Genomic DNA, 68,863 nt, shown 5'->3' with positions numbered 1-68,863 from the left:
ACAGGTGTTCCCTCACTCGCCTCAACCACACTTGTTCAGACCTTGGTCCCTTTTTGTCGAGGATTTTTCTGATAAAAAGTCCCTTCTACCAGTACCTCTACCCGCCTCCAATTCCTAAGAAAAATAAATCCCCCTTAACAAATTTTTCTTCTCACCCTCAACCTTTTATATACAGGAAATCCTACTTCACTCGCTTTGTTCCTTCACCTGCCATTCCCCTCACAGGGAGATGAAACCGAGGTTAGAAGAACTCCACGATCGCTTTGTGACTGGGTCACGTCTCACACACACCACTCACACTCTTACACACCTACACCCGTTCTTATCCCACCTAACCAAGCGATACTTACAGCCTCCTTTTCTCGCCTGGGTCTTTGTACACGAGTTATTACAGTTGAATTTACTGCAGTCTACTCCGGGAGCTCAACATTCTTTGCTCATAAATTACCTTAAAGATTTCCTCTTCCCTGAGAGATTCCCCAGTCACTCAGGGCCACCTGAGGCAGAAGCCTCCAAGGTGGGGCGCCTCCCTGAGATCAGGAGTCTCCCTCAATGGATTTGGAAATTCCCAGCCAATGCACCAAATCTGTTATAAATAAGAAGCTTGACTATGCCAATATTCAAGCAGCAATCAATTTATTAATAATTATGGTAAAAGAATGAGCAACACAGCGCTGGGTACAGTGGGGGCAGTTTCCCTCCAACTGCACGCCAATAGTTGGGGCTTACAGGTATTTATAGGGGTACTCATAAGCTTTCTCAGCAGTTTCTATTCCAATTTTTACTCATCAGCAGTTTCTATTTTCCAATTTTTACATCACAATTCTATACACTATTGTGACTTAGTTTTTCTCAGGATGCATCCCAAAAAAGAGTAGCCCCCAGTCAGCAGTAGTAGTTTCCAAAATACTGGTCCAGGTTTCCACAAGAATAAAGACGAATCCCATCTGTGGAAGTCCAGCTCCCCAGATGTGGCTCCACCTTTTTAATTACAATGACTATAAATCTCATAACAGTGATGTCCAGCTTCCCTTGGTCGAAATTAGAAGTCCTTGAGATGATGTTCATCTTCCTTTCTCAAGCTGTTTTTCTCTGTTTTGTTAAGGCATGAGATAAGCATATTTCCTTTATATAGTTTCCAAAACTCTAGTTTCAAGGATACAAGCAATATTCTAAAATTATACTTCAAAAGGGTTATTTTTGCAGCACTCTTTAAGGTCTGACTAGAAGCAAAAAGCAACATCGTTAACGCTTTAATTCAAATGCTCCTAAATCAACCAAGGTTAATTGCAAAGAAAAGAGAGGTTCAAAGGCCTTCTTCCATGCTTTACTTTCCTCAGTTATTATTAAAATTCGCAACTGTCCCATTGTTGGCCTCCACACATATCACAATCACAAATACACACATTGCCTCTATGTACCTGACACGAAACACAGCTTTGTATTTCACAAGAAGAAACACCAACCAGATATTCTCAAGAAGTCAAAATGACAAAAAATTTTACTGGCAAAGTACAAAAATCCAAGAAACTTTGGAAAAGGATTCAATGTCACATCCAATTCAACATAAAACACTTATCATAGCAGGAACTTCATTAACTTGGCCCATTGAACCTGGAAACCTTTAAACAATTAGGTTGTTGAGGTACCCAAAAATGTTCCATAGAAAGAGCATTAGAAGGAGAGGAAAGAGAGAGACAGAAAGACAGAAGCTCTATAGAAGGACACGCATATGGCTCCAAGTTCCTGGGGTTCCAGTGTGGGTGAGACCCAAACCCCAGGAGAAGGCAGGGTCCATACCAGGGGCTGACCTTGTGCTCTGTGTTTTTAAGCCCCTGGGCCTTTGTGGGGCTCCCCCCAGGAGGGATTTGTGATTGCTCAGGCAGTCAGGGCTGGCTCAGCGCTGTCCCCACTGTGTGACTGACTGACAGCTCATCCCAAGGTGTCTGAGGACATTGATCTCATCCAGCCTCAGACAGCGACCATGGTGACACTGGGGAACCTCATGGAACTGTGGGTCAGTTGTGACAATGCGGATCCAAGGACACCAGGGTGACACTGGGGAACCTCATGGAGCCAAGGGGCCCTTGTGACAGAGTGGGGCCCCATGGAAATGAGGAGTCCATTGTGACTGATAGGGAAGATTCTTTACAGACAGTTCGATGGGTGAAGGTTTTGGTGTTAACATCTTTGAAATGGTCTTAATGTCTCCATGAACTTTATTACAGTGCCCAGACAGCTTGGCTCCTGAAACAGACACGTGGGTCTGCACGAGCTTGAGTTTATGAACTTTGGGGTAAAATGACAGGTTCAAGAGGGGAAAATGTGACAGGTGGTTTGGGAAGGCTGAACCTTCCCAGTACCTCGGCCAATGGGGACAGGAAGAGGGCAACATGTGGCCAGGAGTTTGGATAAAAGGAGGCTGCACCCTCTGGAACCTCGAGAGAGAAAACCCCGTGGGTGTGTGCCCTGGTGGACTCTTTCCCATTATTGGAATAAAGTTGCAGGACTCCCCTGTCTCCTTTATGGACACTGGCTTTCCATTGTGTGATTTTCCGTACATGACACTTTGGAATGTCACGGAACCAAGGAGCCTTTGGGACACATCAAGGCCCCTTTGGAACAAAGAATCCATTGCTGACAGTACAGAACTCATGGAACCAATGGGCCATGGAGGCAATGCAGATCCAAGGACACCATAGTGACACTATGGAACCTCATGGAATCAGAGACCATTGTGACACTCTGGTGCCTCATGGAATCAAGGAGACAGTTGTGAAATTCAGGGACCCTATGGAACCAAGGGTCAAGGATGAAGATGTGGGGCCATAGAACCAAGGAGCCATTGTGACATTGCAAGACCTCATGGAAGCAAAGATCCATTGTGACTCTACAGAAGCAAGGGGAACATTGTGACAAGGAGAATATTGTCACACTACAGGGATTCATGGAACCAAGGAGACCATTGTGATACTGTGGGACCCCATGGAACCCAGGGAACATGGAACAGGTCTTGACTGTTTGACTGGCTTGGCCTTCTCGGGGCCGCCTGACAGGTCTGGCTGACCTTGGCATGTCGAGGCCTGCTTCTCATCAGCCCCTGAAGCACTGGGGCTCTGTGCTCTCCTTCCTATGGAAAGAACTGTCCCTCTTTCCAGGTGTCCATTGCCAAAATTGGGATTCCTTCTCCATATTTCCTTGTATGCACAGATTGTTCCCAGATGAAATCTGCCAGGACAGACAGACCTGGCTGGCTTGACCACCCTGAGCCCACCTCTATTCTGCCTTTGAAACACTGGGACCATGTGCTTTTCTTTGCTTTGGGAAAAAAAGCACTTTTCATGTCTAGGTCCTCATGGCCAATGTTGGGAATCCACCTCCAGAATTCCATATCCAAGGATTTCTCCCAGACAAAACCTGCTAGAAGATACAAGTCTGGCTGGCCTTGGTTTCCTGACGGCTGTTTCTCATCTGCCTTTGAAACACTGGGGCTCTGAGCTTTCCTCATGAAAAGAACTCTTCTTCCATTCCAGGCACCCACAACAAAAACTGAGATTCCACCTCCAAAATTCCATATGTCCAAAGACTTCCCAAAGATGAAAGGTGCCAGGAGAGACAGCTCTGGCTGCCTTGGCCCATGGGAGGCCTCCTCTCATCTTCTTCATAAACCCTTGGAGTTTGTGCTTTTCTTTCCCATGGAAAAACCATCCACCTCGACCAGGTGCTCATGGACAAAGTGGGATTCCACCTCCAAAACTCTGTCCATCCAAGGATTGCTCCCAGGTGAAAGCTGCCAGGACAGACAGGTCTGGCTGCCCTTGGCCTCTTGGGGGCTTCCTCTCACCTGCTTTTGAAACACTGGGGCTCGGTGCTTTCCTTCCAATGGAAAAGAACCATCCTTTTCATCAGGATGTCCAGGGCTGAAATTGAGACTCAGCCCCCCAAATTCTGTATATCCAAGGATTTCTCGGTGACGAAAACTGCCTGGACAAACAGATCTGGCTTGCTTGGCCTCCCAGGAGCCACCTGTCTCCTCTTCTGCCTTTGAAACACTTGGGCTCTGTGCTCTCCTTCCTGTGGGAAAGAACCATCCTTTATATCTATGCTGAAATGGCCGAAATTGGGATTCCACCTCCAGAACTCCCGATATCCAAGGGCTGCTTTCAGACAAAAGCTGCCAGGACAGAGAGATCTGCCTGGCCTTGGCCTCTGATTGCTGCCTTTCATCTGGCCCTGAAACACCAGAGTTCTGTGCTTTCCTTCCTATGGAAAAGAACCATCCTTCACCTCCAGGTATCCATGGCTGAAATTGATATTCTGCCTCTAAAATTCTGTGTATCCAACTGTCTTGGTTTGAAAAGACAGGTGTCTGCTAAAAAAGGCAGGAACCTCCCCTGAAACGGAAAATGGAAACCCCCTCCCTCCAAATTCTTACAATTTTGAAATTAAAAGGCTCTCAGGCAAAGATATGGGAATAGGAATAACAGTTCGTTACTAGGAAAACTAAAAAGACAAATGCAATCATACAGACAACAAAAAAACACCACTGACAGAGTCAGAACACAACCTGACTCCCTGTGTGTCAGGGTGTTGGCAGCAGTCCCATTAAATGGTGGCTGCAGTGACAGATGGGGTTCTGTTGGAGCAGTGATCCTGTAGAAGGGTGGAGTTTTCCTCTGAAGGTCCAGGGGTGCTGTAGATGGGCCTGGTCTTCCTCTGGGAATCCAGTGGGAAAGAGCTGCTTCTGTGGGAATCCAGTGGGAAAAGGATGCTCTGGTGTCCTAAAATCTCAGATTATGTCCAGGTAGGAATGCTTGGCTCCTCCCCCTCGGTGGAGCATCTCCCAATGGGATGATGTAATTTTATCAGCAATTTTATGCAGTGACACTGAATGGCCCATGGACAGAAGATATTTCCCAGAGGGAGGATTGGTTTGTGGAAGAGATAAAGAAAACTGCCCAATTAACAGAAGATAACTGCCACACCTCTAACAGATGGAAAATAGAATATACACATTACTTACCTTGCAATCCAGGACATTATCCACCCCTTATTCTATTTTCATCTGCATCACAATGAAACCTTACACACAGTTCTCACTGAAGACTGGGTTTCCCTGTGGTACACAACGGCTTTCTCCATCTTTCTGCATTACCCACCAAGTGTAACCAGGTCCTTGAGCAAAACCAATCCCATGGATGTGTTTTCCTTTGCCTGAGGTGGGATTAATCCAAACAGTCTTTCCTAAAACACCTTTCATGGGTACCACAGGGACTTTATCTCCATCCACTGTGTGCAGGGGTTCAGACTGGGCAGGACCAGCTCGATTGATGGATCCTCAGGTGTTTACCATCCAGGCTGCTTTTCCTAAGTTCATTTCCCAATTTCTGAAGGTTCCCCTGCCAAGTGCCTTCAGGGTAGTCAGAAGTAGTCTGTTACACTGTTCAACTTTGCCTGCAGCTGGTGCGTGATAGGGGATATGATATATCCATTCAATACCATGTTCCCTGGCCCAGGTGTTGATAAGGCCATTCTTGAAATGGGTCCTGTTGTCTGACTCAATTCTCTCAGGGGTGCCATGTCTCCACAGGACTTGCTTTTCCAGGCCCAGGATGGTGTTCTGGGCAGTGGCATGAGGCACAGGATAGGTTTCCAGCCATCCCGTGGTGGCTTCTACCATGGTCAGCACGTAGCGCTTGCCTTGGCGTGTCTGGGGCAGTGTGATGTAGTCGATCTGCCAGGTCTCCCCATACCTGTACCTGGACCACCGCCCACCATACCACAGGGGCTTCACTCGCTTGGCCTGCTTGATGGCAGCACACATCTCACAGTCATGGATAACCTGAGAAACACTGTCCATGGTTAGATCCACCCCTCGCTCTCGTGCCCACTTATAGGTGGCATCTCTACCCTGATGACCTGAGGCGTCGTGGGCCCACCGAGCTAGGAATGACTCCCCCTTGTGTTCCCAATCTAGGTCTATCTTTGACACCTCTATCTTTGCAGCCCGGTCTACCTGCTCATTGTTTTGGCGCTCCTCATTAGCTCTGCTCTTGGGGACATGGGCATCTACATGGCGGACCTTCACAGGTAGCTTCCCTACCCTAGTAGCGATGTCTTTCCACTCATCAGCAGCCCAAATCGGTTTTCCTCTACGTTGCCAGTTAGCTTCTTTCCACCTCTCCAGCCATCCCCACAGAGCATTGGCTATCATCCACGAATCAGTGTAAAGGTAGAGCCTTGGCCACTTCTCTCTCTCAGCAATGTCCAGGGCCAGCTGAATGGCCTTGAGCTCTGCAAGTTGGCTTGATCCACCTTCTCCTTCGGTAGCTTGAGCGACCTGTCGTGTGGGGCTCCATACGGCTGCTTTCCACTTTCGTTTCATTCCCACAAGAACTGTCAGTGAATAGAGCGTAGCGCGTTTCTTCCACTGGCAGTTCATTGTATGGTGGAGCTTCTTCAGCACGTGTCACTTCTTCTTCCTCTTCATCAGCAAGACCAAAGTTTTCACCTTCTGGCCAGTTTGTAATTATTTCCAGAATCCCAGGGCGATTCAGTTTTCCAATATGGGCGCGCTGTGTGATCAGAGCAATCCATTTGCTCCATGTGGCACTGGTGGCATGGTGCGTAGAGGGAACCTTTGCTTTGAACATCCACCCCAGTACTGGTAGTCGGGGTGCCAGGAGGAGTTGTGCTTCAGTGCCTATTACCTCTGAGGCAGCTTGGACTCCTTCATAGGCTGCTAAAATTTCCTTCTCTGTTGGGGTACAGTTGGCTTTGGACCCTCTGTAGCTTCGACTCCAAAATCCAAGTGGTCGGCCTCAAGTCTCCCCAGGCACCTCCTGCAAAGGCTCCAGGACAAGCCATGGTTCCTGGCTGCAGAGTAGAGCACATTCCTCACTTCTGGTCCTGTCCTGACTGGGCCAAGGGCAACTGCATGAGCGATCTCCTGCGTGATCTGGGTGAAGGCTTGTTGCTGCTCAGGGCCTCAGTGGAAATTGTTCTTCTTACGGGTGATCAGGTAGAGAGGGCTCACAATCTGACTGTACTCAGGAATGTGCATTCTCCAAAAGCCTATGGCACCTAGGAAAGCTTGTGTTTCCTTCTTGCTGGATGGTGGAGACATTGCTGTGATTTTGTTGATGACATCAGTGGGAATCTGACGCCGTCCATCTTGCCACTTCACTCCCAGAAACTGGATCTCTCGGGCAGGTCCTTTGACTTTGCTCTTTTTGATGGCAAAGCCGGCTTTCAGGAGAATCTGGATAATTTCCCTTCCTTTCTCAAACACTTCTGCTGCCGTCCTCCCCCATACAATGATGTCATCGATGTACTGCAGATGTTCTGGAGCCTCACCCTTTTCCAGTGCAGCCTGGATCAGTCCATGGCAGATGGTGGGGCTGTGCTTCCACCCCTGGGGCAATCGGTTCCAGGTATACTGCACGCCCCTCCAGGTGAAAGCAAACTGAGGCCTGCAGTCTGCTGCCAGAGGAATGGACAAAAATGCATTGGCAATGTCAATGGTGGCATACCACTTCGCTGCCTTGGACTCCAGCTCATACTGGAGTTCCAGCAGGTCCGGCACAGCAGCGCTCAGTGGTGGAGTCACTTCATTCAATGCACGGTAGTCCACAGTCAATCTCCATTCTCCCTCAGATTTACGCACAGGCCACATGGGGCTGTTGAAGGGTGAGTGGGTCTTGCTGACCACCCCTTGGCTCTCCAGCTCACAAATCATTTTGTGAATGGGGATCACGGCGTCTCGATTCGTCCGATACTGCCGGCGGTGCACTATCGAGGTGGTAATTGGCACCTGTTGCTCTTCCACCTTCAGAAGTCCTACTGCAGATGGGTCTTCTGACAGTCCAGGCAAGGTGTTCAATTGCTTGACGCCCTCTGCCTCTACAGCAGCTATTCCAGGACACCTGCACAGATCTGCCAACTATCAGCACTCCCTGGCTGAAGGCAGAGTGGAACAAGGCCCAAAAACTGGAGGTGATAAAGAGAAGGAGCCAAAACCACAGCCAAGAAACACACATGCTCTGAAAAGGCAGACCCAAGGAGGGGCCAGGTAGAAGAGTTCCTGGAATATGTAAAGTAGTTTATGGATATGCATGAGGGTCTATGAATATGCAACAGGCTGATGTAAGGGAAAAGGTATTTCAGGGGGATACCCGAAGGTAACAGGGTGCTCCTGGCTGAGTGCCAAGATGAACCTGGCCATAATAACCTTTCCTCCACGGTCCTGGTCTCCCATTGTCCTTTATTAAACTTTATACATGTTCACAGGAGAGTGAACGTGTTTTTCACATTTAGAAATGGTTTAAGTTTTTTCACTTTTCGCGGGAGGGAGTTTTGAAGAGCTACAAGTGGCTAATCTGCCTGCAACAAGGACCATTCCACGGGCTCTTGTCACCTTTCCCGACACGTCTGCTGCAGCTCATGGAGGGTGAAGCCCTGGAGGCTCCTTTGGGGTGGTTATGGACGATTGCATGCCGCGCCTCGATGCCCTGGATCAGGGGTGCCCCCTCCTGGGAACCCCCACGTTTTCCAAATAGGCATCATCTCCTTCAGGGTGCTTCCTTAAGAATCTGTGCTGTACATTGATGACAGAGGCTACAATCTAAACCATTCCCGTCAGTCAGTAATATAATTCAGGTGCTAAGATGTTGGAATGTTGGAGGACAGAAGACAGATTATGGACTTTGGACCTGGTTAACATAAGAGATTTGATAACAGGATGCCTTGGCAAAAACAAACAGAACTTTGAAAATTCGACCTAGATTGCAAGAAGATTAAATCAGACGGGTTTGCTGGAAAAAGAAAATCCTTATAAACTCTGCAAGCAAGGGATGTTGTTTTATGCATAAGTTTGTGTAGGTGATTGTAACCTAATCATTGTAGTGCACATTACTAGTCTCCCTAAAATAGTATATAAGTGTTTGTATCCCACAATAAAATTGGATTCTGATCCCCACGTCAGTCTCCCCATCTCTCTCCATCGCTGACACTTCCCTGATAAAGAACTGTTATTCCTGCTCCCATATTTTTACCTGAGAGCCCCCCTTAATTTCAAATTTATAACAATTCTGAAGGAAGGGGTTTACATTTTTCCATTTCAAGAAAGGCTCCTGCCTTCCTTAGCAAACACCTGTCTTTCCAAACCAAGACACAGGAGCCACCTGTGTTATACATGTGAATACTTCACACGAAAAAAACCAAGAGCCTCAAAAAGGCAAAACAGCTTGGTAATTTGTAGAAAGTAACTCTGATCAAAAATAAAATGTGTGAATAGATTGGTCTGAAGATGACATTCACAATTTTCCTGGTGACATTGTGCACTGTACTGTAACAGTGGATAGTCACTGGACATAGACAGTAGGATAACTGGATATGCTTTTCAAACTTATTCTAAGTATTCATTGAATTATTCATTGAATTCTCATCCTCTGTACACTTCAACTCTGCTGTATACTTGGGAGACATTTTTTCACAAGCTTCTTAGAAGTTACTCTGGCTCCATAATTCCTGAGACCAAATGGAGTCCAAATGCCAAGTGGGATTACTCTTTTCAAAGCCTGGAGTCACAGAGAATGGAGCAGTACTTAAATCATCCTGTGCATCCCATACACATAACAGTCCAGTCACTGACCATCTGCAATAATTTTTTTACTTTTGCTACAAATTACCTTCAAGAATAAGCTACAAATAATATCTTGATCTGGTTTAAATTCAGGGATGGCAATGCAATTGCCCTAAAAAATTCTAAGGGTGCCTAGTGCTGTTGCAGTAATACAAGAGAACTGTAAGTGTGTATTACTAGTTGTTATTCATATTAGGTAAAAATGGCTCAGCTCAGCTTTGCAAAGCAAGAAACAAAACATGGAGAGTTGAAATGATGGAGTTGGGACAGTGTAGCCAGTCTGCTTTTTATGAGAGATGCTCTTAAGCAGTGGCAGTAGTAATGTACTCATCTCCTGTAACTTTGCTCCTTGTGATCTACTTTCCACCTCAGCAACTTTTTCTGCTCTTTTTTTTTTTCCTTATTTCTTCAGCTGAGTACCAAAAGGAAAAGACAGAACTGCAATGTTACTACCAAAATAATAGATGTTTTTTTCAAACTAAAAAATACTCACAGCTTTTAGAAAACACATCAGAAATGTTGGAAAGTATAAACAATACAAGGTATTGAACAGTATTTTTACATTATACTACATCAGCCAAACAAATGGATAGTAGGGCTTGAGGAACAAGGATATAATTGAAGTTTTGTTAAAAGGGCTTATTTTGGTCTCTATGTGGTAACTGTCATCATCCTGATGTAAATACTTCACAATCTATTTACATTATCCTAAGTTGTAATATTTTGCATCATTGATCAGCTATGATTTTTTAGATTTCTCTTGTACCCATCATTGAAATATCTGAGCACAACCTCCAAATAAGACAAATGGCAAAGTAGCAAAGGGCTGCAATAACTGAGCAGCCAACGAGATAAGCTACACTGGCATCTCTTGGCTTTGCCAAATCCTCTGTGAGTGCTTTCATTTCTTTTCCACTTTGGTTTAAAATGCAACAAATTTTCATTATTTCTGATGCCTCACCTCTGAAAGAAAAACATAGGTATCCTTCTTAGCAGTGTCTTATTGGCCAACAAATCTTTAAAAGCTCTTGTTACTAGAAGTCTTGTGTCCTTGTGAGCTGTGCAGTGGAGATGGGAGCCAAACTCACCCTTCCTGTCTACGTAAAAGATAAGGAAAAGAAATGGCATCATGTAAAAAAGTCAGAGGTCTGCTCTCTAGCTCCTTCCTAACTCCTTCAAATCTCCCAAAGTGTGATTTATCTACAAACAGATGACAAGGACTCGTAATGCTGGCTCTTTGACTCCAAAGCAGCTGCTTTAGAATCTTTCACATAACCCTGTGTAGTTATGTGCCAGAAATGTATCATTTGAAGAAACTTTCCCCACGGACTTGAATTAAGGTTTATTTGAAAGGTGTTTGAGGAGAAAGCCTCCCAGCAGAGATCTGGGCTTTGGCCTAGCTGTGTCCCAGCTGATTGTGAAGTGTGCCATCAGCTGCAGGGCTTTCTGGGCTAAAAATATCATCAAGTCACTTGGACTTGCTCTTTTTGGCCTATAAAAGCTGGAGCCACTTTCGGGGCAAATTTGGAGACCTCATCTATGGGTGGATGGAGCACCTAAGATTTTCCCAATTGCTGGGAATGGTTCTCCAGGACCCCGGTGTAAAACGGGTTCCCCAGCAAGATGAGAAACAATTGTCTAGGTTTGAAAAGAGAGGTGTCTGCTAAGGAAGGCAGAAGCCTTCTCTGAAATAGAAATGTAAATCTCCTCGCTTCAAATGATTATAATTTAGAAATTAAAATGCTCTCAGGGAAAGATATGGGAATAGGACTGAGCCCACAGAGCAGGGCAGCGTTTGCTGATGGTCTGAGCCCTTCCTAAAGATCCTGTCGGGCTGTCTTAGACCCCTGGGGCCAGGGATTGCTGCCAACCTGGGCAACTTTGGGTGGGCTGGGTGCAGCCCCAGGGCAGGCGGCAGTGTGTGCAAGGGCCCTGGGTGGCACGCTGCAGCACGGTCACTGTGGCACGGAATGGAAGACGGTGTCCAAGGACCCTTTGTGACACGTGGGAAATAGAAGCTTGCCCGGGTGCTCAGAACACACAATGGCTCAGAACGGGACAGAGCGGTGCTGTGAGGAGCCCCCGCACAGCGCACTCCTTCCCGTCGGAGAGCTTTTTTTTTTTTCCCGTCGGAGAGCTCCGGAAAACCGGAGCTTTTCCGCAGCCTTGTTCCTGAGGCTGAGCTCGAGGCCTGAGAACGGGACTCGGTGACCCGTGGCCTTCCGAGGCTCCTGTTCTGCAGCTGCCCTCAAGGGCAGAGCGTGGGACTTGGTGCCCCGGAGCTTTTCTAGGACATCTCTCCTGCAAGTAGCTCCAGTCAGTGACATGGAGCAGAGACCCCCAAGAGTGCCCAAGCTGGCCTGGCTGGAGGAGGAGGAGGAGGAAGAAGGCCCTGGAGCTGCCCCAGCACAGGATACTGAAGAGGTGGTGCCATTCCAGCCACCACAGGAGGGTGAGTGGCAGAGCTGGGCCGCAGGGCTGGAGCCTGCAGCCAACTTGGTCCCATCCCATGCCATCCCATGCCATCCCATGCCCTGGGGACATGCCCATGAACAGGACAGAAGAGGGGCCGGGCAGACACCGTGCAGTGGCCGTGCTCCATCCCCCTGGGGCATCCCGGAGCTCTCCCTTCCTGGGAAGTGCAGGGCTGGGCTGTGTTCTCCGGCCTCTCCCACAGCCCCTCAGCTTTGACTGCGCTCGTTTTTTGCCAGATGCAGCCCTGGAGCGCACGGGAGAGAAGGAATCCAGCCGTGGCCGCTTCCGCAGAACAGCTCAGGTACCTGCAGCCATCCCCAGCTGGGCTGGGCCTGCTGTCCCTGCTCAGCCGAGCACCATATGTGGAGCAGTCCATGAAACATCCCTGGCTTCTTGCCCTTTTCCTACAGGTCATTCACGAGTTCATCCACAGCATCCAGCAGGGAGAGACCAGCACCACGGGCACTGGGCTCAGAGCTCACTCAGAGCTCCTGGGACATGAGACCAGTGCCGCCCTGCTGGATTTGCTCGTGGAGAGGGGTGTTTCCAGGCCAGAACAAGTAAGCAGCCTGTGGCCAGGCTTCAATTCCCTCATGAGTCACATGGCTTCCCAAGCTGTGCCTGCTGGTCCCTGGGAGCCTTTGAGGCCATCGCAGTGTGCTGGGAAGGGAAGCACTTCTCCGGGGATGCTGGGGACATCGCTCCCTCTGGCAGCTTTCCAAGCCTCCCTGTGCCTTCTCCAGGTTCCCACCATTGTGATGTACATTCACCGATGGCTCCTGGCCAATGCTTCTGCTGAGCACAGGCTGGACAAGACCCTGCTGAGTGTCACCAAAGAACACCCGGGTGACGCAGTCGTGACGCTCCTGCGTGTGGCCCCATCCTGTGACAGGTATGGGGCCCACCTGCCCAGAGGGCTCAGGGCTCCCCAGCCCATCACCCTGTACAGCCTGTCCCAGGTGTCTGACCAACAGAGAATTCCAGGGCCCTCTGGCTGCTGCCTTTCCCAGGGCTGGAATGTCACCTCTGAGCCTGCTGCCATGCTCCCTTGCCGCCCCTCAGGGCTCCGTCCCCATAGGGCTGGGCTGCCCTGGTGCCGCTGCCGAGGGCAAGTGGGCAGAGGTCAGCCCAGGCCCCTAGGGATGCCCCGGCCACGGCGCTGTGTCTGAGACCCGCCCTGAGACAGAGCTCTAACCCCACAGAGCTGCCATGGCCATGTGGAAGACCATCATGGGCTCGTCCAGGACTGCGGAGCCAGTGCTGCTGATCCTCCTGGATGTACTGGGGAGCTGGCCAGAGCGCAGCACGTGCACCTCTGATGGGGACAAAACGGGTGTCTTTGCCCTGGCTGTGAGTTTCTGACACTGGCCTTTGCTGGCCCCAAGGCCACCTCTCCAGCAGCTCTCCATCCTCTTTCCCCCACTGCATCTCCCTGCCTCAGGCGCTGGCCTCAAACCTGCCCCAGGGGCAGCTTCAGGCCCGCCAGGCCCCGTGCTCCCCCTGTGTCTCTCCGGGCTTCTCCCTGCCAAGCTCGGGCCCTGCCACACGGACACCTCGGCACTGAGTGCTGTCTCTGGGGGGCTTTGTCCTTCGCAGGCAACCCTGGTGATGTGGAAGATGCTCCAGGAGCCCCGCATCTCACGTGTAGTGATGGCATATTTTCCCCGCCTGTTTGTGCATCTCCTCTTCCAAGTGTTCTTCAGCACAGAAGAGATGCCAGAGGAGGTCGATACCTTCTGGAAGCAATGCCAGGAAGAGCACGGTCTTGCCACCAGCCCCAACAGGTGCTCCATCCCAGTCCTCCTGTCCCTGCCACGTGGCCTGGGAAGGAGCCAGTGCTGCCAGTGTGACCTGGGCTTTGCTCTGCACACAGGTTTGCACTGCAGACCCTGAAGTCCCTGCTCTGCCGAAAGCAGCACAAGGATGTGGTGGTGTCATTGGAACGCAAGTGTTGCTGGGACACGCTGCTCTGTGCTAACACCTGCCACTATGCCATGGGTCTGCTGGCCAGGTGAGACTCCTGTTCTGCCCACTGCTCCTGGCAATTGTGCTCTGTGCCCAGGGTGTCCCACACAGATCCCATGGCCCTGGGACACAGGGCCTTGTCACTGAGGGATGGCCAAGCAGACTGGAAAAGGCTAAAAGGGGAGAGAGCACTGGAGGAGACACCTCCTAAAAGGCCCAGGTGCCCTTTCAGGATGGTGCTGAAAGACCACCAGGCTCTGTGAGCCCATCCTTGGAGAAATTTGCTCAGGTTCCTGGTCCCTTTTTCACCCTCTTAGGGAGATGCGCCGTGCTTGTCCTCGCTTGTGTTCCAGAATTGCACTCCACCTCCTTGGGCTCCTCAGCTCGCAGGAGCCACACTGGGATCTGCCCGCCCTGGCATTCCTTGTGGAGGTGAGCTGGGTGTCCAGCGCTGCCTTGCTGAGCTGTCTCCCAGCTCTCTGCCCTCTCGTCGCCGCAGCCGCCTCGGATGGTGCCCGCACCCATTGCTGCTGCCCGGGCCCAGCCCTGTGCATCTCTGGGCTCCTGCTGGCTGAGGTCCCCGTCACTGCCCTGTGCCTTTCAGGTCCTCGAGTGCCTGGATTCGAGCGAATGTGCTGACAGTGTTGTGAAGGTCTCATCAAGGTATCTGCAGAGCGAGTGCAGGGAGAGGCGTCGCCTGGCGCTCAGAGCCCTTCTCGAGCTCATTGATGATCCCTCAATGGTGAGAAGGGGGCAGTGGCTGAGGCTGCGCTGGGAACGCAGTCGCTTGGCCTTGCCTGGGCTTCGGGCGCTGGGGCAGCTGCTCCCAGCTCTCCTGCCTCCCACTTCAGCTGCCCGAGTGCTTCGGGACAGGCCTTTGGCCTCTGGGCCCTGCAGCAGCAGGGTGGGGTTTCACAGACTTGTGATCCGCACAGGCCGAAAGAATGTGGAGCTTGACCGAAAGCCTCATGGACCTACTGTGGGACAGTGATGCAGAGATAGCTGGGATGACGCTCGTCACACTCAGCTTTATATTCCTGCACAAATACGTTCTGATGTCAACCCCCATTGCCCTGCAGCTGGCTGAGGCGCTCCTGCCACTCTTTGACCACGTAAGGCTCTGTGCCCCCAGCCAAAGCCACTGGGTGCAGCCTAAAAACTGTGTGCCCTGTGCATTTCCAGGCCTGTGCCCAGGGGGGCCTGGAAGAGCCAATGCTGAGGTATTTCTTCCTTTTTTTTCATAAAGGATAATAGCCAGGTACAGCTGCTCTCCATAAAACTCTTCCAAGACATGATGGAGTTTTTGGAAGAGAGAGATAAACTTTTGGAAAGCCCTGTGCACCAGAGCCTGCTTCCACTGCTCTTCCACTGCCATAATGAGAATCAGCGTGTGGCAGAGGTGAGGACTTGAGGGCTGCTGCTGTCCCCCTGCGAGGGGGCTCGGCTGCATCCTGCCCTGCGCCTGCTGGACTGCAGCCTCCTCCAGGCCATGGCACAGGGACGCCGGTCCCGTGCCCTGGGCTCTGGGACCATCTCCGCGTCTCTGCTGCTCTCCAGGCTTCTCGGGAAACGCTGCTTTGTGCGGTCAAGTTCATGAAGAGGAGGGATCTCAAAAAGCTCGTGAAGGAGGAGAAACTGTGGAAGTTCAGCAAGTGCCTGGTAAGGACGACCGAGAATGCCCAGCCTCAGCCTGGAGAAGGCCCCCGAGGGCGGTGCTCAGAGTGCGGGGCTGGCAGCTGTGCCCCTGCCTGCTGCTGCACGCAGAGGCTGCACGGGCTCTTCTCCAGGCTCCCGTGGGCCCGAGCCGGGTGCCCTCGGAGCCCCGGCCCGGCGGAGCTGCGGGGCGGGCCGGCACCGCGGCTCCCCGGGCAGCAGCCGGCCCTCTAGCCCCTACCCTCGGGAGCCCGGCGCCAGTGGCTGCTGGCCATGCCTCAGGGCTGTGCGGGCAGGGGAGGCCGGGGCTGGGCGCAGGCAGCGCCCGGCCAAGGGGCTGAGCCCGCGCCAACCCTTCCTTCCCTCCTGCCGCTCTCTCCAGCTGGCAGAGGACAGGAGCGGAGCGGCCGAGCACCTGCGCCGGGCCCTGCGCTACCTGCAGAGCCCACAGGAGCCCCTGCGAGAGGCAGCCATCAGGTTCATAGGTGAGCCACGAGCCCGGGCTCCCTCCCCGGCCCACCGCAGCTCAGCCCCAGCCCCGCCTGCTGCCCCAGCAGTGCCGGCCGGGCCCGGCGCCGTGGAGCCCCGGCTGGCCTCGGCGCTGCTGCCGCCCTCTGGCAGCCGTGCCCTGGGGCGGCAGCGTGCGGCCAGGGCCCGGGCTGAGCCCTGCCGGGCCAGCAGGCCGTGTGGCCACAGTGCCAGCAGCGCCGCTGGCAGGGAGCTGTGCCGCTGGGGCCGTGACAGGCTCTATGTTCACAGGGATCGCGGGGCAGAGCCTAAGGGGGCAGCAGCAAGAGCTCCAGCTGATCTGCAGTGGTGAGTGAGGGCAGGGGGCTGGCACCGGGGGCTGGCAGGGGGAGAGCTTCGAGCCCTGCCCTGGCTGCAGTGGGCTCTGCTCCCGTGGGCAGAGCACACAGAGATTTCAGGGCTAAGTGGGCCATTCCTGGCCAGCAGCTTCGGGCTGATCCCCTGAGTACCTGCTCCCTCCTGGCCATGGCAAGAGCCGGCTGGCATGGCCTTGGCTGGGTGCTCTCCTGGGGTCCCAAGAGATCTGGCATCTGACTGTGGCTCTCTCTTGCAGCCCTTGAGGACCAAACAAATGATGTCAGCCTCGGCATTGGAAGCCTGGCAATTCAAACATTGTGCGTCCTCAAGTCAGTAGGCCCGGCTCCGATCTCCATGTTCCAGCGGCTCCAAAATCACCTGCGCAGGGCATGGAAGACGCGGCCTCGCCTGTTACAGCTTGGCTGCCTGCCCTGCCGCAGCTCTGTGGAGAGCTGATCCACAGGCTCTTTTTTCTGCGGCCACCTGAGGCAGGAGGCATTTCTTTTTCTTCAGGAATGGTTTTTTTTGGGTGGTTTTTTTTTGTTGTTGTTGTTGTTTTGTTTTGTTTTGTTTTGTTTTACAATGTAAATATAGACTGTGTTATAATACACAGACTGCCAGGATCTTTCTTTTGCTGCCCAGGGTCCACAGGGCATAGGGGAAGCGGGGGAAAAGGGTGCTTGTGCTCTGCTAGCTGCCCAGGCGTGCAGTGGGGAAGGGAAAATGCCCAGAAGCCCCTTGGCCTTTGGTGGTTCTGCTGAAGCCTTTGTGCTGCTGACAGAGAGGCTGGGCAGGGGCCGGAGCTGCGGGGATCCCTGTGAGAGCAGTGCCTGGAGATGGCCACAAGCCCTGTCCCAGGCAGGAAGCGCCATCCGTGTCCTCCTGCCCGTGTGCTGCTGCCTGCGTTGCTGAGGGCTCCGAGGTGCCTCTGCCTGGGGCTCCTCTGGAGCTGCTGTGGGGCTGCGGCGCTGCTGCCGGGCAACTTGGCCGGGCTGGGCAAGACCCTGAGGGGCTGGGGCACCGGGAAGCCCTGAGCAACTGGGTGTCAGAGGCCATAAGCAGCCCCCTGGCAGCCGCCTTGTTCCTGCCGGAGCTGACTTGCAAGATGGATCCTGGGTGCTCTGGAACTAACAGCATCAGTGTTGTTGGAAACCAAAATGCAGGGAATTTTCAGACCTTTGGTCTTGTCAGCAATGCTTAGAATTAAACACAGGGTTTGATCTGAGACCATGGAAAGGGCTTCCAAACTTAGGTGCTAGAAGCGAGAATGTGGATTTATAGTTTATAGCAGAGACACGTGGAGGTAAGTTGAAGTGGAGGAAAGTTTAGAGTTGTAGAGTTCAAGATCTAGAAAAAATAATAGTTACAATGGTAAACAAGAAGCTTAGGATGCAGTGCTGTAGGTTTGTGTGTCATAACATGGTTGGTTGGCTAAGGAAGCTGACACTGTAGCATGAGTCCATAGGAGGAAATATTGAAGGATTGGGTCCAAAACATAGATATCCTACTTGGGGCCCCGGAGCTTTTCCAGGACATCTCGCCTGCAAGTAGCTCCAGTCAGTGACATGGAGCGGAGACGCCCGAGAGTGCCCAAGCTGGCCTGGCTGGAGGAGGAGGAGGAGGTGGAAGAACGCCCTGGAGCTGCCCCAGCACAGGATACTGAAGAGGTGGTGCCGTTCCAGCCACCGCAGGAGGGTGAGTGGCAGAGCTGGGCCGCAGGGCTTGAGCCTGCAGCCAACTTGGTCCCATCCCATGCCATCCCATGCCCTGGGGACATGCCCATGGACAGAACGGAAGAGGGGCTGGGCAGACACCGTGCAGTGGCCGTGCTCCATCCCCGTGGGGCATCCCGGGGCTCTCCCTGCCTGGGGAGCGCAGGGCTGGGCTGTGTTCTCTGGCCTCTCCCGCAGCCCCTCAGCACTGTCTGTGCTTGCTCTTTGCCAGATGCAGCCCTGGAGCGCACGGGAGAGCAGGAATCCAGCCGTGGCCGCTTCCACAGCACAGCTCAGATACCTGCAGCCATCCCCACCTGGGCTGGGCCTGCTGTCCCTGCTCAGCCGAGCACCGTGTGCGGAGAAGTCCATGCAACATCCCCGGCTTCTTGCCCTTCTCCAACAGCTCATTTGTGAATTCATCCACAGCATCCAGCAGGGGGAGACTAGCACTGAAATAAATAGGGCAGGAGATCTTTCTCCTTTTCAATGCCTTTATTAAAAGCGATCAGCTCAGGTTGGGAGGTAAGACAGGTCCGCGGTCACACCTTTGTCGCTTCCAGGAGTGGCTCGGAGGAGGAGGAAAATGCAGCTTCGTCGACTAGGGGGCAGACCTGGGGGTCCTGTCCCCACAAAAGCAGTGGGGATATTCCCCTAATTCTGCTTTTTGGGTTTTCTGTCTAGGGTACTGGCTCTAGCCAAGGTCCTTTTAGTCTGGGGCTAGGGGCAGCAAAGGTTCTCAGTGTCTCTACAGGCTCTGGACCTTTGTCCTCATGTTTAGACATCACTTTGATCTCCTAATTCTGTATTGGCTTGTCACTTCTGGGGTTTTTTCGGTAAGTGTGGTGGGGGTCCTTCCCATGGCATGCTGAGTCTGAGGTTAATTTGCATGTCCTCTGATGTCCCCTCCTTTCACTGGCTGAGAAGGGCCATCCACCTGGCCCAGGCAGGGTGGTACTGATACAAAAAGGGGAATTCTCAACAATAGAGAGTTAACGACCTACTCTTAATAGGTCATTACAACATGAAGCTAACAAAGAACTCTCCTCTGCCACTACTGATTATACTTGTATTTCTACAACCTTTTTAAAAAAAAATGGGTAACCCTTTTTAACTCATACCATTGAGCACGTGACCACTATATATGGACAATGGAACTCTGTGCTCTGTGCTGTTTGGTGGTTTTGCTTCATTGAAGTGATATTCTAAGAGAAGTAGTTTCCTCCAATGAAAAAAACCAATCAGTAATTAGCTTTGAGAACTGACAATCTGTTAAACCACTAAGGAAACTGTACACGGCCCTGTGAAGACACACGTTAAAGATGAAAAAGCCTGGGAGGGTCTCTTTCCCTTCTGGCTGGCACAGAGGTAACAAGGCTGACCCAGCCCCGTCTCAGCCAGGGCAGCCCAGGCGGCTCCTGCCGTGGGGCCGGGCCCCTTCCCAGGGACCCCGCCAGGCCCCATCGGCTGCCGGGCAGGGCAGGGGAGGCCGCGGGGCCGAGGCCGGGCCGGGCCATGGCTGCAGTTCCAACATCTGGGCACTGCTGAGCCCTGCCCCACCGCCAGCCCGGGCCGAGCCAGGATCCGCCGGGCCCCAGGAGCAGCCCCGGGCCGGGCCGGCTCGACCAAGGTTCTGCCACCATTGGGGTTCACCCACAACCCCCGGGCAGGGGGAGGAGAAGCCATCGGCCCCCGGCCGTGCTGCTGCTGTGTTCTGGCCTGGCTGCTGAGATCCTGGCCCTGCCCCAGCGCGGCCCATCCTGACACAGCCCCAGCGCAGCCCCTGCAGAAACCTCCATGGTAAAACAGCTCCGACCCAAGGACCGAGCCCGGCCGGGGTCACAGAACCATCTGCAGGCCCCGGGTGAGATATGAACTCTGTCAGTGCTTCCATCCTCCCTCGAGTGAGAGAAAAGGACAAAGTGCAGGCACAGAGAGGGGCAACGTGAACACACCGAGGTCCGTGAAGAGGAAGCTGAGCCCCAGATGGGAGGGATGAGGAGGTGCCTTGATCTTGGGGCTGGAATCCTCTTGTAAAGCTATGGAGAAGGATGTAATTGATACATCAGACTCTCTTTTTCCTTATATCGCATTGAAAAGTATGGGGAGATGACTTGTTCAGCAAAAGCCTCCATGCTAAAGTAAGCAAATGTTGAAGTCTCTGTGATCCCATGAGAAGTTTGTACAGAGAGCAGAGTGATGAGACCCTGTGCCCTCAGGGAGACAAGAACTCTGTTATCAAAGATGAAAATTATTTCAGAAATAGATGAAGAGAACCTCTGCTCTTAAACAGCTCACCTTCAAAGTAATACCCCACAAGTTGACATGGCACATAAACACAGCTGTGGGAAAAGCTGTGAAAAATGGGAGGAACTTCACAAATTTTTCCAGGTGGCCGCTATTCGTGGAAATTAAAAGCCATGAGAGAACAGTTTTCTTGTGGAGAAATCTCCCCAACATTAACAAGAGGAACTTCTCTCCTTAAGTGAACTGAAAAAAACCATATTGTAGAGGTGGTAAACTGACTGAAAATTTTAGGTTTTGTCTCCTTACATTGTCAGTAAGAAAGAAAAGGTTGTAGGGAGAGGAGAAGTGTTCTGAAAGTTTTGTTCTGATTCTTATTGCTCTTTCTTTTAGCTACTGCTAATACCATTTTCTTTATACCCTTTTAAAGTTTTGAGCCTACTTTGCCTTACTCCTACTCCTATCTCACAACAGGAAATGAGCAAGTATATTCCAGTGAGTGCACTGGTAATTAGCCAACACTGAACCAACCACACTAATTGATGCACTGACCAAGAAACCTCAAATTGGTGAACCAAAACCACTACAGAAACCTCCCTGATGAACTGCACGAGAGCAGAGGGAAATGAAGGCAGAGCCATGGTTTGTCAGGACTTGTTTGATCCTAATGAGCCCTGTGGTGTATTTCGAGCTGAGCCCTGGTACATCAGGGCCTGGGAGGAGATTGCACAAACCTTTCCAGGAGTCTAAGTAAGAGGAAAACCCCAAAGTGTCTCAAAGCATGAATGGGTCCCATTGAGGTCCATCCCCAACACAGGCTCCTCATGGACTCCTTGGAGGAAAAAATTGGAGGCCAGGATGTCAGATAAACCTCTCAGAGACTCAGTGAGGAAAGGAAATTCCAAATTACCTTAAACATCCTGAGTATCTCAAAGTATTAATGAGCCCCACTGAGTGTCAGTACAAAGCTCTCCAGGGACTCATTAAAGCAGATAATTGGGGCCATGATGGCACAAACCTCTCCCAGAGACTGTATCAAAACGGAAACACCAAGTACCTTAAAAGAACTGAAGTACCTTGAAGCATTAATGAGCCCATTGTGTGCTGTTACTGACAAAGCCTCTCCAGGGACTAATTACAGCAGATAATTGGAGGCCATGATTGCTCACACCTCTCAGAGACTCCAAGGCAAAAGCCAAACCCAAAGTCCTTTGAAAACCCTGCAGTCCCTGGGAGCATTCAGGAGGCCCCAGGGCCATTGCTGAGCAAGGCTCCCCAGGGACTCCTTCCAGCAGATCCTTGAGGCCACTGGGATGTGGGCTAGGGGGGGATGCTGAGGGCAGGACAAGGGGCTGACAGTGCCCAGCCTGGCTGGGGCTGTGCCAGGAGGCCCCAGTGCCTCAGGACAAGGTGTCTCCTCCCGGCCCTTGGTGGCACAGACCCTGCTGTGCCCCAGGGCACCAAGATTTGGCTTCTCTTTGTCCCCACCTGTCATCACTGCCTCCAGTTCTCTGCTCTGCCTGGGGCCTGGGGACACTTTCTCAGTTGTGTCCCTCAGTGGGACCCATTAAAAGTCCAAGAAACTTTGGAGTTGGATTCTGACTTGGAATTCTGGAGAGGTTTCTTCAGCTCCCTCTCAGGGACTGATGTTCAGGGCCTGAGCACAAAGCCCCAGAGGGTCATTAAAGTCCTTGGGCTGTGTCTGTGCTGCTGAGCTGGGCTGGGCTCCTGGCACAGAGGCAGCTCCTGGTAACCAAGAAAAGCTTCAAAAGCACATTTCTCTTGATGAGAAGCTTTTCTCCCAGCCCAGCAGGGCTGGGGCACTGCCTGCAGCCACCCCGGGCACAGCACAGAGGCACAGAGAGCTTCAATCAGTCAGGACTGGGAAGGTGCTGAGAAGTGCCTGGGGCACAATCACTGCCAGCCCTTGGCACAGGAACCTCTGGCTGCAGGACAATGCAGCTGCAGCTCCTGAAGCCATCTCCTAAAGCTGGAACATCCCAATGCCTGCAGACTCTGTGAGTACATTCTCTGATTGTCTCTTGTGCAGAGCAGCCAGGGGTGCCCAGGGCTGTCCTGCAGAGCAGGGTCCTGCAGCCCAGGGCACTGTGCTGGGGCAGGGACTCTGCTGCCTGCCAGGGACAGCTCTCAGCCAGCCCGGGAGCTGCTCCCAGCCCTGGGGGACAAGATCTGGCTGGGAAGATACAGCTGGTAAGGCTTCTCCTTCTGTGGGGAGGATGCTACATTGGTCAGGACTGCTCCCATCATGGCATTTAACTGCAGAACATTTCCATGTAGATTATACAGGGAGCACAGCAAGGGAGGGGCTGCATAAAAGGGAAAATCCTGCTTTCTTTATCTACTGCTCTGGGTTGCCTGGATGGGAAATTGCCCAAAGATATTTATCTCTCAGTTCAGGTTGAAAAAAAAAATGTATCGCAGATCTGAGTAAACCAGGCAGTGACAGAAATCAGCACAGGGCCCCTTAGAGGCAGCATCAGTGTTGCTTTTCCAGCCTCCTCATGATAGATCTGACTTTGCCATCAGAGCCTGCAGAGCCAGAGCTGCCCTTGGGCTGTGCCAGAGCTGAGAGGGGTCTGCAGGGCAGAGCTGAGCCCCCAGGGCTGGGCTGGGCCCTGGCAGCTCTTGAAGGGCCCAGCCCTGGGCACAGGGAAGCAGCTGCTGGCAGGGACAGCTCCAGGTAGCAGAGCCCTGGGCAGGCAGTGGGGGTAAAGTTTTGCTGGGATATTAAAAATCTTCTCCAAGCCCAACTATTCCATGATTCCTTTTTTTACAGATCCCCATGTCAAGGCACAGTAAATGTCCAACAGCAGCTCCATCAGCCACTTCCTCCTGCTGGCCTTGGCAGACACGCGGCAGCTGCAGCTCCTGCACTTCTGCCTCTTGCTGGGCATCTCCCTGGCTGCCCTCCTGGGCAACGGCCTCATCATCAGCGCCGTAGCCTGCGGCCACCACCTGCACACGCCCATGTTCTTCTTCCTGCTCAACCTGGCCCTCAGCGACCTGGGCTCCATCTGCACCACTGTGCCCAAAGCCATGCACAATTCCCTCTGGGACACCAGGAACATCTCCTGCAAAGGATGTTCTGCACAGCTCTTTTTATTTATGTTCTTCATCTCAGCAGAGCTTTCTCTCCTGACCATCATGTGCTACGACCGCTACGTGTCCATCTGCAAACCCCTGCACTACGGGACCCTCCTGGGCAGCAGAGCTTGTGCCCACATGGCAGCAGCTGCCTGGGCCAGTGCCTTTCTCAATGCTCTCATGCACACGGCCAATACATTTCCCCTGCCCCTGTGCCACGGCAATGCCCTGGGCCAGTTCTTCTGTGAAATTCCACACATCCTCAAGCTCTCCTGCACTTTCTACAAACTCAGGGAACTTGGGCTCATTGCAGTTAGTGCCTGTTTAGCATTTGGTTGTTTTGTGTTCATTGTTTTCTCCTATGTGCAGATCTTCAGGGCTGTGCTGAGGATCCTCTCTGAGCAGGGACGGCACAAAGCCTTTTCCACCTGCCTCCCTCACCTGGCCGTGGTCTCTCTGTACATCAGCACTGGCACATTTGCTCACCTGAAGCCACCCTCCATGTCCTCCTCATCCTTGGAACTGGCCCTGTCAGTTCTGTACTTGGTAGTGCCTCCAGCCCTGAACTCCCTCATCTACAGCCTGAGGAACCAGGAGCTCAAGGCTGCAGTGTGGAGACTAAAAACTGGATGGTTTCAAGGACATTAAACTGCTGTTGAATTTCTGCAAATCACTTGTAATAAAAGTGATATTTGATATTCACTTTGGTTAGGTCCTGGGGTTTTTTCTGTTGTATTACTTTTATCAATATTGTCCAAAAATAAATGTAATTGTTTGTGCCATTTCTCATTTTCTTTCTCTCCATGTTCCCTGTGACCACAGGCTGTGTCAATGAGGGGCTGCAATCTCAGTGGTTACAAATGAACTAAAGGATGTCCCAGAAAAGTTTTCTGCAGAGATGCCCTTGTGTTCCCTTCTCTGGAGCTGCAGCAGCAATGTCTGTGTGCAGAGCTGGGGGCAGATCAGTGCTGGCACAGCAGCTGTGCCCAGCAGCAGCAGCCCTTGCTGTTGCCAGTGCTGCTCCCGTGGCCCTGCCCCGCTGCCCTGGTGGCCCTGGTGTTGCTGTAGGGCCTGAGTGCTCTCGGGGCCAGGCACAGCCCTGGAGGTGGCAGTGCCAGGGCTGCAGCAGGGACAGGCCATGGGCACTGCTGGGGCAGCACTGACGCCTCAGGCCAGGCCCTGGGGGCTCCAGGCTCCTTGCCCAGGCTCTCTCAAGAACATGCCCAGGCCAATGCTCAGCACAGAAAAGCCCCGTGAGCAGCCCCAGGGTGGCCGTGGGCAGGCTGGGGGCAAACAGCATGGCTGGTGCTCTGCAAGGGCCCTGGGGGAGATGGGAAGGAGCAGCAGAGCAGGGGCTGATCCATCCCCAGTGCTCTGGACAGGCCAGGGCAGCGTCCCAGAGCGTCCTCATGGAGCTGCCAACAACATCCCCGCTCTGCAGCCCTGGCCTCTCCCCCAGCTCACACAGATGCCCCATCCTTGCAGGCACAGACACGGCAGCACTGCCTCAGCAGCCCCTGTTTGCATTGCACAGAGCAGGGGGAGCACCCCCATGCTGTTGGTGTGGGGACATGAACCTGAGGGAGCACAAATGCCATCAGCCCCTGGGGCCAGGAAGGGCTGGGGGACACCAGGGAAACCCCTCAGCTTTGTCCTGGCTTTTGCACTCAGCCAGAAAGTTTGTTCCCATCAGCTGGGAGTTCCCTGTCCCACTGCAGACGCTGTTGCTCAGAGCCAGGGCTGCCTGGCAGCCACCCCCAAACTGCCCTGAGCATTTCCTTGGCTTCACCTTTGCTTTCCTTACTCTTCCTGCTACAAATTTCTTCTCATTGCCCACCCCTGTTCCCTCCCCTGCAAACAGCCCATCCCTTTTTGCCCTTCCCTCTCTGGCCCCACTCCCCATTGCAGTTCCTGACTTGGCACCATGGGAACGTCCCTTGGGGAGCAGGATCATCCCACAAGTGCTGCAGGAATTGTCTGCAGGCTCCTGCAGTGCCTCCTGCTGCTCCCCTGCCAGAGGCACCACAGGCCAGGGGGGCACATCTGGGCTGCTGTGTCTGGCTCTGGGGCTCCCTGTTCTGGGCAATGAGGAGGAGCTGCAGAGGCTCTGCAGGACTGACAGGATGGGCTTTGGGCCTGGCAGGAGAAGCTGAGGGACCTGGGCTGCTGGAGCTTCTGAAGAGGAGGCCCAGGGCTCATCCTGCAACTGCTCCAAGGGTGGTTTCAGAGAATCCCAGAATCAGCAAGGGTGGAACAGGCCATGGAGATCATCAGGCCTAAGCTGTGCCCTGACACCGCCTTGTCTCCCCTGAGCCTCCTCTTCTCCAGGATAAACAACCCCAGCTCCCTCAGCCACTCCTCACAGGACTTGTGCTCCAGACCCCTCCCCAGCCTTGTTGCCCTTCTCTGGACACGCTCCAGCCCCTCCATGTCCTTCCTAAATTGGGGGCCCAGAACTGGACACAGCACTCGAGGCGCTGACCAAGCAGTGCTGAGCACAGGGGAAGAATCACTGCCCTGCTCCTGCTGGCCACACCATTCCTGAGCCAGGCCAGGAGCCATTGGCCTTCTGGGCCACCTGGGCACACTGCTGCCTCATGTCCAGCCTGCTGCCCATCAGTCCCTGCAGGTCCCTTTCTGACCACCTGCTGTCCAGCCACTCTGTCCCCAGCCTGTAGAGTGGGAGGGAGGAAGGGAGGAAGGAAGGAAGGAAAAGAGGAAGGGGTCCGGATCCAGTCCTTCCTGAAATGTGATGTTTGCTGGCACTGTCAGTTCCCTGATCTGGATATTTCCCTATTCTGGCACAGCCCAATTGCAGCAATGTGCTGGCACAGGAATCAGAATTCCTGGTACTTGTACGTACTATATAAACCTTCTTGTAAACCTCCTTGTAGACATACTATATAAACCTTCTGTCAAACCTTAAAAATTCTCTACAAATTCATGTCCAGCATTACTGGGTCTGGCACCGCTCAGATCTGGTGTTTGCTGGCACCGCCAGTGCTCAGATCCAGCAGTTTCCCAGTGGCAGCACAGCCCAAGTCCAGCAGGTTGCTGGCACAGAAAGCCAAAACCCAGCAATTTTCTGGTGTCAGCACCGGCACTGCCCAGATCTGCTGTTAGTTGGCACTCCCAGTGCCTATATCTGGCAATTTCCCAGTGCTGGAACAACCCAAATGCAGCAATTTTCTGGCAAAGAAAGCCAAAACCTTGCAGCTTCCTGGTGCAGCCACCAGCACGGCCCAGATCTGCTGTTGGCTGCCACTGCCTGTGCCCAGATCCGGGCATTTCCTGGTTCCAGCACAGCCCAAGTGCAGCAAGTTTTTGGAAGAGAAAGATAAAACACAGCAATTTCCCGGTGCCAGGACTGCCACTGCCCAGATCTGGGGTTTCCCAGCACTGCCAGTGCCCAGATCCAGAGATTTCTGGGTGCCAGCACAGCCCAAGTGCAGCAATTTGCTGGCGCAGAAAGCCAAAACCAAGCAAATACCTGGTACCTACAGCAACCCGATCTCATGTTTGCTGACACTGCTAGTGTCCCAATCAGGAATATTTCAGATGCCTGTACAGTGTAATTCCAGCAGTTTGCTGGCACAGAAAGGTAACATTTGGCAATTTCCCAGTGGGGGCACAATCCCCACCCAGATCTGGTGTGCGTTGGCACTGCCAGTGCCCAGATCTGGCAATTTCCCAGTGCCAGCACAACCCAAATGCAGCAATTTTCTGGCAAAGAAAGCCAAAACCTGGCACACTGGTGTGTGTTTGGGCTGGTTTAAAAGAAGAAGGAGGCCTCAGCTTAAGGCCGTGGGAAAATCCTCTTTAGTTATGCTGAGCAGGAGCTCCTGCCCATATTCCTCTTGTACAGTTATGCAGACTGTTACCAGAAAGTTCGGAGTTCTCTTTGCTACCATTGGTTACTTTTTACTGCAAAAATTATAATATTCTTAATCGTTCCTTCCTCTTGGATCCTTCCCTCAGACCCTACCTTAACCCCTCCCCATAAATAAATGTATAAATATCCCTGCTAGACCCTGGACCCAGGCTTTTTTCTGCTTCACTCTCTGTACTGTGCACGCCGTCCTGTTTGTTGTGTTTGCCTTCATTAAAGTTCTGTTTCCAGACACCCAGATGAAAGCAGTCTCTCTCTGTAAAGGGCCAGAGCTGGTTCTCAGGGCAACCACTGGTCAAGGGTCTGGACTGGTGTTTGCTGGCACCACCAGTGCCCAGATCTGGAAATTTCCCTGTTCTAGCACCAACAATGTCCAGCAATTTGCTGGCAAAGAAAGCTGAAACCTGGCAATTTCCCCTTGCCAGCACTGCCCAATCTGGTGTTTGCTGCCAGCAGGACTCCAGGAAGGAAGGAAGGAAGGAAGGAAAGGGTCCAGATCCAGTCCTTCCTGGAGTCTGGAGCCTGGAATGGGATGCTTGCTGGCACTGCCAGTGCCCAGATCTAGAAATTTCCTTATTCTGGCACAGCCCAAGTGCAGCAATTTGCTGGTACAGAAATCCAAAACCCGGCAACTTCCTGCAACTGGCTCTGGGACCTCCCACATCTTGTGTTTGCTGCACCAGTACCCCGATTTGGAAATTTCCCAATGCCAGCAGAGCCCAAATCCAGCAGATTTCTGCCACTGGCAACGACACGTCCCAGATCTGGTGTTTGCTGGCAGCGCCAGCGCCCAGATCTGAAAACTTCCTGGTGCTGCCACAGCTCAAGTCCAGTGATTTTCTGGCACAGAAAGACAAAATTTGGAAATTTCCAGGTTCTGGCTCCAGCAACATCAAGATCTGGTGCTGCACACACAGTGCAGTGTGGAAAGCCAAGAGAAGCGGCAGCTGGTGGCTGCAGAAGTTCAACCTTGTTCTCCACAAGAGGTTCTTGAAAAGAACAGACAGGAGAAGATTCCTGGAAAACTGAAACAGCTTTCCAGAAGTGACATGAAAACAGAAGCCACAATCCAGGACGTTTTCCTGTATTTATTTCTATGCTCCCCTTCTCCATGTTGCACTGCTTCTCCATCCCAGTAATTGTAGATGCACCTCACCTACAAGACTGGTGACTTAGCAAGTTTTAGGCACTCTAAAATACCATGAGCCACACACACTTTTCCTTGTCCTGTTTTTACTGGAAAGCAACACTGGAGATGGAAGTGCAGTGCTGGGGTCAGGTAAGAATCCTACACCAAGGGAAGGTGTCCCGACAGTGTTTGACCCTCAGCAAGGACAATGCACAGCAGCAAGCGAGGGGATTGCTCTGCCAGCGTGCAGGAGTCAGGGCTCTGCATCTGGGCTCAACACTGCAAAGTTCCCGTGTTCGGACAGACGAAGGGGCTGTCCCCGGGGCGCGCGGGGCTCGGCCGCGGGGCTCGTGGGGCGAGCGGGGAACGGACACGGGGACGAACGGCCCCGGGGCTTCAGTTGCAGCGGCGGCAGCGACAGCGGCGGCACTAGCAGCGGCAGCAAAAAAACAGAGAAGCCTCTACACTTTTTTTCTCTTTTTCTTTCTCTTTTTCTTTCTCTCGCTTTCCCGCTCTCGGGCACTCTTCTCTCGGGGCCCGTTTCCCGGCGTTCCTCTCCTCCCCCCGCCTCCCTCCCTCCCCTTGCCGGGCCCGGCCATGCCCCCGGCCCGCCCCCGGCCCCGGGCGGGGCTGCCCCGTCCCCGTCCCCGTCCCCGTCCCCGTCCCCGTCCCCGTCCCCGTCCCCGTCCCCGTCCGCGGGCGTCCCGCCGCAGTCTCGCCTCCGCCCGGCTCTGGCCGTACTGGCGGTGGCGCTGCTGGGCGGGCATCAGTGCCTGGGGCTCGGGCGGCATCGCCTCCCTTTGTCTCCGCCTGGCCCGAGCCCGGCCCCGGACCCATCCCCGACCCCGACCCCTCCCGGGGCCCGCGGAGGACACAAGCGGCGCGGCCGCTCCCGCCGCCTCCGCTGCCGCTTGCCCGGCCCGAGCTCCGCCGCTCGGCAGCGCGGCCGCCGGCCCCGAGCCTCCCGTGTGGCGTTCCCAAGAGCGAACGCCCGGGGATGGCCGGCCCGGGGCGGGTGAGGGGCGCTCGGTGGCCGTTGCTGGCCCCGGGCCGAGCGCTGACAGCCGCGTCCCGCCCGCAGGGAAGGCGCAGGAGGCCCTGCAGGAGCGGTACCGGCTGGGCTCGCTGCTGGGGCGCGGCGGCTTCGGCAGCGTCTTCGCGGCCACGCGGCTCTCGGACGGCGCCCCGGTGAGCGGCGGGGCCGGCGGCGGGCGCAGGAGGAGGGGGCGGAGGAGGAGGAGGATGGGGCTGTGCCTGGGCAGGGCGGGCGGCGAGCTCAGCCCGCTCTTCCCCTTGGCTTGCAGGTGGCCATCAAAAGGGTGCCACGGGAGCGCGTCCGGCACTGGGGCGAGCTGGTGAGTGAGCGGCGCCAGCGGCAGAAGCCGGGGCTGCCGGGCGGGGATGAGCCGAGGTCCGGCAGGGTGGAAGCTGCCAGGACGGCTCGAGGGAGAGCGGGCGTGGGGCCAGCGCAGGGCGCAGAGCATCCTGGGCTGGGTGAGGGCTTCCCCAGGCCTGGCACGGCATCGGCTCCCACTGACGGCAGTGTGCTCCTCCCGCAGCCTGACGGCACTAGAGCACCGCTGGAGATCGTGCTGCTGGACAAGGTGTCCACTGGCTTCCCCGGTGTGGTGCAGCTGCTGGAGTGGCTTGAGCTCCCCAACAAAATTGTGATGGTGCTGGAGCGGCCACAGCGGTGTCAGGACCTGCGGCATTTCATTCGGGCACGGCGGTTCCTGTCTGAGGAGGTGGCGCGGGAGCTGTTCCGCCAGGTGCTGGAGGCCGTGCAGCACTGCACCAGCTGCGGGGTCCTGCACAGGGACATCAAACCAGAGAACATCCTGGTTGACCTGGCCACCGGGCAGGCCAAACTGATTGACTTTGGCTGTGGCACCTACCTGCAAGACACAGGCTACACGCACTTTGCAGGTGAGCCTCCACAGGGGTGTGCTCCTGGTGCTGGCATCTCATGGCCCAGCATCTCCCAGGCCAAGCTGGCTGTGGCAGCGGGGATTCTCCCTTTTGCTGCCAGTCAGGGGACGGAGTGTTCAGCTGAGTTGCTTCGGAGGGGGGCTGGGTGGGGAGCCATCTTCCAGCCCTGCTGGCAGCCTTTGCCCACCACTCTGCCCAGGACGGGGTCTGGGCTGGGGCAGCCAGCCCGACAAAAACCCCCGTGGGTGGGGGTAGCAGAGAGGGGTGGCCAGAACCTGTGCCCCAGCCAGTTTGTTGTGCAGGCGAGAGGAAGGGCTTAGACTGCTGCACTCGCCCTGTTTGCCTTGGCTTCATAATATTTTAGGGGCAATGCAAGCAGGGAGGATAAGGGAATGTTTTTTCCCCAGCACGGAGGGGTTTTCCCTTTGCATGTCATGGTCAGGCCTAGCCAGGGCTGCCCTCTTCCAACACCAGTGGCTTCTTTTGCAGCCCTGAGTTTGTGCACAAGTCCCAGGTGCTGGCGAGAGGGCAGTGGTCACCCTGTGTGCCACTGATGCAGCCCCCGCATGCTCAGGGATGCTGGGGCCAGGCTGTGGGAGCAGCAGCATCCCCCTGCTGAACTCCATCTGTATTCCATAGGAACACGGTCATACAGCCCCCCGGAATGGAACCACTATGGCTGGTACCATGGCAAGGCAGCAACGATCTGGTCCCTGGGCATCCTGCTGCACCAGATGGTCTGTGGGGAGCACCCTTTCAGGACGGGCTGGAACATCTGCTGGGGCCAGCTCTCGCTGCCACAAGGGCTCTCTCAAGGTGGATCCTCATCTCTGGGCACGGGGGAATACCAGTGCTGGGAGACAGCAGCGGGCTCGTGAGCATCCTGCTCTGGCAGCTGCTGAGGAGGTGACACGTGTCCTGCTCTCCTCCAGAACAGGGAATTGATGGGAAAGTTGAGGCCCAGCTCTGAGCGCATCCAGAATGGCCTGGGCATGGGAATAGTGGGGCAAAGCAGACAGGAGCCTTCTCTAGCTGAGCGGCAGTTTCTGCTTTCTCTCCCCAGAGTGCAAAGATCTGATCAGGTGGTGTTTAGCCGTGCACTTCTTGGACAGACCCACATTAGAAGACCTGTTCTGTGATCCTTGGGTGCAGGATATTCATCTGCCCTAGAAGAAGGGAGAGAGTCCCAGGCACACTTTGATCCCGGGCCCTGGTAAGTTCCAGCTCCACACACACCTTGGCAATCAGAAGCAAAGGAACCCAGACCTTTTTGTGCTGCCTGTGTCACTGCCCAGGTGTCATGGGATGGGAACGCGCAGCCCTTGTGCTGGAGCTGAGCTGCTCTGCCCAGCACTGGTGGCCGCCATCCAGGCTGGTTTTGCTTGTCCTGGTTCCCTGACAGCTGGGGCCCTGGGCAGAGCCCTGAGAGCCTGGTCTCACTGCAGGGAAGGAGAAGGAGCCCCTGGAGAAGCTGTACCAGGTGGGGATGTTGCTGCTGCTGCTGCTGGAAACAGCGAGGATGACATCAAGGATGACAAGCTCTTCCTCAGCCTGACCACCGGTGGTTGAAGGTGATGGACTTTGATTGTGGCACCTTCTCCAAAGCCAGGCTCCACAGCAAATTTACAGATGAGTCCACACCCAGGGGGATGCTCCCAGATTTGGGCATTGCCCAGCCTGGCAGGGAAGCAAAGGTTCCCCCTTTGCTGGGGCAGATGCAACTCATTCTTCAGTCACCTGCCCAGCTGCTTTTTGGCAGGGCTGGGGGGATGGGCTGGGCTGGGTACGAAATGGCAGTGGGCTCCTGGCCCTGCCAACAGCCCCCAGCCCCCACCGTGCCCCAGGCTGGGGCTGGGGCAGCCAGCCCGACACAAACAAACCCCATGGTGGGAGCAGAGGTGGGACTCCAGAACCTGTGCCCAGCTGCTTTGCTGTGCAGGCAAGGAAGGGCTTGGGCTGCTCCACTGCCCTTGTTTGCTTTGGGATCAGCGTTATTGTGGGGGGCAGTGCAGGGGGGAAGGGAGAAAGTTTGGGCTTCCCTCCCCAAGGCTGGGTTTTTCCCTAGCGTTGTAGGGGTTGGGCCTTCCTCAAGGCCCTGACAGAGATAAGAGTTTTTCCCTTTTTTCTTGTTTTCCCTTTTTGTCTCCAATCTTTTTTCAATAATGTGTTGTTTGTTTTTCCAGAGCAAGCATACTGGGTGGTCCAACGTGGATGGGGAAGTGCTTGGGAGCAGCTGTGGCGTGGATGGGCCGTGCCCTTGGAGAAGGCTGAGGACATGGTTTGGGAGCAGCTTTTCTTCCAGCCGTGGATGGCGTGAGGTGGGTCCCTGTCTGCTTGGCAGGGTGGGATCAGAGCTTCTGGGAGATGGCAGCGAGCACAGGAGCATCCTGCTCTGGGCAGCTGCTGAGGGCTGGATGTGCCCTGGCTGGTTGCAGGCTGGGCACATGTCCTGCCCTCCTGCTCTGTTCCAAAGGCAGCAGTGATGGGCAGCTCTGGGCACAGCTCTGGGCACAGCCAGCATGGCCTGGGCACCGCAGGCCTTGGCACAAGGGGACAGGAGCCCTCAGCTGACGGGCAGTTTCTGCTTTCTCTCCTTGCAGCCAGACTCTGCGGGTGCTGAGGCTGCTCTGGGCTCTGCCAGGGCTCTGCTGGGCTCAGCCCTGGGCCCAGCTGGGCTGGCTCTGCCCTCACATTGCTCTGACAGCTTTGCATCAGACGAGCCCATTCTGAGCACAACGCCTGAGCTTTCTGCTTTGGCAGGTGAGTGAGACTCTCCTGCAGGCCCAGAGATTGCAGCTGGGGACACACATCCAATTGGCAAGGACCCAGACTCTCCACAGTCCCATCTAAACGCCTGGATCTGCACAGGGTGTTTTTGTCTGTCCCATTCTTCCTTCTTTATTGGCTGGAATTGTGCAATTGCACTTTCTTCCTCCTCTAGCAGTGCCACGAGTGGGCCAAGGCTGGCGAGTGGGCCGTGTTCCTGAGGCAGTGCAGGCTGGAGCTGAGGGATGGAGAATTGCCCTACTGCACTTCCCAATCAGAGCAAAAAGCTGTAAGTGGGACTTGGTGTCTCTAAGAAATCCCTGACAGTTTCAAAGGGAATGTGCAGTTCATTCACAGGGTGAAGAGGAAGGTCATCTTCTAAAGGATTTGAGGATTGACAGAGTTTCCATTCCCAGTCCTGCTTGGAGCTGGAAGGGCACAAAGCAATTTTTGGGGTTTTTTTTTGCTTTAACCATAATTTCAAAAAAACACGTTGGAAACAAAGCCCACAATTTTAAAAAAGGCTGCTGAGGTCTGTAAGATGGATCCATGCCATCAGCCCATTTACAATGTAAATAACTGAGCTCTATTTTTAAGTAGATAATTTATCTCTTAATGCAAAGAATGTAACTTGGCATTTATGTTTTGTTTTTTTCACTAACATTCTGTTATGTTTTTTCACTAACACTTGGATTTTATTCTTATCTTTTAGAATTTATCTTTTTTTTTTCTTTTTTTTTTTTTCTCTTTAAATAGAAAACGTGGCCTTCAAAAGAAATGTCCTTTGCTCCTGGTTCCAGTGTGGAGCAGCTCCCTTCCTGCTGGCTGAGCTGCTCAGGCAGAGCCCAGCAGCTCCTGGCCCTGCAGGGCTGAGGCTTTTCCCCGTTGCTGGGCACAGACTGATGGAGCAGCACTGCTGAACACGGGCACACCCAGAGGGACCAGCAGCAGCTGCCTTTGGCCACCTGAGGCTCCAAGGCCTAAACTCTGAGCAGACAGGGCTGGAAGAGACTGGCAGTCTCCCTGCTGGCTGTGCTGCCCCACTTGTGCCTGGCCCAGCTTTGCTTGGGGCAGAGGGAGAACAAGGGGCAGCTCCCTGCCAGCCCCAGCCCAGGGACCCCTCCAGCCCCGGGGCTTGGGGCACTGTCAGCACCTGCAGCTCCAGCCAGGGCTTCTGCTGGCCCTGACAGCAACAGCCAAACTGGGGCTGATCCTGAGGGAGCAGCAGCAGGGCCTGGATCTGATCCCTGACTCTGGGCCAGGGCTGCACAAATGACCCCACAGCAGCAGCAGCAGCACATGGAGCTGACTTTCAGCACAGCCCCTGCCCCTCTTCCCTCCCATGTGCAGCAGTGTCACAGCAGCCTGAGGCACCTGGGAGCCCCCAGTGCCAGCAGGGACTTGAGATGGCAGCCCTGGGCTCCTGGAGGTTGTGCAGGGAACGCAGCTGGGGACTCCCTGTCCATGGGGAGCTTCCAGATGGAAAGGGCTGCTGTGCCCAGGCAGCTCCAAAGGCACAGAGAGGAGGGTCTCCAGCACTGGATCTGTGCCAGTCCCACAGTCCTGGGCAGCAGCCAGCGAGCCCTGGGGGAACAGAGGGCACAGCAAGAGGGACAGAACCAGGCAAGGTCAGAGACTGGAGAGAGCCAGACCCGGGAGCAGGAACAGCTGCTCCATTGCACTCCTGGAGAAAGCTCTTGGCTGGTTCAGAGCGCTGAAAGGCGTGAAGGGCAGAGGGGAGGCCACAGCAAACAATGCTCCTGTTTCCACAGCCTCCCCTCTCTGTGTCCCAGAAGGAATTGGATGGACTGTGTTCGTCCCTCCGAGTCGTCTCGTTCAGCATGAGCAGCTCAGCACCAGGAGCTGAAGGAGCTGAAGCCTCAGGCCATAGGAGCTGGGCAAGAGGGAACTTTCTGAGCAAAGTCATGCTGCTAAAATAGACCCAGCTGAATGCAGCGGATATAATCATGGAATCCCAGAATCCTTTCAGTTGGAAAAGACCTCTGAGCTCACCAGTGCAGCCGGTCACCCAGCAGTGCCAAGCCCAGCACTAAACCACGTCCCTGAAGTGCCAAGGCCTGGACAGCAGGCCCTGAGCCAAAGGTGCCTCTGGATGAACCTTCCACCCAAAGGTTATCTTTGTATCTGCTCCCTAATGAAATATGCATGGTCATTAGCACTGTGATAGATGTAGGCACTCCTCAGTGAAACATGCATTGACCTTTCTGTGTTTAGAAGCCAGACAAGGCCATGAAATTTGACATCTGGCCTTGTTTGGGGCTGAAGGATCAAAGTCACCTCCTCTGGTTCCTCCTGGGGCCCTGGCCAGGCTTTGGGAGGGAGCCAAGAGGAGCATGAAACCAGATGTTCCTGCACTGGAAGTGCTGTCAGTTTGTTCATCCAGCACTGTCAGAGCTGTGCCCTCTCCCAGCGGGGTTGGAGCCTCACCTGTTGCTGGAGGCACCTGCAGGAATTCCCAGTGCCCAGGAGTGGCTCTGCAGCCCTGGGCTGTGACAGCTTCCCCCAGCTGCTGTGTGGATCTGGGGGATGGAAAAGGCTGAGGGGAAATGCTGCTGGATCTTTGTTAATCACTGCAGGCAATCTTTGGTGGGGGTGATTGGGTGCATTGCTGAGCTGCTCCTTTTGTGATTCTTTGCTGCTTTGAGCTGCAGGAAATGACACTGATTCCTTCAGCTGGAGTCTGTGTCCTTGGTGCTGACCCTGCCCACTGGTAAAACAAAACTGGCACAGTCTGGCCAGATGACAACAAAATGTCACTTGTTCAATGTAAATGTGAGGAATCAGTCCCATCAGAAATTCCCAGATGGGAAGTCCTTCCTGGAGTTACCTGGCTCTGGAGTGGGCTGAGGTTGGAGCACCGTGTGAGCAGTGGGGCAGTCGGTGAAAAGAAGCTGCACCCCTGGATGTCTTCAACTGCATCCAAAAATTACTTATAGGAAAAAGGAAGAGAACTTGTGGGTTTGGGCAGACAAAGATGGATTTGTTAAGAGTACATTGGAAACAGCACCTTCAGAAGGAACAATTATTGCTGGAATGCTCCCACATGGAGCAAGAAAAGAAGGTTTTAATCTTGAGATCAGATGCATTTGTGCAAGTGAAATATTAATATAATAATTAATGATATATGTATTTATAGTATAATAGGACCTTTATATACATTTTTATATTTTTATATGTATGTCTATATCTATCTATATCTATACCAATATGTATATCTACATATAAAATAATAATGATGTGAAATAGTGCTGACATTACTAATTTGGTAGCTTTGGCTGCTCAGGGATGTAACACTAAATACCCTACGGAACAGGATTGGCCAGGACCCTAATGTCAGTGGCCAACTGACTTTGTGAGATTGTATTCAATGAAAAAAGGAGGAAGGGATGAAATTGGCTATTTTTACAGGGTTTGCTGACACTGTGATGCAGAGTGCTTTGTCTGTTCCTGTGAAAAATACAGTGGTTAAGCCTGCAGGGTTTTTCATGTACCAGACCATCCACAAGCTGCAGGACTGGTTGAACGGGTGAAGGGGTTGTGAAAAGAGCAGTTGAAAGAATGAGGAGATGGGAACCTGTGCCCATGGAGAACTCATCTCCCAGATGTGCTCCATGCCCTTAACAATGGTCCACTGGGGAAATGGAAACCCCCTGGCTGTGCAGGGCTGCACCCAATTTGCAAATACAGCCATGGACAGTGAGACTTGGACTGCCTGGGAGATTGTTCTGGCTGGGATGGCCCCTGGCAGGGCCAGCCCAGAGGCTGCAGGACTGGGCCTTCATGCACTGGAATTAATTGGGATAAACTCAAAGCAAATGAGAGCTATCAATACTGAAACAGGAATTGAGATTCCTCCAGGACACTTTGCTTTGGTCACTGCTCGCTTGGAGCTTGGCCTTGCAAAGTGTTCATGTCATGGCAGGAGGAATTGATGCAGAATATCAAGGAGAAATTGCAGTCATTCTGTTAAACAATAGTGAACAAGTTTGGATTATTCAACCCCGTGACACGGTAGCACAATTATTGAAATTGCAATTTTAAGAAAGGTTGTGCAAAAAGGAGCTCCACCTCCAATCACCACCATTTGTGGAGATAAAGGGTTTGGATCCAGCAGCCCTAATAATGGATCCAGAGTGTGGGTGTGGAGGCCAAAAGGCCCTCCCAAGGCAGCTGAAGGAACAGCTCCTAGGAAAGACAACTCTGAGTCCTGAAACCTGGGCAGGAGCAATGGGAATGTGTCCCTGCAGCCAAGTGTTCTGTGTGAGACCCAGCAGATCTGACAGGATATTGTTTTACACATCCTGCCAGAGCAAATCTCCCTGTTTGCCCCAAGGGCCCCTTTGGAAAATGCTCTGATCCACGGGGCTCCATGTGCAGGCTGCTGTGACCCTGAGGGACTTCCAGAGGAATTCCATCCAGGAGCCTGGGTGCCCCTCAGGGACTGGGACCCGGCCCCCTTCCAGCCAGAGGGGAAAGGGCCCCCCCAAGCCTTGTTAGGCACAGACAAGATGGTAAAGCTGAACAGCAAAGGGCCTCAGGGCATTATTCTGGAATTAAAAAGACACCAGCTCCATGGACAACAGAATTCTTGTTCCCAACTCGAATGAGACTGAGAAAAAAGAATGAAGAACTGTGTCACTAAAGTGCTGCTGATGTCTGTAAGTTGTACCTTGATGGTCAGCCAGAATCTTTGTCTGCACAAACACCTCTAGTGTTTCACCAAGGGGTGAGTGATCAAAATGTAATGATTAGTTATGAAAATGTGAAGATCAGGGTAGCCAAAGCAGTGCATGTCACCAATTGCTGGGGATGTTCTCAGCTGGAGTTGGGAGGGATGGGGTTCCCTTGGAGGGCCCACCCTGTGGGGTGGCCAGAACTCTTTCCCTGGGCTCTGACTGTCACTGTCAGTGAAGGGACAGTTAAAGAAAACACAGGAATACAAGAATCACTTGGACAGGATTCCCTGAGATTTCCCTTCAGGAGAAACCAAACCCTGTTCTAGTTCTAGAGGCCCCAGTGTGAGAGGATTTCTGTGCTTTTCCATCCCTGCCAATGTCAGAAGAACTCGGGGTGCTGGAGCTGCTCGGTGCCAGTGCCACACCACTCTTGGCTGCAGGGCCACCATTTCGGGTCCTTCAGCAACAACCACAAGGAAGAGTTGGGGCCCAGAGAACATTTTCTCCCCAAGGAGTGCCCTGGATTTTAGAATGCAAAATCTTTCTCCATCACTGGACTAAGAAAACTTTAATGACCCTCTCATGGCTTTGGTGTTGTTTACAACAGACTCAGTCCCTGAGAGAGTGTTCAAAAAGCTACTCAACAACTCAAAGTTAAATTGAAACTCTGAAGTTTCTTGAAGTTTTAATGGGTCCCACTGAGGGACATGACTGAGAAAGCGTCCCCAGGTTCCAGGTACAGCAGAACACTGGAGGCAGTGATGACAGCTGGGGACAAACAAGGCCAAGGTGTCTCTGGGGCTGAGCAAAGCTGGATGTGTTTCAGGAATGGAAAGGGCCAAGGCCTGAGCCCCAGTCCCTGGCCAGGCAGATCCTGTCCCTCCCTCCTTGCTCAGGGCTCTTCCCGGGATGGGCACTGGCATGTGGGGATGTGCAGTGCCAAGGGCAGGAGCATGGGGCGGCCCCTGCCAGGCTGCTGAGCAGGGACAAGGAGGCCATGAGGCCCCAGGCCTGCAAGGGTCGCTTGTCTCCTGCTCCTGGCTCAGGCCCAGGCCCAGCAGCCATGGCCAAAGTGCTGCCCAAGTTGGCTCTGTCAGGGCCTGGCAGCTGCTGCCCATGCCTGTGCCCTGTGCAGCCCAGGCTGTGCTACGGTGTCCCTGCCCTGCGCCTCTGTCCCTGCAGGCTGTGCTCATCCCCCGGCTGCCCCACCTGGCTGGCCCCTTCCTTTGCTGACAGCTCTGCCTCCTGCCTGCCTCTGCCTGCCCACACAAAGCCTTGGGCTGACCCAGGCTCCTTCTGAGGGATGTGTTGCACCTCAGCCCTGCCCTGGCAGGGAAATTCCTTGCTCTTTTTTTCCAATCTGGGCCTCCCAAGCTGCCCTTTGCATTAACTCTTTCTTTCTCTGGCTGTACTCTACGATGTCAAAAGGATCCACCATCTCTGAATCCACCCTTCAGTCCCTCCCAGGGCTCTCCCCTTCTGTCCTCAGTCTGCACCCCACTGAGCACAGAGCTCCTCTGTCCCTGTACAGTGCTCATGTGCTTGAGGACATGGGCGCCTGGACAAGAAGGACGGTTCTTTTCTACAGGAAGGAAACCACAGAGCCCCAGGGTTTTGAAGGCAGATGAGAGGCAGGCACTGGAGGCCAAGGTAAGCCAGACCTGTCTGTCCTTGCAGCTTTTGTCTGAAAGCAACCCTTGGATATTTGGGGAATTTTGGAGGTGGAATTCCATTTCAGCCATATGTAGCAGTGTATTTCTATAGCCATGGGTGCCTGGAGCAGAATGACAGCTCTTCTGCACAGGAAGGAAAGGGCAGAGCCCCAGTGTTTCACAGGCAGATGAGAGCTGGTCTCCAGGAATCCAAGGGAACCTAGACAGTCCTGGCAGCTTTTATCTGGGAGCTCTCTTGGATGTAAGGAATTTTGGAGGCAGATTCCCAGTTTTGGCTATGGATGCCTGCACATGAGAGATGTTTCTTTCCATGGAAAGAAAAGCACAGCCCCCCCAGTGTTTTGACGGCAGATGAGATGTTGCCCCCCCCAGATGCCAAGGCCATCTAGAGCTGTCTGTTCTGGCAGATTTACTATAGGAACAATCCTTTGATATAATCAAATATGGAGGTAGAATCCCAATTTCAGCCATGATACCCTGGAGGAGAAGGAGAGTTCTTTCCCAGAGGGAGGAAAATATGGAGCTCTATGGCTTCAGGGGCAGATGAATAGCAACCCTCCACATGCCAAGGTCAGCCGGACCAGTCAGGCTAAGCCAGCAAGACTTGTTCCATGTTCTTGGATCCTGGGGGCCCTGCAGCAGAACTTTGTTTCCAGAAGGCCCAGCGATACCACAGTGGTCTCCTTGGCTCTGCAGTCGCACAATGGCTCCTTGCTTCCATGAGGCCATGCAGTGCCAAAATGGTTTCCTTGGTTCCATGGGACTGTGCAGAGTGCCACAATGGCCCCTTGGTTCTATTGGGCTCCCCAAGATCACAATGGACCCTTGGTTCCACAGGCATGGCTGTGTCACACTGGCCCCTTGCTTCCATGGGGACCCATAGTGTCACACTGGCCCCTTGGTTCCATGGGGACCCATAGTGTCACACTGGCCCCTTGGTGCCATGGGGACCCATAGTGTCACAATGGCCCCTTGGTTCCATGGGGACCCATAGTGTCACAATTGCCCCTTGGTTCCATGAGGACTCAGAGTGCCAGAATGGTCTCATTGCTTCCATGAGTCCCTGCAGTGTCACAAAGAGCTCCTTGGTTTCACAAGGCCCTGCAGAGCCCCTTGATTCAACAAGGCCTCAAAGTGCCAGAATGGTCTCCAGGATTCCATGATGCTCCACAGTGTCACAAGGGCACCTTGGCTCCATGAAACCCTGAAATAGGGAATGGCCCCTTGATTCCATTGGGCTCCTCCCTGTCACACGCGTTCTTGGTTCCACCGCACCCTGTAGTGTCACAATGGTCTCCTTGGTTCCACAGAGTCAGAATCTCTCGGTGGTCTCACGGAGCCCCACTAAGATCCCCTTGATTCCATGAGGCCCCGCTGTGCTACAATGACCCTTAGGTTAAATGGCCCCTTGGTTCCAGTGAGTCCTGAAGTTTCATAATGGTCTCCATGGTTCCATGAGGCCCCAGAATGTCACAATGGACTTTTGGTTCCATGAGCTTTCGTACAGCCAACAGCAGTGTCCTTGGCTCCACAGTGTCACAAGGGACCCTTTGTTCCATGAGGTTCAGTAGAGTGAGATGGACACCTTGATTCCATGAGGTTCTGTAATGTCCCAATGGACTCCTTGGTTCCATGGCCCTGCTGTCCAGAATTGCCCCTTGGTTCCATGAGGTTCTGTACTGTCAGCAGGAATGACCTTGGTTCTGCAGTGTGTCCTAGGTTGACTATATGATGCTTTTATCCCCAATCGTCTCATTCCGTTTATGCTGAATAGTAAGTTTTGCACCTTTAAGACTTGCTTCAAAGATTGAGGGGGGGAGAGGAGGCGCGCAGTTTGTTTTCAGACACTGAACTTACTCCTACACATTCCTGCTTCTGGACTGCGTGGTTCTGCAGATGAACAGACGGCGGGACAGGGCTCTCTTTTTTTTTCTTTCTTTTTAGTTACTTTAGCTAGCTGAGGCAAAGAAATTCCCTGGACTGTGCTTTTTTTTTTTCCTTTTTTTTCCCCTTTCTCTGGACCTGTTCACACCTGCCCTGGACTGAACAACCATAAGAGCACCAGCAGCTCACATCGGTGGGCCGGGCCGGGCCTGGGCCACGGCATTTCCAGCGCCGGAGGGACTGATAAGAGACTGAGTGAGCTGAACTGGAATCTGGGGAGGGGACTTTCTGGGTTTGTCATCTCCTTTGGAGCAGCAAGGGGTTTTATTGTTTAATATTAAGTTTTCTTGTTTAATAAACAGTTTTTTTCCACTTTTCTCCAAGGAAGTATTTCCTCCTGCACCGGCTGGGGGAGGGGTGGTAGAATCTGATTTCCTAGGAGGGCCCTTTGGGGTTCTCTCCCAAATTTTCGCTGAACCAGGACACAGTGTCATAACTGACCCTTGGTTCCATGAGGTGCCTGGCCTCCCACAGCCTCTCAGAGACCCTTCTCCCCCTCAAGGTCCCCGACAGCCCTTCATGGCCTCTCAGAGACTCTCATGGACCCTCAAAACTCCTCATGGCCCCTCAGGAGCCCTCACATCTCATGGCCCATCATGACCCATCTGAGCCCCTCTCAGCCCCTCTCAGCCCCTCACAGCCCATCACGGCCCCTCACAGCCCCAGGCCTGGGGCTCCTCCCAAAGGAGAAGGGGTCGGGCCCTGCTTGTTCTCCTTTTGTTTCAGTCCCCTCACAGCCACGAGTGAAGAAACGCTGAAATGGAGCCTTTCCCCAGCGTTTCCCTCGGGGTTCATTGCGGGCTGAAGCTCTGTGCTGGTGCTGGCCCGAGCGCCACCATCCCTGCAGCTGCCAGGCCTTTGCTGTCCCCCCGTGTCCGTTCCCTGTCCCCGAGTCCCGCCCGGCTCTGGCAGCAGCAGCAGCCGCAGCGCAGGGGGCGCCGGCCCGGCCCAGCCGGGGCTCCCGGCCAGGAGCAGCAGCAGCGCCGGCCCCTTCCCGCCTGCTCCTGCCTCGGCTCCCGAGGGCTTTTTCCAGCTCAGTTCTGGAGTAGAGCAGCAATCACCCACACAGCCCTGACTGCGCAGGGCCCGCCTGTGCTGCCCTGACCCAGCCAGCAGAGAAAGAAAGGATCGGGTTCCAGCGCTGTTTTCAGCACTGCTTTACTCACCCTGAGGTGACAGCAGGAGGCTGCTGCTGCCTTTGCCTTGGCAATTGGAGATCATGGCTGCTCTTGCCACTTGAAATTTATCTGTAAAACTGCAATTGCCTTTTTTGATCAGTGCTACCCAGAGTGCTTTCGTGACAGTGAATGTGGGAATCCTTAAAATCAGAGGGTTTTGGGAAAGCTGCAAAAGGCAGGCCTCAGAGACAGCAGAACTGTGATTAGAGCTGAGCTGTAACCATGAGATAGGGCAGCAGAAAAGTTAAATAAGAAGTGGGAAAGTAAGGACAAATAGAACAATAATTTGTGTAGTAACGCTTGGCTAGAAAAACTCCCTAAGCTGCAGAAAAGTATATCTAGCCTGATATTAGGAAGTACTGAGCTTAATAAATGAGCTCTGTGCATTGTGGCTCACAAGCAGGTATTGTATTCAAAATAATCAGGCACTGTTTTAACCGAAGGTACGTGTGCTTATAATGGTTGGATAGAACTACTGTCAATATGCTTTTGCTTTGCGTGATTGGTCAAAAAATTTATAAAGTTGTAACATTGAGTTCTTTGTCTGCTGCAGAGGAGACAAACTGCCGGCATCTTCCCATTGTCATAACCATGTAATGAGACTGATGCTGGAAAATAAACACCTCAAGACACTGTCCTCAGCAGTCCGGTCCTGCTTGTGATTTTGTACATAGACCCCCGGCCGGCAATAGGTGAACTCAGGCTTTTGGTCACAGGCATCATGATTAGCAGATCTTGAAATCCCCTAAAGTCCCTGAGCACTAAGTCAAGGAGAATTAAAGCCACACAGACCACATTTGCAGTGCTCAAACACGGCCCTGTTGCTGCTGCTGCTGAAATAAAATCAACTGACAGAGGCCATCACAGAAATTGCCTCTCAAGTGTCAAATCAAATGAAAAAATCCACCAGGAGGAAGAGAAACCAGAACTTCTTGACCCGCTCCATTTTTCTTCTGAGCAGCAGCAGCAGCAGCAAGTGGAGATGCGCAGAGGTATTTCCAGCTGCTGCTGATCCCAGCTGGAGCCCAGCCTGCTGCCCAGTCCCAGCGGGAAGCTGAGCCCAGCCCGGGGAGCTCCCGCAGTGTCGGGAGCTCAGCGCACGCGGGGCCAGGCCCAGAGCCCCGGGCACGGCCGCCCATTGCGGGGCAGCGGCGCAGACGGAATGTCCTGCGGCCCAAACCTCCTGCTCCTGCCACACAGCGCCAGCGCTCTCCCCCTCCTCCTCCTCTCCCAGCACGGCACAAATTCCAGCTCGGAGGAGGCTTCCCCAGAGAGGGCTCAGGCTCCTGCTTCAGCCTCAGGGTCCCTGCAGAGGAACAGGGCATCTTTCAGGCACTTCCACAAGCTCTGGGCTGCCATTTCATGGGCAATCTGGGATGAAAATGGACTTGTTAGGAAGCACAAAAGCAGAGGGAATTGATCAGAAATTATTAGGAAAAAATGACCCTTCTTAGAGACAAAGTTCGCAAAGTCATTCCATGCATTTCTCCTTTTCAAATTCTTCCAGTCATCTCCTGACAGGTCCAGCATGTTCTGGTACTTTTCATGAACTGACTGTACTCTTGATTCATATCAATGCATGAGATGTAGAAGCATCTGAACTGAACACTGAAACAAACTCCCTCTGTCAGCCCATTTTCATCTTCTAGCTCACTTTCCCTATGTCCACAGGTATGTTGGAATGATTATCCCACAGCTCTCCATTTCTGGCTGCAGGCTCTGGAGATTCTTTCTCTGCATTCAGTCAGGTTTGCATTCCCTAACAATTCCTGGTAGCCCATCATGTTTTCTGAGGGTAGAACAGTAACATTGAAAACCTCACCAATGGCACAACTGCCCAGCCCACAAGGAGAACAAAGAACAAGCTGTCAAGTTCTTCAAATATTTGTCCTGCTTTGCTGCAAGAGTCGTGCTGCACGCACGGTGTGGAAAGCCAAGAGGAGCTGCAGTTGGTGGCACATCTTGTGACAGAAGCTGCACCTCGTTCTCCAGGAAAGATTCTTGGAAAGAGCAAAGAGGACTGAGGAGCAGATGATGGGAAAACTGAAAGAGCTTTGAAGAAATTCAAAGAAAACAGAAAGAAACCATCTGAGATGTTTTACTCGATTTATTTTTATGCTCCCCTTTTCCATCTTGCACTAATTCTCCTTCCCATTAATTCCAAATGGATCTCACCTCGAAGATCCATGACTTGGCAAGTTGTAGACACTGTCAAATACCATGAGCTACACCCAGTTTGCCTTCCCCTGGTTTTCTTTGGAAAGCAATGCTGGAGAGGTAAGTGAAGTGCCTGGGTCACGTACAAATTCAGCATTCAGGGAATGGGCTCCGATAGTGTTTGACCCTCAGCAGGGACAATGCACAGCAGGGACTGAGGGGATTCCTGTGCCGCTGTGCAGGAGTGCAGACTCTGGGTCTTGGCTGAACACGGCCAAGTTCCCGTGTTTGGACAGGCTCAGGGGCTGCCCCCGGGGAGCGCAGGGCTCGGCGCGGGGGCGAGTGGGCAACGGGCAAACGGACACGGGGACAAACGGCCCCGGCGCTTCAGTTGCAGCGGCAGCAGCAGCAGCGAAAGCAGCAGCGAAACCAGCAGCGAAAGCAGCGACTTTGCCGAGCCCCTCTTGCTTGTCCTCTCCCTCTCCCGCAGTCCCTCTTGTCCCGCAGTCCCGCTTGTCTCTCCCTGTCCCGGTCTCCCTTTCCCGGGGTCCCCTCCTCTCCCAGTCTCTCTCTCCCCATGCCCGGTCGGGCCATGCCCCCCGCCTGCCCCCGGCCCGGGGCGGGGCTGCCCCGTCCCCGGCCCCGGGCGTCCCGCCGCGGTCTCGCCTCCGGCCGGCTCTGGTCGTACTGGCGGTGGCGCTGCTGGGCGGGCATCAGTGCCTGGGGCTGGGGCGGCATCGCCTCCCTTTGGCTCCGCCTGGCCAGAGCCTGGCCCCGGCCCCAGCCCCTGCCCCGGCCCCTCCCGGGGCCCGCAGAGGACACAGGCGGCGCGGCCGCTCCCGCCGCCTCCGCTGCCGCTTGCTCGGCCCAAGCTCCGCCAGTCGGCAGCGCGGCCGCCGGCCCCGAGCCGCCGCTGTCCCGCTGCAGGGAGCGAACGCCTGGGGATGGCCGGCCCGGGGCGCTTGAGGGGCGCTCGGGGGCCACTGCTGGCCCCGGGCCGAGCGCTGACAGCCGCGTCCCGCCGGCAGGGAAGGCGCAGCAGGGCCTGAAGGAGCAGTACCGGCTGGGCTCGCTGCTGGGGCGCGGCGGCTTCGGCAGCGTCTTCGCGGCCACGCGGCTCTCGGACGGCGCCCCGGTGAGCGGCGGGCGCAGGAGGAGGAGGAGGAGGGGGCGGAGGAGGAGGAGGGCGGAGGATGGGGCTGAGCAAGGCGGGCGGCGAACTCAGCCCGCTGCTGCCCTTGGCTTGCAGGTGGCCATCAAAAGGGTGCCACGGGAGCGCGTCCGGCACTGGGGCGAGCTGGTAAGTGAGCGGGGCCAGCGGGAGCAGCCGGGCCGTGGCGGGCGGGGATGAGCCGAGGCCCGACAGGGTGGAAGCCGCCAGGACGCCTCGAGGGAGAGCAGGCGTGGGGCCAGCGCAGGGCACAGAGCATCCCAGGCTGGCTGAGGGCTTCCCGAGCCCCGGCACGGCATCAGCCCCACTGACGGCATCGTGCTCCTCCCGCAGCCCGCCGGCACCAGCGCACCCCTGGAGATCGTGCTGCTGGTCAAGGTGTCCACTGGCTTCCCTGGTGTGGTCCAGCTGCTGGAGTGGCTTGAGCTCCCCAACGACGTCTTGATGGTGCTGGAGCGCCCGGAGCGGTGTCAGGACCTGCAGCGTTTCATTCGAGCTCGGGGCTTCCTGCCCGAGGAGGTGGCGCGGGAGCTGTTCCGCCAGGTGCTGGAGGCCGTGCAGCACTGCACCAGCTGCAGGGTCCTGCACAGGGACATCAAACCAGAGAACATCCTGGTTGACCTGGCCACCGGGCAGGCCAAATTGATTGACTTTGGCTGTGGCACCTACCTGCAGGACACAGCCTACACTCACTTTGCAGGTGAGCCCACACAGGGTGTGCTCCTGATCCCACCATCTCATGGCCCAACATCTCACAGCCCAAGCTTGGTGTGGCAGTGGGGATTCTCCCTTCTGCAGCCCTTCATGGCACTGAGACTTCAGCCAAGTTGCTTTTGAGCAGGGCTGGGTGTGGAGCCAGCTTCCAGCCCTGCAGGCAGCCTTTGCCCACCACTCTGCCCAGGACTGGGGCTGGGGCAGCCAGCCCAGCAAAAACACCCGTGGGTGGGGGTAGCCGAGAGGGGGGGTCGGAACCAGTGCCCCAGCCAGTTTGGTGTGCAGGTGAGAAAGGGCTTGGACTGCTCCACTCGCCTGGTTTGTTTTGGGTTCATAATGTTTTTGGAGCAATGCAGGCAGGAAGGATGCAGGCATGGATTTTCCCCCAGCACTGAGTGGTTTCTTCCTTGTTATGGTGGGGCCTTGCCAGGGATTCCACTGCCCTCTTCCAACCCTAGTGGCTTCTTTTCCAACCCCAAGTCTGTACACAAGTCCCAGGTGCTGGTGAGAGGGCAGTGCGTCACACCCCATGTGCCACTGGAGCAGGGATGCTGGGGCCAGGCTCTGGGAGCAGCAGCATCCCCCTGATGAACTCCATCTGTATTCCATAGGAACACGGTCATACAGCCCCCCGGAATGGACCCACTTTGGCTGGTACTATGGCAGGCCAGCTACCATCTGGTCCCTGGGCATCCTGCTGCACCAGATGGTCTGTGGGGAGCACCCTTTCAGGAGGGGCCAGAACATCAGCTGGGACCATCAGCTCTCGCTGCCACAAGGGCTCTCTCAAGGTGGATCCTCATCTCTGGGCAGGGGGGAATACCAGTGCTGGGAGACAGCAGCAGGCTCGTGAGCATCCTGCTCTGGCAGCTGCTGAGGAGGTGGCACATGTCCTGCTCCCCTGCTCTCCTCCAAACCAGGGAATGGATGGGAAAGCTTAGGCCCAGCTCTGAGCACATCCAGCATGGCCTGGGCACGGGAATAGTGGGGCAAAGCCAACAGGAGCCTTCTCCAACTGACCGGCGGTTTGTGGTTTCTCTGCCCAGAGTGCCAAGATCTGATCAGGCGGTGTTTATCCATGCTGGACTTGGAAAGGCCCTCATTAGAAGAGCTGCTCTGTCATCCTTGGATGCAGGATATTCATCTGCCCTAGAAGAAGGGAGAGAGCCACAGGCACACTGTGATGCAGGGCCCTGGTAAGTTACAGCTCCACACACGCCTTGGCAGTCAGAAGCAAAGGAAGCCAGACTTTTTTGTCCTGCCCGTGTCACTGCCCAGGGCTCATCAGATGGGAACACACAGCCCTTGTGCTGGAGCTGAGCTGCTCTGCCCAGCACTGGTGGCCACCATCTGAGCTGGTTTTGCTTGTCCTGGTTCCCTGACAGCTGGGGCCTTGGGCAGAACCTGAGAGCCTGGTCTCACCCCAGGGAAGGAGAAGGAGCCCCTGGAGAAGCTGTACCAGGTGGGACTGCTGCTGCTGGAGACAGCGAGGATGACATCAAGGATGGCAACCTCTTCCTGGACCTGGCCACTGGCCAGCTGAAGATGATGGACTTTGATTGTGGCACCTTCTCCAAAGCCAGGCTCCACAGCAAATTTACAGATGAGTCCACACCCAGGGGGATGCTCCCAGATTTGGGCATTGCACAGCCTGGCTGGGAACCAAAGGTTCCCCCTTTGCTGGGGCAGATGCAGCTGATCCTTCAGTCGCCTGCACAGCTGGTTTTGGCAGGGCTGAGGGGATGGGCTGGGCTGGGTACGAAATGGGAGTGGGCTCCTGGCCCTGCCAACAGCCCCCAGCCTCCACCGTGCCCCGGGCTGGGGCAGCCAGCCCGACACAAACAAACCCCATGGTGGGAGCAGAGGTGGGACTCCAGAACCTGTGCTGAGGCTGCTTTGCTGTGCAGGCAAGGAAGGGCTTGGGCTGCTCCACTGCCCTTGTTTGCTTTGGGATCAGCATTATTGTGGGGGGCAGTGCAGGGGGGAAGGGAGAAAGCCTGGGCTTCCCTTCCCCGTGTCTGGGTTTTTCCTTGCATGCAGGGGTTGGGCCTTCCTCAAGGCCCTGGCAGAGATAAGATTTTTTTACCTTTTTTCTTGTTTCCCCTTTTTGTCTGTAATCTATTTTCAATAATTTGTTGTTTGTTTTTCTAGATGAAGCCTTATAGGTTGGGTCCAGTCTGGATCAGGAAGTGCTTGGGACCAGCTGCAGTGTGGATGGGCCGTGCCCTTGGAGAAGGCTGAGGACATCGTTTGGGACCAGCTTTTCTTCTAGCAGGGGAGGGCGTGAGGTGGGTCCCCGTCTGCCTGGCATGGTGGGATCAGAGCTTCTGGGAGATGGCAGCGAGCACAGGAGCCTCCTGCTCTGGGCAGCTGCTGAGGAGGTGGATGTGCCCTGGCTGGCTGCAGGCTGGGCACACGTCCTGCCCTCCTGCCCTGCTGCCAAAAGCAGCAGTGATGGGCAGCTCTGGGCACCGCTCTGAGCACGGCCAGCATGGCCTGGGCACCGTGGGCAGCTGGGACAAGGGCACAGGAGCCTTCAGCTGACGGGCGGTTTCTGCTTTCTCTCCTTGCAGCCGGGCTCTGCGGGTGCTGAGGCTGCTCTGGGCTCTGCCAGGGCTCTGCTGGAGCTCAGCACCAGGCTGGAATCAGCCAAAGAAGAAATGGTGTGACCTGCAGCACAGACTTGCTTGAGCATTTTGGCAGCATAGCTCAAGTTTTGGAGTGTTCACCTCCAAGGGAAAAGATGACACCCCCCAAAAAATAAATTTGTTCAATAACTTCTGAAATGAAATCAATCTGGGATGCCCCTCAAATGACATTTCTCAGCTTGCTCAAGTTGTAGCTCAGCCCTTCTCTGAACAGTTCTCTCCCCATCTGCCTCTTACTACTGCTCCCTCTTTTCCCTCGGTGAGTTCCCAGCCCATTGCAGCCTGTATCACACTGTTGCCTTCCTTGGTGCCCCTCCCCACGAGGAAGGCTGAGCCCCAGGCTTAGGGATGCATCCTGTCACTGGCTGAGGAGCAGCAATGTCTCAGAGGTCCCATGGGATTTTGGTGTCATTGAGAGCCACTCTCCAGCCCTCAGCTCTGCTCACTGCTGAGCTCCCACTCCCTTTCCCTTGTCCTTCCTGCAGGATGAGCTCTCTGAATCCCCTTGAGCCTCTTCACCCTTCCCAGCCCACACACCCACCTCAGTTAGGCCGAAGCTGAAGCTGCTCTGTCTCCTCTGGTGTACAGGGTGATCTTGTCCCCAATGAGTTGCAGCTGGACCAGTTGCTGAAGATTGGAGGCGGGCCTGATCTTGACAGGCCACACCTGCAACCAACAAGCACTAGTGATATATAAGAGTAAGGAACGAGGAGTGAGAGGAGTCAGATTACTCCTGCAAGGATCTGGAACAGTCAGTGTGTAGAGGAACTGCCTGTGAGGAACAACAAGAAGGTATGAAGCTCTAACAATACGAAATCCTTGCACTATGATGACGCTAGAATTTGTGTTATCTAAGACAACACTCTGGCACACCATCCAGTCCCCTGTGCAGGGAGCCCCAGCCCCAGAGCACAGCACACAACAGTGCAGTCCAGGCTGGAGCAGCTGCCCTGCAAGCCCTGGCTTGGCTCTTTGTGGCAAGGGAATGCTCCCTGTTTCCAGCTGCCCCTGCAGGATGGCCCCTGGGCAGAGCCCAGCTGGGCTCCCACTGCAGCCCCTGGAGCTTGGGGCAGACAGTGCTCCCAGAGCTGAGGTTCCTGGGGAGCACCCGGAGCTGTGCCTTGCACTCTGCTGCCATGTGTCACAGTGCAGGCTGGCTAGTGCTGTGTGAATGCACCAGCCCCTGGTTTGACTGACAGGGGCCTTGCCCAGTCACATCTCTGCCAAGGCTGCAGCATTTCACTGGGCAGAACCTGACAAGGCATAGAGAGCAGAGCAATGAAATTATCCAGACTGGGTTTTTCAAAGGCCCTTTAGAAGGAAGGGCTTGAGAATAAATGCTCTCTGTTTGCCACATGAACATTGGGGTGAGTTAGTGTCTTTGTCTTCAACCCACTCCCCCTCAAGCCAACGTTACAGCCACCATTTCTTCTTTGGCTGATTCCAGCCCGGTGCTGAGCTCCAGCAGAGCCCTGGCAGAGCCCAGAGCAGCCTCAGCACCTGCAGAGCCCGGCTGCAAGGAGAGAAAGCAGAAACCGCCCGTCAGCTGAAGGCTCCTGTGCCCTTGTCCCAGCCGCCCACGGTGCCCAGGCCATGCTGGCCGTGCTCAGAGCGGTGCCCAGAGCTGCCCATCACTGCTGCTTTTGGCAGCAGGGCAGGAGGGCAGGACGTGTGCCCAGCCTGCAGCCAGCCAGGGCACATCCACCTCCTTAGCAGCTGCCCAGAGCAGGAGGCTCCTGTGCTCGCTGCCATCTCCCAGAAGCTCTGATCCCACCATGCCAGGCAGACGGGGACCCACCTCACGCCCTCCCCTGCTAGAAGAAAAGCTGGTCCCAAACGATGTCCTCAGCCTTCTCCAAGGGCACGGCCCATCCACACTGCAGCTGGTCCCAAGCACTTCCTGATCCAGACTGGACCCAACCTATAAGGCTTCATCTAGAAAAACAAACAACAAATTATTGAAAATAGATTACAGACAAAAAGGGGAAACAAGAAAAAAGGTAAAAAGATCTTATCTCTGCCAGGGCCTTGAGGAAGGCCCAACCCCTGCATGCAAGGAAAAACCCACACACAGGGAAGGGAAGCCCAGGCTTTCTCCCTTCCCCCCTGCACTGCCCCCCACAATAATGCTGATCCCAAATCAAACAAGGGCAGTGGAGCAGCCCAAGCCCTTCCTTGCCTGCACAGCAAAGCAGCCTCAGCACAGGTTCTGGAGTCCCACCTCTGCTCCCACCGTGGGGTTTGTTTGTGTCGGGCTGGCTGCCCCAGCCCCAGCCCGGGGCACGGTGGGGGCTGGGGGCTGTTGGCAGGGCCAGGAGCCCACTCCCATTTCGTACCCAGCCCAGCCCATCCCCCCAGCCCTGCCAAAACCAGCTGTGCAGGCGACTGAAGGATCAGCTGCATCTGCCCCAGCAAAGGGGGAACCTTTGGTTCCCCGCCAGGCTGTGCAATGGCCAAATGTGGAAGCATCCCCCTGGGTGTGGACTCATCTGTAAATTTGCTGTGGAGCCTGGCTTTGAAGAAGGTGCAACAATCAAAGTCTATCATCTTCAGCTGGCCTGTGGTCTGGTCCAGGAAGAGGTTGCCATCCTTGATGTCATCCTCGCTGTCTCCAGCAGCAGCAGTCCCACCTGGTACAGCTTCTCCAGGGGCTCCTTCTCCTTCCCTGGGGTGAGACCAGGCTCTCAGGTTCTGCCCAAGGCCCCAGCTGTCAGGGAACCAGGACAAGCAAAACCAGCTCAGATGGTGGCCACCAGTGCTGGGCAGAGCAGCTCAGCTCCAGCACAAGGGCTCTGTGTTCCCATCTGATGAGCCCTGGGCAGTGACACGGGCAGGACAAAAAAGTCTGGCTTCCTTTGCTTCTGACTGCCAAGGCATGTGTGGAGCTGTAACTTACCAGGGCCCTGCATCACAGTGTGCCTGTGGCTCTCTCCCTTCTTCTAGGGCAGATGAATATCCTGCATCCAAGGATGACAGAGCAGCTCTTCTAATGAGGGCCTTTCCAAGTCCAGCATAGATAAACACCGCCTGATCAGATCTTGGCACTCTGGGCAGAGAAACCACAAACCGCCGGTCAGTTGGAGAAGGCTCCTGTTGGCTTTGCCCCACTATTCCCGTGCCCAGGCCATGCTGGATGTGCTCAGAGCTGGGCCTAAGCTTTCCCATACATTCCCTGGTTTGGAGGAGAGCAGGAGAGCGGGACAAGTGCCACCTCCTCAGCAGCTGCCAGAGCAGGATGCTCACGAGCCTGCTGCTGTCTCCCAGCACTGGTATTCCCCCCTGCCCAGAGATGAGGATCCACCTTGAGAGAGCCCTTGTGGCAGCGAGAGCTGATGGTCCCAGCTGATGTTCTGGCCCCTCCTGAAAGGGTGCTCCCCACAGACCATCTGGTGCAGCAGGATGCCCAGGGACCAGATGGTAGCTGGCCTGCCATAGTACCAGCCAAAGTGGGTCCATTCCGGGGGGCTGTATGACCGTGTTCCTATGGAATACAGATGGAGTTCATCAGGGGGATGCTGCTGCTCCCAGAGCCTGGCCCCAGCATCCCTGCTCCAGTGGCACACGGGGTGTGACGCACTGCCCTCTCACCAGCACCTGGGACTTGTGTACAGACTTGGGGTTGGAAAAGAAGCCACTGGGGTTGGAAGAGGGCAGTGGAATCCCTGGCAAGGCCCCACCATAACAAGGAAGAAACCACTCAGTGCTGGGGGAAAATCCATGCCTGCATCCTCCCTGCCTGCATTGCTCCAAAAACATTATGAACCCAAAAAAAAGCAGGCGAGTGGAGCAGTCCAAGCCCTTTCTCACCTGCACACCAAACTGGCTGGGGCACTGGTTCCGACCCCCCCTCTCAGCTACCCGCACCCACGGGTGATTTGCTGGGCTGGCTGCCCCAGCCCCAGTCCTGGGCAGAGTGGTGGGCAAAGGCTGCCTGCAGGGCTGGAAGCTGGCTCCACACCCAGCCCTGCTCAAAAGCAACTTGGCTGAAGTCTCAGTGCCATGAAGGGCTGCAGAAGGGAGAATCCCCACTGCCACACCCAGCTTGGGCTGTGAGATGTTGGGCCATGAGATGCTGGGACCAGGAGCACACCCTGTGTGGGCTCACCTGCAAAGTGAGTGTAGGCTGTGTCCTGCAGGTAGGTGCCACAGCCAAAGTCAATCAATTTGGCCTGCCCGGTGGCCAGGTCAACCAGGATGTTCTCTGGTTTGATGTCCCTGTGCAGGACCCTGCAGCTGGTGCAGTGCTGCACGGCCTCCAGCACCTGGCGGAACAGCTCCCGCGCCACCTCCTCGGGCAGGAAGCCCCGAGCTCGAATGAAACGCTGCAGGTCCTGACACCGCTCCGGGCGCTCCAGCACCATCAAGACGTCGTTGGGGAGCTCAAGCCACTCCAGCAGCTGGACCACACCAGGGAAGCCAGTGGACACCTTGGCCAGCAGCACGATCTCCAGGGGTGCGCTGGTGCCGGCGGGCTGCGGGAGGAGCACGATGCCGTCAGTGGGGCTGATGCCGTTCCGGGGCTCAGGAAGCCCTCAGCCAGCCTGGGATGCTCTGTGCCCTGCGCTGGCCCCACGCCCGCTCTCCCTCGAGGCGTCCTGGCGGCTTCCACCCTGTCGGGCCTCGGCTCGTCCCCGCCCGGCACGGCCCGGCTGCTCCCGCTGGCCCCGCTCACTCACCAGCTCGCCCCAGTGCCGGACGCGCTCCCGTGGCACCCTTTTGATGGCCACCTGCAAGCCAAGGGCAGCAGCGGGCTGAGTTCGCCGTCCACCTTGCCCAGCCCCATCCTCCGCCCTCCTCCTCCTCCGCCCCCTCCTCCTCCTCCTCCTGCGCCCGCCGCTCACCGGGGCGCCGTCCGAGAGCCGCGTGGCCGCGAAGACGCTGCCGAAGCCGCCGCGCCCCAGCAGCGAGCCCAGCCGGTACTGCTCCTTCAGGCCCTGCTGCGCCTTCCCTGCCGGCGGGACGCGGCTGTCAGCGCTCGGCCCGGGGCCGGCAACGGCCCCCGAGCGCCCCTCAAGCGCCCCGGGCCGGCCATCCCCAGGCGTTCGCTCCTTGCAGCGGGACAGCGGCGGCTCGGGGCCGGCGGCCGCGCTGCCGAGCGGCGGAGCTCGGGCCGGGCAAGCGGCAGCGGAGGCGGCGGGAGCGGCCGCGCCGCCTGTGTCCTCCGCGGGCCCCGGGAGGGGCTGGGGCTAGGGCCGGGGCCGGGGCCGGGGCCGGGGCCGGGGCCGGGGCCGGTGCCAGGCTCTGGCCAGGCGGAGCCAAAGGGAGGCGATGCCGCCCCAGCCCCAGGCACTGATGCCCGCCCAGCAGCGCCACCGCCAGTACGGCCAGAGCCGGCCGGAGGCGAGACCGCGGCGGGACGCCCGGGGCCGGGGACGGGGCAGCCCCGCCCGGGGCCGAGGGCGGGCCGGGGGCATGGCCCGACCGGGCATGGGGAGAGAGACTGGGAGAGGAGGGGACCTCGGGAAAGGGAGACCGGGAGAGGGAGAGACAAGCGGGACTGCGGGACAAGCGGGACTGCGGGAGAGGGAGAGGACAAGCAAGAGGGGCTCGGCAAAGTCGCTGCTTTCGCTGCTGCTGCTGCCGCTGCAACTGAAGCGCCGGGGCCGTTTGTCCCCGTGTCAGTTTGTCCGTTGCCCACTCGCCCCCGCGCCGAGCCCCGCGCTCCCCGGGGGCAGCCCCTGAGCCTGTCCAAACACGGGAACTTGGCCGTGTTCAGCCAAGACCCAGAGTCTGCACTCCTGCACAGCGGCACAGGAATCCCCTCAGTCCCTGCTGTGCATTGTCCCTGCTGAGGGTCAAACACTATCAGAGCGCATTCCCTGAATGCTGAATTTGTACATGACCCAGGCACTGCACTTACCTCTCCAGCATTGCTTTCCAAAGAAAACCAGGGGAAGGCAAACTGGGTGTAGCTCATGGTATTTGACAGTGTCTACAACTTGCCAAGTCATGGATCTTCGAGGTGAGATCCATTTGGAATTAATGGGAAGGAGAAGTAGTGCAAGATGGGAAAGGGGAGCATAAAAATAAACCGAGTAAAACATCTCAGATGGTTTCTTTCTGTTTTCTTTGAATTTCTTAAAAGCTCTTTCAGTTTTCCCATCATCTGCTCCTCAGTCCTCTTTGCTCTTTCCAAGAATCTTTCCTGGAGAACGAGGTGCAGCTTCTGTCACAAGATGTGCCACCAACTGCAGCTCCTCTTGGCTTTCCACACCGTGCGTGCAGCACGACTCTTGCAGCAAAGCAGGACAAATATTTGAAGAACTTGACAGCTTGTTCTTTGTTCTCCTTGTGGGCTGGGCAGTTGTGCCATTGGTGAGGTTTTCAATGTTACTGTTCTACCCTCAGAAAACATGATGGGCTACCAGGAATTGTTAGGGAATGCAAACCTGACTGAATGCAGAGAAAGAATCTCCAGAGCCTGCAGCCAGAAATGGAGAGCTGTGGGATAATCATTCCAACATGCCCGTGGACATAGGGAAAGTGAGCTAGAAGATGAAAATGGGCTGACAGAGGGAGTTTGTTTCAGTGTTCAGTTCAGATGCTTCTCCATCTCATGCATTGATATGAATCAAGAGTACAGTCAGTTCATGAAAAGTACCAGAACATGCTGGACCTGTCAGGAGATGACTGGAAGAATTTGAAAAGGAGAAATGCATGGAATGACTTTGCGAACTTTGTCTCTAAGAAGGGTCATTTTTTCCTAATAATTTCTGATCAATTCCCTCTGCTTTTGTGCTTCCTAACAAGTCCATTTTCATCCCAGATTGCCCATGAAATGGCAGCCCAGAGCTTGTGGAAGTGCCTGAAAGATGCCCTGTTCCTCTGCAGGGACCCTGAGGCTGAAGCAGGAGCCTGAGCCCTCTCTGGGGAAGCCTCCTCCGAGCTGGAATTTGTGCCGTGCTGGGAGAGGAGGAGGAGGGGGAGAGCGCTGGCGCTGTGTGGCAGGAGCAGGAGGTTTGGGCCGCAGGACATTCCGTCTGCGCCGCTGCCCCGCAATGGGCGGCCGTGCCCGGGGCTCTGGGCCTGGCCCCGCGTGCGCTGAGCTCCCGACACTGCGGGAGCTCCCCGGGCTGGGCTCAGCTTCCCGCTGGGACTGGGCAGCAGGCTGGGCTCCAGCTGGGATCAGCAGCAGCTGGAAATACCTCTGCGCATCTCCACTTGCTGCTGCTGCTGCTCAGAAGGAGAAACAATGAAGTGAGTCGAGAAGTTCTGGTTTCTCTTTCTCCTGGTGGATTTTTTCATTTGATTTGACACTTGAGAGGCAATTTCTGTGATTTTATTTCAGCAGCAGCAGCAACAGGGCCGTGTTTGAGCACTGCAAATGTGGTCTGTGTGGCTTTAATTCTCCTTGACGTAATGCTCAGGGACTTTAGAGGATTTCAAGATCTGCTAATCATGATGCCTGTGACCAAAAGCCTCAGTTCACCTATTGCCGGCCGGGGGTCTATGTACAAAATCACAAGCAGGACCGGACTGCTGAGGAATGTGTCTTGAGGTGTTTATTTTCCAGCATCAGTCTCATTACATGGTTATGACAGTGGGAAGATGCCGGCAGTTTGTGTCCTCGGCAGCAGACAAAGAACTCAATGTTACAACTTACTTTAAAAGTTTTTGGACCAATCACGCAAAGTAAAGCATATTGACAGTAGTTCTATCCAACCATTATAAGCACACGTACCTTCGGTTAAAACAATGCCTGATTATTTCGAATACAATACCTGCTTGTGAGCCACAATGCTCAGAGCTCATTTATTAAGCTCAGTACTTCCTAATATCAGGCTAGATATACTTTTCTGCAGCTTAGGGAGTTTTTCTAGCCAAGCGTTAATACACAAATTATTGTTCTATTTGTCCTTACTTTCCCACTTCTTATTTAACTTTTCTGCTGCCCTATCTCATGGTTACCGCTTAGCTCTAATCACAGATCTGCTGTCTCTGAGGCCTGCCTTTTGCAGCTTTCCCAAAACCCTCTGATTTTAAGGATTCCCACATTCACTGTCACGAAAGCACTCTGGGTAGCACTGATCAAAAAAGGCAATTGCAGTTTTACAGGTAAATTTCAAGTGGCAAGAGCAGCCATGATCTCCAATTGCCAAGGCAAAGGCAGCAGCAGCCTCCTGCTGTCACCTCAGGGTGAGTAAAGCAGTGCTGAAAACAGCGCTGGAACCCGATCCTTTCTTTCTCTGCGGGCTGGGTCAGGGCAGCACAGGCGGGCCCTGCGCAGTCAGGGCTGTGTGGGTGATTGCTGCTCTACTCCAGAACTGAGCTGGAAAAAGCCCTCGGGAGCCGAGGCAGGAGCAGGCGGGAAGGGGCCGGCGCTGCTGCTGCTCCTGGCCGGGAGCCCCGGCTGGGCCGGGCCGGCGCCCCCTGCGCTGCGGCTGCTGCTGCTGCCAGAGCCGGGCGGGACTCGGGGACAGGGAACGGACACGGGGGGACAGCAAAGGCCTGGCGGCTGCAGGGATGGTGGCGCTCGGGCCAGCGCCAGCACAGAGCTTCAGCCCGCAATGAACCCCGAGGGAAACGCTGGGGAAAGGCTCCATTTCAGCCTTTCTTCACTCGTGGCTGTGAAGGGACTGAAATAAATGGAGAACAAGCAGGGCCCGACCCCTTCTCCTTTGGGAGGAGCCCCAGGCCTGGGGCTGTGAGGGGCCGTGGGGGTCTGTGAGGGGCTGAGAGGGGCTGTGAGGGGCTGTGAGGGGCTGAGAGGGGCTGAGAGGGGCTCAGATGGGTCATGAGGGGCCATGAGATGTGAGGGGTCCTGAGAGGCCATGAGGAGTTTTGAGGGGCCAAGAGAATCTCTGAGAGGCCATGAAGGGCTGTCGGGGACCTTGAGGGGGAGAAGGGTCTCTGAGAGGCTGTGGGAGGCCAGGCACCTCATGGAACCGAGGGTCGGTTATGACACTGTGTCCTGGTTCAGGGCAAATTTGGGAGAGAACCCCAAAGGGCCCTCCTAGGTAATCGGATTCTACCTCCCCTCCCCCAGCCGGTCCAGGAGAAAATACTTCCTTGGAGAAAAGTGGAAAAAAACTGTCTATTAAACAAGAAAACTTAATATTAAACAATAAAACCCCTTGCTGCTCCAAAGGAGATGACAAACCCAGAATGTCCCCTCCCCAGATTCCAGTTCAGCTCACTCAGTCTCTTATCAGTCCCTCCGGCGCTGGAAATGCCGTGGCCCAGGCCCGGCCCGGCCCACCGATGCGAGCTGCCGGTGCTCTTATGGTTGTTCAGTCCAGAGCAGGTGTGAACAGGTCCAGAGAAAGGGGAAAAAAAAGGAAAAAAAAAAAAAGCACAATCCAGGGAATTTCTTTGCCTCAGCTCGCTAAACTAACTAAAAAGAAAGAAAAAAAAAGAGAGCCCTGTCCCGCCGTCTGTTCATCCGCAGAACCACGCAGTCCAGAAGCAGGAATGTGTAGGAGTGAGTTCAGTGTCTGAAAACAAACTGCGCGCCTCCTCTCCCCCCCCCAATCTTTGAAGCAAGTCTTAAAGGTGCAAAACTTACTATTCAGCATAAACGGAATGAGACAATTGGGGATAAAAGCATCATATAGTCAACCTAGGACATTCCACCCCTTATCCCCATATCGTCAGCTTACTACTAAAACTAATATATATATTCTAACTCTATAAACTCATACATCAGACATTCAATATACAGCTATACACAGACAATGGTAGTAACATTTAGCAGACAGTGATATTTACATGTAGGTCTCACCCAACAATGAGATCTCCCTGAGGTACACATCGTGTTCTTCCATCTCTTTGCATTATCCACCATGTGGAACCTGGTCCCTGAGCAAAGACAACCCCACAAATGGGTTTGTTTGTACTCGAGGCAGAATTGATCCAAACTGTCTTCCCTAATAAACCTCTGACATGTACCACTGGGACTTTGTCTCCATCTACTCTATGCAAAGGCTCAGATTTGGCAGGGCCCACTCGGTTAGTAGAGCCTCGGGTGTTAACTAGCCAGGTGGCTTTTGCCAGATGCTGCTCCCAGTTTTTGAAAGATCCCCCACCTAACGCTTTCAAAGTTGTTTTCAACAGTCCATTGTACCTCTCCACTTTCCCTGCAGCTGGTGCATGGTAGGGAATATGGTACACCCACTCAATGCCATGTTCCCTAGCCCAGGTGTTGATAAGGCTGTTCTTGAAATGCGTCCCATTGTCTGACTCAATCCTCTCAGGAGTACCATGTCTCCACAGGACTTGCTTTTCAAGGCCCAGGATGGTGTTCTGGGCAGTGGCGTGAGGCACAGGATAGGTTTCCAGCCATCCCGTGGTGGCTTCTACCATGGTCAGCACGTAGTGCTTGCCTTGGTGTGTTTGGGGCAGTGTGATGTAGTCGATCTGCCAGGTCTCCCCATACTTGTACTTGGACCACCGCCCACCATACCACAGGGGCTTCACTCGCTTGGCCTGCTTGATGGCAGCACACATCTCACAGTCATGGATAACCTGAGAAACACTGTCCATGGTTAGATCCACCCCTCGCTCTCGTGCCCACTTATAGGTGGCATCTCTACCCTGATGACCTGAGGCGTCGTGGGCCCACCAAGCTAGGAATAACTCCCCCTTGTGTTCCCAATCTAGGTCTATCTTTGACACCTCTATCTTTGCAGCCCGGTCTACCTGCTCATTGTTTTGGCGCTCCTCATTAGCTCTGCTCTTGGGGACATGGGCATCTACATGGCAGACCTTCACAGGTAGCTTCCCTACCCTAGTAGCGATGTCTTTCCACTCATCAGCAGCCCAAATCGGTTTTCCTCTACGTTGCCAGTTAGCTTCTTTCCACCTCTCCAGCCATCCCCACAGAGCATTGGCTATCATCCACGAATCAGTGTAAAGGTAGAGCCTTGGCCACTTCTCTCTCTCAGCAATGTCCAGGGCCAGCTGAATGGCCCTGAGCTCTGCAAGTTGGCTTGATCCACCTTCTCCTTCGGTAGCTTGAGCGACCTGTCGTGTGGGGCTCCATACGGCTGCTTTCCACTTTTGTTTCATTCCCACATTGCGACAAGAACTGTCAGTGAAAAGAGCACAGCGCGTTTCTTCCACTGGCAGTTCATTGATCATTTTGTCCCTTTGCCTAAGGGACTGAGAGAGCCCCAGAATTACTGCAAATCCCACACCAGTCTGCTCAGTAACCTGACCCAGACCCTCCTCCTCCTTCCTGCCTTGCTGTGGGTGGACAGTGGCCGGATGTCCTGCACCCACCACAGCGGCTCCCTCACTGCCCTCCGCACCTGGATGGGAAGAGAAAATTGAGCAAAGGGCTCCTGGGTTGAGACAAGGAGCAGGAGAGATCACTCATCACATCCTGTCATGGGCCAAACTGCCTCCGATTTAGAGATATGAATTGAACTTATTGCTGACAAAATCAGAGCAGGATAAGGAGAAGTCAAATAAACCCTTCAATACACCTTCTCCCTATTATTCATAACTATGGAGCCATTGGCTTTCTCCGTTATATTGGTTTTTGCAAACTATTTTGATACAATACAGTTTGTAATCACTTTTTAATGGCTTTTGATACACCACCGTTTGTCAGCCTTTTTACCCTAATCCCTGTGCAGAACATATATTTTAGTGTGATAAATATATTATAGTTTAGGCTCTCACAAAATATCATGATAGACACAATGTGCTGTGTATTACAACATTAACCATTGCAGAAGTGGCTAATGCCTTTATTTGTGTAACTAAGTGACAATGGTCAGAATAACTCAGATAATTTTGTGAAATAGCTAATGTTGATTTAATGTACTGGTGGAGTATCTCATCTGTATGATAAGAACACATTGAAAAGTAGCAAGTAAATAAACATCAAAAGAAAGAATGCAAAGAGGAATTTACCACTTCGTTTATCAAGAACTGTCAAACCACAGAACAGGGGGGCCTTGTGAGAACATAAAATATATAAATTTACTCTGCAGTATGGCATGTACTTTATGAAAAGGAATCAAGGGTCAAACCAAGCAAAAGAATTCCTGGAACATGTAAACTGGAAAGAATATTTGAATATGCGTAACCCTCCTGAGTATGTATTTAACCAATACAATGAAAAGGTATGTAAGATGAATTGTTGTAGTTAACAGTGTGCCTCTGGCAGTTGCCAAGCACCCAGCATGCTGTTTACTGATCCTTTTATCCCTTATTATTCATTTACAAATTTTAAAGAGTGAGCCAGGTTTCTCACATGGTTTAATTAAAAGCTGCATTTTGTGTACAATAAGAGTGAAAAGGGTCGTGTGCCCCACTGGCACTGGGAGGGGGCATGAGGAGCCCCATGGGGTGCTGTGAAGAGGAAGAAGAGACCCCTGATGGGAATCGATGCCCCCCAGTGCCCCAGTGCCCCCCAGTGCCCCCCAGTGTCACAGCACGTCATCGTAGTGACAAGGGTCCCTCTGTCCCTCGTAGGTTCCCAACAGCTCCACGTTGGTCACATGTGGATCCTGAGGTGGGGCAGGGCCAGGGGACACCTGTGGGGGCCATGAGAGTGACACCAGTTGTGGGGACCTGGGTGGGGGGTGACACCCGTGGGTGATGTGTCCCTGACCCCTCCCTGAATTCTCCCACTGCCCGCTTGGTGCCAACATTCACTTTCTCTTTCCTGCAGCAGAAAGGTCATTGGTCTGGTTTATAGAATCCTTCTTACTGTTGCTCTCCCAACAACTCCCTCACAATGAAAACACAAACAAATCCCGAAGAAATGAGACTTTTTTGTTCCCTTTAGGGTTCCCTTTAGGATTCCTTTGGTGCATCCCACAGCAGAGTTTGCTTGTGGATAACACAAAGTGTGGAATCTCTCTGAGTATCCAACAGCTCCATGGGATTGTTCCCTGCCTGCTGGGCAGCAACCCAGCCCCTAAGGAAGACTTTTCTTGCGCCATCTTTAGGAACTCTCCCCGTTTTGCTCATTCCCACCCTGAAACTTGCTTGACTTCCCATGGAGGAAGGGGAGAAGCTCTGTCCATCCTTGGGACAGTGCACAGCAATCTGTGGAAATGCCCGTGTGTGCCTCAGGGTCTGATTCCCTGGTAAATCCTCTCCAGCCTGCCCTGAATTCCCCTGCCTGGGCACTCCCTGCTCCTGCTGTGACTCCCCTGTTCCCCAGCCCCTCGTGTGCAGCCCCTGCTCAATATTTCCACACTTCTCCCTCTCCTCTGGTGTGCACATCCAGAACCCAAACATTCTTTCCATGAGGTACCAAAGGGCTGCAGGTTTTGTTCAAGAAGGAGGGTCCAGGTCAGCTTGTTGAGCAGATTGGTGTGGGATTTGCAGTAGTTCTGGGGCTCTCTCAGTCCCTTAGGCAAAGGGACAAAATGATCAATTGCTGCATTTCCGGGCTGGTTCCCTCCCAGCTGCCCCTGCAGGGTGGGTTTCCAGCCAGCCCTGCTCTGAAAACCATCAAAGGCCCTCACAGAGCCACTGCTTGGGCTCCCTTTGGGCTTTGTGCTTCTTGCAGGGCTGAGCAAACCACAGGCAGGCCTTTTCCCCCACAGAATTCTCACCTCTGCAGCAGCTCTAAAGCTGCCAGAATCAAAGCCAAGGGGGCAGGGGGGACCCTCAGGTCCTGGCTGCCACCTGGGGCTGGCCAGAGCAGGGCTGGGCAATGGCCATCCCTGTGCAGTGGGGCTGGGCCATGGCTGGGCCCCACCCTTGGACTGACAGGGGTCCCCAGGATGTGCCACCCCTGGGACAGGCACCCCATCAGGAATGTGCAGGGCCATTTCTGGAACTGCCAGCCTCTGGTAAAGGTTCCCTCATGCCAGGATGTGTCACCTCCTGGGACAGGATCCTCCTTGGACAGGAGCCCCCTGGATGTGCCCCCCAGGACAGAACTGCCTCCCTTTCCCATCTGAAACTGAGCACAAACAGCCTCTTCCTTCTTGTCCAGGAAAAAGAGAGTGAAAATACTGAGGGGTCACAGCCCAACACCTCCATCCCTCACAGCCTCCCCACCCTTCCCTGCACCTCCTGCTCCCCATTTTCCCATTCCCCTTGGTCCTCCCAACCCCCTCCCTGCTCAGGTGCTCCCTGGGATTGCTGAGCCAGGAACCAGTGGTGAGAGGACCTGGTACAAAAGTGAGGAAAATAAGGAAAAAGATAAATAAAGAGAGGAGAAATGAAGGGTAGGGGAGGGCACAGAAGCAGAGGACCCCCATGTGATGCCTGCACAGGAAATGAGCACCCCATGGGGGCTGTGCTGTTCCCTGGGTCACCCCAAAATCTGAGGCACCCAGGGAAGGAGATGAGATGCCTGTGCCCATCCAGACACTGCCCATCCCTGGTACCCCCCTTCCCCTGGGAACCCAACCATGGGGGCCCCATTCCTTATATCCCTCCATCCCTGGGACCCCCATCCCAGTACTTCCATTCCCCAGGATCTCCATGGCCCAGCACACAATTCCCAAGGAACCCTCACCTGTTCATTCCATCCCCTGAAATCTCCCTTTCCCCAGGACCTTTATTCTCCCAGGACTCCCCATTCCCCGGCACTCTCATCCCCAGGACCCCCATCTCCTGACCCCAAATCCCTGGAGCCCATATTCCTCTAGGACTCCCATCCCCGAGTCCCTCAGGCCCTGGGGACCCCCATTCCCATGGCACCCCCATTCCCAGTGACTCCCCCTCCTCAGCACCCCCATTAGACAGGGACCCCATCCCTGGGATCCCCTCATTCCCCTGGACATTCATCCCTAGCTCCCCAAAACCCCCTGAGCCCCCAACTCCTTGGAACCCCATGTCCCACCTTGTCCCACCCACCCTCGTCCCCTTCCTGTGCCCAGCTTGTGGCCACCCTGCCCCACCAAGGGCCACCTCCACGTGGGGACAGGCGTGACCTCACTTCCTTCCTCTTCATCCCAAGAGCCGCCAGCCAGGGGAGTGACAGCGAGTGACAGCCAGTGCACATGGCTGGGGACACCAGGATGGCTGGGAAGGTGGCACTGCTCCTGTGGGGTGAGTGCCCCAGGAAAGGGCCTGAAAGCCTGGAGATAGGGCAGGGAGGGAGCACAGGGGGGCTGTGGGGTCCCCTGAGGTCCCCAATGACAGCAGAGCCAGTCCGTGTTATCCACAGTGGACCTTGGTGGGACTGGGGATGTGGGGTGGCTTTGGGGACAGGAACAGGGGGCAGGAATTTGGGGATGGGGATTTGGGGACAGGAATGTGGGACTGGTACCTTTGGGCTCAGGTAGCTCTGGGGATAGGGACAAGGGAACTGGGATGCAGGGACAGAAGGGGACAAGAACCGTGAGGATGTGGCCATGGGGATGGGATCATGATGTGGTGGGGGTGACCTGAGCACGCATGGGCTGTGTCTGTGGTGTCCTTGTGCCTGAGGTGTCCACAGTGTCCCCATGTTCTGCCTCAGTGGTCTCAGGGTCCCAGTTTCCAAGGTGGCCGTGTCTCAGGGATGTGGTGCACGGGTGGCTGTGACACAGACATGTCCCCCTGCCACACCAAATCTTTTGGGGACCACCCCCATGCACTTTCCCACAAGAACTGCTGTCCCCATGGGGACAGTTCTGGACAGCACCCGCACCCTGTACCCCGTGTGCCTTTGTCCCCTCAGTGCCAGCCCCCCCAGCCCTGTCCCTTCTCCCTCCAGCCCAGACCCTTGGCCTCGCTGGTGAGTCCTCGGCCAATGCCATGGCCCCACAGCGCTGTTCCCACCCCATGCTGGCCCTGGCAGGCTGCTGTCCCCTGTCACCTGCAGGCATTCAGACCACCCAGATCCTTGTGGAACCCCCCGGACACCGCCAGTGCTGTGGGACCAGGTGACACTGACCTGCCAGGGCTTGGGGACCACCGGTGCCACCACCTGGTACAAGGACGGGCGGCGCTGGTGGCAGGAGAGACACGACTGCCTCAATGTCACAGAGAGTGGCACCTATGAGTGTGACAGACCTGGCATTGGGCTCAGCCCCACTGTGACAGTCTTAGATGGTGAGGGGGGATCTTAAATGGTCTGGGTGGCCCCTGACAGGTCTGGGTGGGCTCCACTCTGTGGGTGGTTTCACACCCCTCATGTGGCAGGAGCCTGTGCTCTGCACACAGGGACATCCCAGTGCATCCCAGTGCACCCAGATGTCCCCAGTGCCATGGGGACCCACCTCTGACCTTTCCCAAGCCCCTCAGTAAGATGGGACCCTCCTGTCCCACAGATGATCTGGTGCTGCAGGTGCCAGCACGGGTGCTGCTGTAGGGGGACACAGTGACACTGCGCTGCCGGGGGCGGTGGAAGAGCCCGGTCACGAAGGTGAGATTTTTCAAGGATGAGAATAATCTGACGAGGTCCCTTAATGCGACCGAGCTGTCCCTGTCCCCCCTCCAGCTGAACCACAGTGGCAGCTACCGCTGCAAGGGCTGGGTGAGGTCCTGGCCGTCAGGCTCAGCAGCAGTGACAGTGACAGTGCACGGTGAGCACCCCCACGGCTGGAACTCCCATCTCCTGACAGCCCCAAAGCCACTTCCCAGTGCACTCTGAGTCACAGTCCTCATCTCCCCTCTCCTTCCCTAACTCTTTCTGGTGCCAGTGCTGGAGGGTCCCCCAAGCCCACCACGGGGTCCCCCTTGACTCTCAGCTGCCTCAGCACCCCCAGCCCCCTGAGGCTCCAAGCCGCCCTCCTGCACTTCCCCTCCTGTTCTACCGGGACAGGCAGGTGGTGGGGGGCCCGCAGGGGTCTCCACAGCGGCTGGTGCCTGCTGTGGGGGTCTCCCACTCAGGGAATTACAGCTGCGAGGTGCCCTTTGAGGGGGGAGCTGTGCAGAAGAGCAGCACCCAGCTCCGCGTCATGGTGCCCAGTGAGTGTGGGGATGGGCACGGGGAGCGCCCATTGCCTCCTCTGGTCCCCTGCCTGGGCACGTCCCTGTCGCCCTGACACATTTCTTGGGTCTCCTCTCCTCTGCCCTGTGTCCCCTCACCCCTCCTTGGTGTGACCCCATCCCTGAAAACCCCCATCACACCCATCCCCCCTGTCCCTATCCCCCCCACATTGGCTGCCAGCCCCTCCCTGTGCCCTCAGCCCCCTCTCTGTCCTTGCAGTGCCCGTGGCCAATGCCACCATCACCCCCGGTCCCCTGTCACACCAGGTGCATTCAGGTGTGTGTAATTTATGCTGGATATTATTTTCTGTGCCTTTAAGACTGGCAGAGTGAAAGTTTTGTTTTGGGCCTTTTATCAGCCACTCGGCAAGACATCCAGATAGCACTGGGACTTAGTGTTGCTTTTTTGCTTTTTGCCCTGCTTTTTGCTTTCGCTCTTGCTTCTGCTTTGCTTCTGCTTTGCTTGCTCTTGCTTTTTCCAAACTTCTCATTAGTTAATTTAGCTAAACAGTCCAAATTCCTTTCTGGACTCTCCCCTATTCCCTCCCCCCCCCCCCTCCATTTGGGCCTGCCGAACCAGCTCCAGACTAGGATTTTGGAAACACCAAGAGTTTGCACCCTGTGGCCTGCAGCAGCTGCCCCGGTGCCGGAGGGACTGATAACAGCGACGACCCCCAGGAGAGACTTTCTGAATTTGTCATCTTTTTCAGAGCGGTGAAAGAGTGGTGTCATCCGGTATTGTTCATTTTGGGTGTTGGGGGGTGCTGTGCTTGTCAAATAAACAGGTTCTTTCAGCTTCTCTCCGAGGAATTCTTCCCAAACCGGTTGGGGGGAGGGGCCGTGTGGGTTTGTTTTTCGGAGAAGCCCTTTTGGGGATTCTCTCCCAAATTTGCCCTAAACAAGGACAAGCACTTTACTGGGAAATTTATAAACCATAACAGAACAAACAACACAAAACCAGAACTTTCCCTCCCACTCAGCGCAGTTGCTTTTTGTGGCAGTTATACCCGCGGCCAGCGGGGGCGCTGCAGGGAGCACTCCCGGCCAGCAGGGGGCGCTGCAGGGAGCACTCCCGGCCAGCAGGGGGCGCTGCAGGGAGCACTCCCGGCCATGCAGGGGGCGCTGCAGGGAGCACTCCCGGCCATGCAGGGGGCGCTGCAGGGAGCACTCCCGGCCATGCAGGGGGCGCTGCAGGGAGCACTCCCGGCCAGCAGGGGGCGCTGCAGGGAGCACTCCCGGCCAGCAGGGGGCGCTGCAAGGAGCACTCCCGGCCAGCAGGGGGCGCTGCAGGGAACACTCCTGGCCAGCTGGGGGCACTGCAGGGAGCACTCCCGGCCAGCAGGGGGCGCTGCAGGGAGCACTCCCGGCCAGCAGGGGGCGCTGCAGGGAGCACTCCCGGCCAGCAGGGGGCGCTGCAGGGAGCACTCCCGGCCAGCAGGGGGTGCCCCGGTCGAGCTCCATCCCCTCAGGGGCCATGGCGGCCTCAGACAGGAGGGAGGAGGGGAAATCGCTCTTTTTGCAAACTCACAGGCACCAGTTGGCCCCAGCACCAGCACTGGCAGCGGGCAGAAGCTGCCAAGGGAGCAGGTTGGATCCCAGTGCCCAGGGGCAGCGTGGCAGTGTCCCGGGGCCAGGCACATGCCTTGCGCAACACCCACGACCACTGTCCATGATCCCGAATAGAAGGAAGGCAGCACCTGACCCCAGGCAGGTCTCGGGTCCACAACAGCACCTCTGGTGGCTTTATGCCAATATACCTGCAAAGCCTCAGCCTTTCACTCCCTTTTCCTCCTTCAGCCCTGGCACAGCAGCTCTGGAAATGTTGAATTGCCCTGGAATATAGAGGAAAGCTGGTTCTCAGTGCTGACTCTGCTGGGGCTCCTCAGGGGGTCCAGAGCACGTTTGGAGTTCCTGCTCTTCCTGGGCCACTGCTGGTCCCAACTGAGAAGCCTCAGGGGGAGTAGTAAGAGGAGAGCAGAGCCACAGCCCCGAGGGCTCTGCTGTTTCAGTTGGAGCACAGGGACAGCCTTGGCTGGGAGCAGTGCCTTGGGAGGGGAAAATGGGGCAAAACTGGAGCTGCTTGGGCCAATGCCTCTGTCCTGCTCTGGGAGCTGCAGACCCTTAAGGAGGTGCTGTAATTAGGGCTGGGGTTCCTGAAGTTCAGCCATGCTCCTAAAGCATCCCTGTGCACAAGCACATGGCTCCACTGCCTCTCACAGGGATTTTGGGGGACACAAGGTAGCATTGGATACCATTTGGGTGTCAGATGCCCCCACCTCTGCCCACAAGGAGCTTTCTTTACTATCGGCAAGGTTTTTGCTGGTGCTGGGGATGATTCAGTGCCTGTGCCATGTGGCCACTGCTTCCTGCTGGGTGGCCAGGAAGGCCGAGCTGGAGCAGCAGCTGAGGCGGGAGAGGCTGGAGCAGGCGGCCCACGGGAATAGCACCTGGCCATGCAGGTGGAGCAGGAGCACTGGGAATTCCACAGGATGCTCAGGTGAGGCCCACAGGGC

General features: G+C 55.0%; 3 protein-coding genes across 3 annotated transcripts; all 3 read left to right on the top strand.

Annotated features, from left to right (window-relative positions):
* Positions 1 to 23,672: 23,672 nt before the first annotated feature.
* Positions 23,673 to 65,488, top strand: LOC132334539 (olfactory receptor 14J1-like). Its single transcript, XM_059860645.1, has 3 exons — positions 23,673 to 24,233; positions 52,601 to 52,692; positions 65,289 to 65,488. The coding sequence occupies exons 1-3, from the start codon at positions 23,683 to 23,685 to the stop codon at positions 65,486 to 65,488; spliced, it is 843 nt and encodes a 280-aa protein (XP_059716628.1). The 5' UTR covers positions 23,673 to 23,682.
* LOC132334503 (serine/threonine-protein kinase pim-1-like) lies at positions 28,849 to 32,138 on the top strand. Its single transcript, XM_059860617.1, has 7 exons — positions 28,849 to 28,990; positions 29,722 to 29,828; positions 29,945 to 29,995; positions 30,200 to 30,566; positions 31,209 to 31,352; positions 31,722 to 31,782; positions 32,084 to 32,138. The coding sequence occupies exons 1-7, from the start codon at positions 28,849 to 28,851 to the stop codon at positions 32,136 to 32,138; spliced, it is 927 nt and encodes a 308-aa protein (XP_059716600.1).
* Positions 45,562 to 48,022, top strand: LOC132335059 (serine/threonine-protein kinase pim-1-like). The gene is made up of 5 exons (XM_059861177.1): positions 45,562 to 46,119; positions 46,234 to 46,284; positions 46,489 to 46,855; positions 47,481 to 47,660; positions 47,916 to 48,022. The coding sequence occupies exons 1-5, from the start codon at positions 45,562 to 45,564 to the stop codon at positions 48,020 to 48,022; spliced, it is 1,263 nt and encodes a 420-aa protein (XP_059717160.1).
* Positions 65,489 to 68,863: the final 3,375 nt, after the last annotated feature.

Source organism: Haemorhous mexicanus, chromosome 16 (assembly GCF_027477595.1).
Source record: "Haemorhous mexicanus isolate bHaeMex1 chromosome 16, bHaeMex1.pri, whole genome shotgun sequence".
Classification (NCBI taxonomy): Eukaryota; Metazoa; Chordata; class Aves; order Passeriformes; family Fringillidae; genus Haemorhous; species Haemorhous mexicanus.
Note: the sequence above shows the minus strand (reverse complement) of the source record. Positions and strands in the feature narration are given on the sequence as shown.

Excerpts from the sequence above, each read along its gene's own strand:
- LOC132335059 (XM_059861177.1), top strand. The coding sequence starts at position 45,562 with ATGCCCGGTCGGGCCATGCCCCCCGCCTGCCCCCGGCCCGGGGCGGGG. Across the intron at positions 46,285-46,488 it reads TCCGGCACTGGGGCGAGCTG|CCCGCCGGCACCAGCGCACC; the intron begins GTAAGTGAGCGG and ends CTCCTCCCGCAG. Across the intron at positions 46,856-47,480 it reads AGCCTACACTCACTTTGCAG|GAACACGGTCATACAGCCCC; the intron begins GTGAGCCCACAC and ends TGTATTCCATAG.
- LOC132334503 (XM_059860617.1), top strand. The coding sequence starts at position 28,849 with ATGCACAGCAGCAAGCGAGGGGATTGCTCTGCCAGCGTGCAGGAGTCA. Across the intron at positions 28,991-29,721 it reads GGGGCTCGGCCGCGGGGCTC|GGAAGGCGCAGGAGGCCCTG; the intron begins GTGGGGCGAGCG and ends TCCCGCCCGCAG. Across the intron at positions 29,996-30,199 it reads TCCGGCACTGGGGCGAGCTG|CCTGACGGCACTAGAGCACC; the intron begins GTGAGTGAGCGG and ends CTCCTCCCGCAG.
- LOC132334539 (XM_059860645.1), top strand. The coding sequence starts at position 23,683 with ATGTGCTACGACCGCTACGTGTCCATCTGCAAACCCCTGCACTACGGG. Across the intron at positions 24,234-52,600 it reads CAGGAGCTCAAGGCTGCAGT|AAGGCTCCTGTTGGCTTTGC; the intron begins GTGGAGACTAAA and ends GGTCAGTTGGAG. Across the intron at positions 52,693-65,288 it reads GCTTTCCCATACATTCCCTG|TGCTGTGGGACCAGGTGACA; the intron begins GTTTGGAGGAGA and ends GGACACCGCCAG.